Source organism: Panthera onca, chromosome F2, assembly GCF_046562875.1.
Source record: "Panthera onca isolate mPanOnc1 chromosome F2, mPanOnc1 haplotype 2, whole genome shotgun sequence".
Classification (NCBI taxonomy): Eukaryota; Metazoa; Chordata; class Mammalia; order Carnivora; family Felidae; genus Panthera; species Panthera onca.
In genome coordinates this window covers 16,427,591-16,499,679 of record NC_138356.1, presented here as the reverse complement: position 1 = coordinate 16,499,679, position 72,089 = coordinate 16,427,591, and the positions used below count along the sequence as shown (strand labels likewise).

At 38.9% G+C, this 72,089-nt stretch overlaps 1 protein-coding gene and 1 long non-coding RNA gene across 2 annotated transcripts in view; both read left to right on the top strand.

Annotated features, from left to right (window-relative positions):
* ARMC1 (armadillo repeat containing 1) overlaps nt 1-16,727 on the top strand; it is a 41,848-nt gene extending 25,121 nt beyond the window's left edge. The window contains exons 4-7 of the mRNA XM_078441882.1: nt 9-198; nt 13,315-13,431; nt 13,515-13,589; nt 14,562-16,727. Of these exons, the coding sequence (XP_078298008.1) occupies nt 9-198; nt 13,315-13,431; nt 13,515-13,589; nt 14,562-14,753 (574 nt within the window). The 3' untranslated portion in view covers nt 14,754-16,727. The remainder of the gene's footprint in view (nt 1-8; nt 199-13,314; nt 13,432-13,514; nt 13,590-14,561) is intronic.
* A 27,528-nt stretch (nt 16,728-44,255) lies between these two features.
* On the top strand, nt 44,256-54,247 carry LOC132664135 (uncharacterized). Its single transcript, XR_009603474.3, has 3 exons — nt 44,256-44,484; nt 52,609-52,744; nt 52,865-54,247. It is a non-coding gene; the product is annotated as an uncharacterized LOC132664135 (long non-coding RNA).
* Nucleotides 54,248-72,089: the final 17,842 nt, after the last annotated feature.

The window sequence follows — 72,089 nt, the reverse complement described above, 5'->3', positions numbered from 1 at the left end:
TTTTCAAGGTCTACAACTCCAGGAGAAACAAAACTGCTGGCTTCTGAAATTTATGACATTCTCCAGTCTTCCAGTATGGCAGATGGTGATAGTTACAATGAAATGAATTCACGTAGAAGGAAAGCTCAGTTTTTCCTGGGAACTACAAACAAACGTGCCAAAACAGTGGTTTTGCACATAGATGGTCTTGATGATACGGTAAGACTTTTATAAACACGTGGTTCATAAGGTAGGGTCAGGAAGCAGATGATCCTTCTGACATATCATCAGAAGGTTGTAGTAGCCTAAGGCTATGTAACAATCCCTATGTCATTTACTTTACTTCATCTCATCACATAGACATTTTATAACCTCATATCATCACAAGAAGAAGGTGAATATAGTATGATATTTTGAGAGAGATCACATTTATATAACTTGTTACAATGTATTGTTACAATTGTTCTATTATTTATCTCTTACTCTGCCTAATTTATTTATTTTTTAAATGTTTATTTTAGAGAGAGAGAGAGTGAGTGACCATGAGTAGGGGAGGGGACAGAGGACCTGAAGTGGTCTCTGCACTGACAGCAGATACCCCAGTGTGGGGCCCGAACTCATGAACCACAAGATCATGACTTGAGCTGAAGTTGGACATTCAACTGACTGAGCTGCCCAGCACCCCTGTGTCTAATTTATAAGTAAACTTATCATATGAATGTGCAGGAAAAGAACATAGTATGTATAGGTTTGGGTACTTTCTGCAGTTTCAGGCATCCCCTGGGGGCCTTGGAACAGATCTCCTATGGATAAGGTATGGGTGGGGTGGGGAACTACTGTAAATAGTTTCTTCACTGACACCAGTGATCTTTTTTTTTTTTTTTTAATTTTTTTTAATGTTTATTCATTTTTGAGAGACAGAGACAGAGCATGAGTGGGGAAGGGGCAGAGAGAGAAGGAGACACAGAATCGGAAGCAGGCTCCAGGCTCCGAGCGGTCAGCACAGAGCCCGACACGGGGCTCGAACTCCCAGACCGCGAGGTCATGACCTGAGCCGAAGTCGGACGCTCAACTGACTGAGCCACCCAGGCATCCCACCAGCGATCTTTTTATTTTTATTTATTTATATATTTTTTCAGCAGTCTTGAAGAATAAATTCCAGAGGGGCATTTTGTTCTAAAGGTATCAGTTAATCAGAGGATGTAACAAGAAGAAATAGACACATCCACAAGTAGAGCTGGAGATTTCAACACCACTCTCAATTAATAGAACAAGTATACAGAAAATCAGTTAAGGATATAGAAGACTCAAATAGTACTAACAACCACCTTAACCTCATCGGCATTTATGGAACACCCTCCAGCCACAAGGTAGTATCCATTCTTTTCACATACACATGGAACATTTACCAAGGTAGACCTTATTGTGGGTCATAAAACAAGTCTTAATAAATTTAAAAGAACTATGCAAAGTATGTTCTCTGAGCACAATGAAAAGCAAGTTAGAAATCAATAACAGGTATTTGGAAAATCCCCCAAATATTTTGGAAACTAAATAATTTATTTCTAAAATAATCCCTGAGTCATGGGGGCGCCTGGGTGGTTCTGTCAGTTAAGCGTCCGCCTCTTGATTTCAGCTCAGGTCACGATCTCACGGTTCCATGAGTTCAAGTCCCACATCAGGCTCTGCACTGACAACTTGGAGCCTGGAGCCTGCTTCGGATTCTGGGTCTCCCTCTCTCTCCGCCCCTGCCCTGCTCATGCTCACTCGCTCACTCTCTCTCTCTCAAAAATAAACATTAAACAAATTAAAAAAAATAATCCCTAAGTCAATGAGGAAATCAGAAGAGAAATGATAAACATTTTGAATTGAATAAAAAGGAAAATGTAGTATCAAAATTTGTGGGAAGCCACCAAAGCAGTGTTTAGAGGGTAATTCATTAGCACCAAACGTCTAATTATTTATATATAAGAGAGATAAGGTCTCAGTGACTTAAGTTTCTACCTTAAGAAACTAGATAAAAAAAAGAAAAAGCAAATTAAATCTAACTTAAGCAGAAGAGTGAATGAACAAATCAGTGAAATGAAAAATGGAGAAAAACTAATGAAATCAAAAGCTGATTCTTTGACATGATCAATAAAATTGATAAATTTGTAGCCAAACTGATCATGAATAAAAGAAGTCACAAATTATTGATACCAGAAATAAGAGAGAGAAAACATCGCTATAGATCCTGTAGACACTAAAAAGAAAATAAATGGGAGCGCCTGGGTGGCTCAGTCAATTAAGCATCCTACTCTTGATTTTGGCTCAGGCCATGATCTCTGGGTTTGAGAGTTCAAGCCCCCTATTGGACTCTGTGCTGCCGGTGTGGAACCTGCTTGGGATTCTCTCTCTCTTTCTCACTCTTTACCCCCTCCCCTGCTTGCTGTCTCTCTCTCTCAAAATAAATAAAGAGACTTTTAAAAAAATCTAAAAAGCGCACCTGGCCGGCTCAGTTGGTTAAGTGTCTGACTTCAGCGCAGGTCATGATCTCATGGATCCTGAGTTTGAGCCCCACATTGGGCTCTGTGATGACAGCTCAGAGCCTGGAGCCTGCTTCTAATTCTGTGTCTCCTCTGTCTGCCCTTCTCCTGCTCACACACTCTCTCAAAACTAAATAAACATTAAAATAAAAAAATAAAAAATTTAAAAAGAAAATAAATGAATATTTTAAATAACTTTATGCCAATAAATTTGGTAATGTAGATGAAACAGGAAAATGTTTTTAAAAACACAGATTGCCAAGGTTTATTCAAGAAGAAATGGATAACATGAATAGCTCAATATGTATTAAAGAAATTGAATTTGTAATTAAAAACCTTTCCATAAAGAAAACTTCTGTCCTAGATAGCTTCACTGGTGAATATATTCAATGTATTCTAATATAGACTATTTTAATAATAGAATACTGTAATACTCCTACAGGGTAGTTTCTTCTGAACTCATTCTACGTTGTCTGCTTTTAATATTAGCTACTTCTGCTTGCTTCTGATTAGTGTGTCTTCTGTTTGTGTCTGTATTTCAAGTAGATTTCTTACAGGCACCATATAGTAGGGCCTTGCCTTTTTATCCATTCTGAAAATTTATGCCTTTTAACTGGAGTGTTGGAGTTATCTTTAATATGATTATTTGTGTGGTTGTGTTTAAAACAACCATCTTGCTAATTCCTTTCTTTCTTTCTTTTTTTTTTAAGTTTATTTATTTAACTAACCTCTGCATCCAGCTTGGGGTTTGAACTCACGACCCTGAGATCGTTTGGACACTCCTGTGACTGAACTAGCCAGGCACCGTGCCCTTGCAAATTACTATTTGTCCAATCAGTTCTTTGTTCCCTTTTCCTGCCTTTTGGACTACTGGATGTTTTTTATGATTTCATTTTATTTACTTTGTTGGCTTATTAGGTACAGTTCTTCCTTTCTTTTTGTTGGTTGATGTAGGGTTTATTTTATGTATCCTTTTTTTTTTTTTTAATGTTTTTATTTATTTTGGAGAGACAGAGCACCAGCAGAGCATGAGAGAGAGAGAGAGAGAGGGAGAGGGAGACAACAGAATCTGAAGCAGGTTGCAGGCTCTGAGCTGTCAGTACAGAGCCCGACATAGGGCTCGAACATAGGGATTGAACAAGTTCGATCAGGTCAGGCTAGATCATGACCTGCGCGGAAGTCGGATGCCTACCTGACTGAGCCACCCAGGTGCTGCCCCTATTTTATATATCTTTAACTTACTATAGTGCAGCTTCAATTAATATATCACTTCATGCATAGTATAGGACACTTAAAACATTATACTTCCATTTCTCCTTTCTCTGCCTCTATGCAGTTGTTAACACGTTTTGCTTCCACATATGTCATAAACCCCAAATACATTGTTATTACTTTAAATAGTCTTTTTTTTTTTTCATTGTGGTAAAATACACATAGCATGAAATTTACTGTCTTTTTAAAAAATTTTTTTAAATTTTTTTGATGTTTATTTTTGAGAGAGAGAGAGAGAGAGCCAGAGAGAGCACATGAGCGGGATAGGGGCAGAGAGTGAGGGAGACACAGAACTTGGAGCAGGCTCCAGGCTCTGAGCTGTCAGCACAGAACCCGACGCGGGGCTTGAACCCACGAACTGTGACATCATGACCTCAGCCAAAGTCAGACGCTCAACCAACTGAGTCACCTAGGTGCCCCCAAATTTACGGTCTTAACCATCGTTAGGTATATAGTTTGGTGGTATTAAATACATTCATAATGTTGTGTAACCATCACCTCTATACTTCTTATGAATGTACAACTTTTTTGTTTTGTAAAACTGAAACTCTGTACTCATTAAACAGTCACTCTGCTTTCTTCCTTTCCCCCAGCCCCTGGCAACCACTGTTTTACTTTCTGTCTCTATGATTTTGAAAAGTCAGTTTCTTTTAAGACATTTAAAAATAAAAAAAGTATTTTCTGTCTATTTACATTTTTGCCGTTTCCAGGGCTCTTTTTCCTTTGTGTAAATACTGTATTTTTCATCTGATACTATTTTCCTTCTGTCTCAAGGACTTCTTTTTTTTTTCTTTTTTAAATTTTTTTACTTTTTTTTTTTGAGAGAGATAGAGACAGAGTGCGAGCAGGGGAGGAGCGCAGAGAGAGAGGGAGACACAGAATCTGAAACAGGCTCCATGCTCTGAGCTGTCAGCACAGAGCCAGACATGGGGCTCAAACCCAGGAGCCGTGATATCATGACCTGAGCTGAAGTTGGACACCCAACCGACTGAGCCACCCAGGCGCCCCCGTCTCAAGGACTTCTGTTGACGTTTTCTTATAGCAGTACAAGTCTGCTGAAGTTGAATTCTTTCAGGTTTTTTTTTTTTTAATTGAAATAGAATTCACATACTATAAATTTGCCATTTTAAAGTGTTCAATTCAGTGCTTTTAGTATATTTATAGGGTTGTGCAGCCATCACCATTGTCTAATTCCTGAACATTTCATCACCCCAAAAGGAAGCCTCATACCCATTAGCAGTCACTAATGGGTTGCCCGTGACAACCACTAATTTACTGTCTGTGGATTTGCCTCTTCTGGACATTACACATAAATGGAATCATAGGATATGTTACCTTTCATGTCTAGCTTTCACTTTGCATAATGTTTTCATAGTTCATCCCTATTGTAGTGTGTATCAGTACATCATCACTTTTTATAATATTCCATTGTATGGATTTACTATATTTGTTTATTCATTTATCAGTTGATGGACATTTGGGTTGTTTCCACTTTTTGGCTATTATGTATAATTCTGTGAAGATTTGTGTATAAGTTTTTGTGTGGATGTATGTTCTCAGTTCTTTCGGATATGTTACTAGGGGTAGAGCTGCTGGGTGATACAGTAACTTTGTTTAGCTTTTTGAGCAACTGCTAGAGTGTTTTCTACAGTGGCTGCATCATTTTATATTCCATCAGCAGCAGATGTGGGGTCTGGTTTCTCCACAGCATTGTCAACATACATTTCTGTTGTTGTTTGTGTGTTTGTTTGTTTGTTTTTATAATTTAACCTTATTTTTTATTTTTTAAAATTTACATCCAAATTAGATAGTATATAGTGAAGCAATGATTTCAGGAGTAGATTCCTCAATGCCCCTTACCCATTTAGCCCATCTCCCCTCCCACAACCCCTCCAGCAACCCTGTTTGTTCTCCATATTTATGAGTCTCTTTTGTTTTGTCCCCCTCCCTGTTTTTATATTATTTTTGTTTCCCTTCCCTTATGTTCATCTGTTTTGTCTCTTAAAGTTCTCATATGAGTGAAGTCATATGATTTTTGTCTTTCTCTGACTGACTAATTTCACTTGGCATAATACCTTCCACTTCCATCCATGTAGTTGCAAATGGCAAGATTTCATTCTTTTTGATTGCCTGAAATGATTTGATACTCCTGAAATGATTGCCGAGTAATACTCCATTGTATATATATATACCACTTCTTTATCCATTCATCCATTGATGGACATTTGGGCTCTTTCCATACTTTGGCTATTGTTGATGGTGCTGCTATAAACATGGGGGTGCATGTGTCCCTTCGAAACAGCACACCTGTATCCCTTGGATAAATGCCTAGTAGTGCAATTGCTGGGTCGTAGGGTAGTTCTATTTTTAGTTTTTTGAGGAACCTCCATACTGTTTTCCCGAGTGGCTGCACCAGCTTGCATTCCCACCAACAGTGCAAAAGAGATCCTCTTTCTCTGCATGCTCGCCAACATCTGTTGTGGCATCTCATTGTGGTTTTGATTTGTATTTCCCTGATGATGAGTGATGTTGAGTATTTTTTCATGTGTCGGTTGTTCATCTGGATGTCTTCTTTGGAGAAGTGTCTATTCATGTCTTTTGCCCATTTCTTCACTGGATTATTTGTTTTTTGGGTGTTGACTTTGAGAAGTTCTTTATAGATTTTGGATACTAACCCTTTATCTGATATGTTGTTTGCAAATATCTTCTCCCATTCTGTCGGTTGCCTTTTAGTTTTGCTGATGGTTTCCTTCGCTGTGCAAAAGCTTTTTATTTTGATGAGGTCCCAGTAATTCATTTTTGCTTTTGTTTCCCCTGCCTCTGGAGACGTTTTGAGTAAGAAATTGCTGGGGCCAAAATCAGAGAGGTTTTTGCCTGCTTTCTCCTCGAGGATTTTGATGGCTTCCTGTCTTACATTGAGGTCTTTCATCCATTTTGAGTTTATTTTTGTGTATGGTGTATGTAAGAAAGTGGTTCAGGTGAATTCTTCTGCATGTCGCTGTCCAGTTTTCCCAGCACCACTTGCTGAAGAGACTGTCTTTATTCCATTGGAGATTCTTTCCTGCTTTGTCAAAGATTAGTTGCCCATACGTTTGTGGGTCCATTTCTGGGTTCTCTATTCCATTGATCTGGGTATCTGTTCTTGTGCCATCTGTTGTTGTTTAGTACTGGTGTGAAATGGTATCATATTGTGGTTTTAATTTGCATTTCCCTAGTGACTAACGGTGTTGAGTATCTTTTCATCTGCTTTTGGCCATTTTTCAGTGGTTGATACAGGATTTATTGTATATATCTTTATCACAGATATCTCTTTTGGAGAAAATCCTATTCATTGTCTATTTAAAAAAAATTTTTTTTAAGTTTATTTATTTTAAGAGAACAAATGATCAGGGCAGGGTCAGAGAAAGAGGCAGAGAGAGAATTCCAATCAAGTTTAGGGCTGTGAGCACAGAGCCCGATGTAGGGCTCAAACTCATGAGCTGTGAGATCATGATCTGAGCCAAAAACAAGAGTCGGACACTTAACCGAGTGAACCACCCAGGCACCCACAGCCACCTGGGTCCCCCTTCATTGTCTGCTTTTAAATTGCTTATTATTTTTCTTTTCATTATTGAGTTGAATTCTGTTAATACCGTGTATTACATTGATGATTTTCATACTTTGAACCAACCTTTCATTCCTACGATAAATCCCGATTCGTCATAGTGTATAATCTTTTTAATATGCTGCTGGATTCAGTTTGCTGGGATTCTGTTGAAGCATTTTGCATATGTATTCATACAGGATATTTTATAGTTTTATTTATAATTTTCTTTCATGTGATGTATTTTTCTGATACTGGTATCCGGGTAATACTAGCTTCATAAAATGAGTTGGGATGGGGCACCTGGGTGGCTCGGTTGGTTAAGCCTCTGACTCTTGGTTTTGGCTCAGGTCATGATCTCATGGTTCTTGAGATTGAGACCCAAGTCAGGCTCTGTGCTGAGCCTGCTTGGGATTCTTTCTCTCTCTCTTTCTGTGCTCCTTCCCTGCTTGTGTGCTCTCTCTTTCTCTCTCAGAATAAATTAACATTAAGAAAATACTTAATAAATAAAATGAATTGGGAAGTGTTTTGATGACTTTGTTGAAAGATTGCTATTGATTCTTCATTAAACATTGGTAGTGTTAACCAGTGAAACCATTTGGTCCTGAGCTTTTCTTTGTAGGTTATTTCCTGATAATTGATTTAATCTCTTTAATTACTGTATGTCTATTCAAACTCCCATTATTTTCTTGAGTCACTTTTCGTAATTTTATTTTTCTAGGAATTTTCCCATTTCATTGAGGTTATCTAATGTGTTGGCATACAGTTGTTCATAGTATTTGCTTATAATCCTTTTGTTTCAGATTGGTCATAATGTCCTGTCTTATTCCTGATTTTAGTAATTTGAGTTTTCTTTCTCTTTTTCATGGTCAGTCTAGCTAAAAGGTTTATCAGTTTTGTTGATTTTTTTTCAGAGAACCAATTTTTAGCTTCATTAGTTTTTTTTCTATATTTCCCCCTTTTCTCTATTTTTCTTTTCCCTGCTCTAATCTTTATTGTTTCTTTCCATCTGCTTGCTTTGGGCTTTCTTAGAATGGAAATATAGGTTACTGATTTGAGATTTTCTTCTATTTAGTATAGTTACTACAGCTAGAAATTTTTGTTCAGTCATTCTTTTCTCTATATCCCATAAGATTTGATATATTCTCATTTTATTCATCTCCAAGTATTTTTTGTGTGTGACTTCTTTTTTTGATACATTGGTAATTTAGGAGTTTGTTGTTTAATTTCCATGTATTTCTGAATTTTCCAAATTTCCTTGTTACAAATTTCTAATTTCGTTTCATGTGATTTGACAATATTGTGTGATTTCAATCATTTTCTATTTACTGAGGCTTGTTTCATGGTCTGTCTTGGGGAATGTTCCATATGCACCTGAGAATGTATATACTGTTGTTGGGAGTATTCTAAGTGTTTATTACTATTAATTGGTTTATACTGTTGATTAAATCCTCTTTTCCTTGCTCATCTGTCCAGCTATGCTGTTCAGTTTTTTTTTAAGATTTATTTATTTGAGAGAGAGCTAGAGGAGGAAGTGGCAGAGAGAGAGAGGGAGAGACAGAATACCAAGCAGGCTCTGTTGTCAGCACAGAACCTGATACAGGGCTCGATCCCACGAAATGTGAAATCATGACCTGAACCAAAATGAAGACAAGAGTCAGTTGCTTAACCGACTGAGCCACCCAGGTGCTCCAGCTATTCTTTCATTTTTGAAAGTCAGATCTTGAAGTGTAACTCCTTCAATTTTGTATGTCTGTGAGAGTCCTTATTTTATTTTTTTTGAAAGATATTTTCAGTGCATGTGAAATTCTAGGTGACAGGATTTCTTTTCTTTCTTTCTTTAACCATACTTCAAGGCATTGGTCCACTGTCTTCTTCCTTGCATTGTTTCTGTTTAGGATTCTATTATTTGTGTTCTTCTTAATAGATCTTATTTTTCCCACTCTTCCTGCTTCTAAGAGTTTCTCTTTTATCACTGTTTTTGAGCTGTTTATAATGTGCCTTGGTATAATTTTATTCATGTTCATTCAGCTTCTTGGAACTCTGGGCTTATCGTATGCAGCAAATTTGGACAGGTTTCTCCATTATTTCTTCAAATATTTTTTCCGTCCCCCTTTCCCCTGGGTCTTTCAAGGATTCCTGTTATACATATTCAGCCGTGTAAAGTCTCACAGCTCACTGATACTCTGCTCATTTTGTTTTCAATTCCTTTTTTTCCCCCTCTGTTTCATTTTGGATAGTTCCTGTTGCTATATTTGTTGAAGTTTTCTTTTGTAGGCATTTATTTCCTGTTAATCTCATTCAGTGTATTTTCTTTTTAACATAGACATTATTTTATTTCATTTCTAGAAGTTTGATTTGGGTCTTTTTCATATTTCCGTAGCATGGATCTACTGGAACATAAAAAAAGAGGGGTGGAATAACCATAATGTCTTTATGTACTAATTTAATCATCTCTGCCTTTTGAGTATGTTTCTATAGATTGATTTTTGTAATTACAGATTGACTTTTATAATTACTGGTTGCATTTTTTTTTTTTGCTTCTTTGCATTCTTGGTAATTTTTGATTAGATGCCAGGCATTGCAAATTTTACTTTGTTGGGTACAGCACGTATTTATTTGTATGTACATCCTTTAAAAATATTCTTGAGATTTAAAAAAAAATTTTTTTTTAACATTTATTTATTTTTGAGACAGAGAGAGAGAGAGCGTGAACAGGGGAGGGTCAGAGAAAGAGGGAGACACAGAATCTGAAACAGGCTCCAGGCTCTGAGCTGTCAGCACAGAGCCTGACACGGGGCATGAACCCACGGACCGCGAGATCATGACCTGAGCCTAAGTTGGACGCTTAACCGACTGAGCCACCCAGGCGCCTCTCTTGAGATTTGTTTTAGATCACAGTTACTTACTAACAGATCTTTTTGAGGCTTGCTTTTAAGCTTTGTTAGGCAGAACCATAGCACCCTTTATCCTAGGGATAATTTTGCTACACTACTGAGGCAATACTCTTCTGGGTTCTTTGTTCATACCCCATGTTTATAAAAGTTTTTGTACTCTGTCTGATGGGAACATGAAGTATTTTCAGCATGGTTTGAGCCTGCAGAACTGTTCCTTCTATTCCCTTCCAGTCTGGTTATTCATCCAGCCTCAGGTTCTTTGTTCACATGCATGTACAGATAGATCATCATTCAGCTGAAAACCTGAGGGGATCTCATTGCAGATCTCTAGTACATGCTTTGTCTCTGTGGACCCTCTCTGCACAGCTCTGCCCTCTCCTGTGCTTTGTCCTGCGAATTATAGTTGCCTTGACCTCCCTGAATTTTCAACTGTGTCCTTAATTGAAGGAGACTGCAGGTTCCCCTTGAGTTCTCCTTTCCTAAGTTATAGCCTGGAAACTTTCTAGGCAATATGTTGATGACCTTGTGGAGCTCACTTTATTTTCCTTCTTTCATCGCTTCTCAGCCTTTTGGCTAAGATCAAGTGTATTTTCCTTCTTTCAGGGATGTTTGTTTTCCACTGTTTGGAAATCGTTGTTTTATTCATTTTATTTTGTCTCTTTGTAGTTGTTTAAGCCTGAAGGCTAATTCCAGTCCCAATTTCTCCATCTTGACTGGATTTAGAAGTCTCCCTGAAGTTATTTTGAGCAGTGATAAGTCATATAACTTTACATATTTAGTGGTAGCAACTGGTAAATTACCACTTATCTCTTTAGCTATGCCTGGTAGGTTACATTAGATTATCCACAGCTTTTTCTGGTTGTGCTGTTGCAGCATTTAGGCCTCAGGATTTAGGATTCAGTAAATAAGGGGGGGGGGGGGGAGTTTTCATATGCATATCATCCATGACATTGCCAAATAAGATAGTTCACAACTATCTTACTGCAACTGGGGCCACAAGATCCTGAAAAGTTTCTAGAAAGCAAGCTCAGTAAATGTAAATTGATTAAATGTAAGATACTAAGATACATAAAATACCACCAATGCCACCTATTTAATTTTATTACTTTTTAAAAGATTCATTTCTTTATTTTTGAGAGAGAGAACACAAGTTGGGGAGGGGCAGAGAGAGGGAGACACAGAATCTGAAGCAGGCTCCGAGCTGTCTGTGCAGAGCCAGACGTGGGGCTTGAACTCAGGACCTGTGAGATCAGGACCTGGGCTGAAGTCAGACACTTAACTGACTGAGCCACCCAGGTGCCCCACCATCTGTTTAACTTTAATGAATAAGGATAATATAGTTGCTTTTGAAAGCTATCTGAAACCAAATAATAAAACTCAGCACAGCACACACAAAAATATAGGCTGATATATTGTATGGAAATGATTGCTGAAATCTAAAATACAATATTAGCAAGTTGACTTTAGCACCCTCCTATAATGCTAGGAGGGAGATAAGCAATGATAAGAGTTCTTTTGAAGGATTGTGGGAACGAGTTTGAAGACTCATAATATTCAATGGAAGAAAAGAGTGAATCAAATAATTTGAAGATAGTGTTTCTCAGCGTGATCCAGAGACTTTGGGTCAATTGCAAATTCTTGTCTCCTAAGAAGTACTGAATCAGACAGAACCTGGTCTCAATACAGACACAGGAAAATATAGGGATGGTGATAATATGTGAGCGAGAGGTGGAAGGAAGGATATGGTGAAACTAGTTACTTTTTAATCCATTTTTGCTTTGGATCTTGTGTTTGAGATGACCACTTGATATCCAAGTGGATATATCTGATAACAAATGAAAATAAAGTCATACTAGAGATGTATGTCCCTTTTCTCCATGGTAATGATGACTAAAGTGATGAGAATAGTCTACTAAGAGATGAAGTAGAAAGAAAATCACTTAGTTTAAGGCACTGGACCTTGGAGGTAAGATGAGACAGAGATGGAATAATCAGTGTCTAAGTAGTGTGTTATTAGTGTATTATTAATAGTGTATTAAAAAGACATTGAAGGATATGTTATATTGTGTTATGAGAGGAAAATGAGAACTAAAAAGAGGGTATTAATAACCCTTGAGAATGCAGTGGTAACCACTGAGAATGCCATAAATAAAGGGTACAGTGATGTTTATAAATACCAAGTGCTTTAAGAAATACAGTGACTCGGGGCACCTGGGTGGCTCAGTTGGTTAGGCATCCGACTTCGGCTCAGGTCATGATCTCGCGGTTTTTGAATTTGAGCCCCGTGTTGGGCTCTGTGCTGACAGCTCAGAGCCTGGAGCTTGCTTCAGATTCTGTGTCTCCCTCTCTCTCTGCCCCTACCCTCCTCATGCTCTGTCTCTCTGTCTCTCAATAATAAATAAGCGTTAAAAAAAATTAAAAAAAGTGACTCAAATACTGAATACTAATTGTGACATCACAATTTAACCTCAGATTTTTAAGAGCAGGGTTCAGCAGATGTTTTTGTTAAAGGGTCAGATAGTAAATATTTTAGATTTGGAAGGGCATATAGTGTATTCTAACTACTAACTCTGCTATAGTATGAAACTAGCCTCAGTCATTATGTAAACAAATGTGTGTAGCTGTGTTCCAGTAAAACTTTATTTATAAAAACAGCTGGCAGACTATAATTTGCTTACCTTTGAGCTAGAGGAACCTCTGCTTTTCAGCATTTTTTTCTGTATTATTCTTCATTCCATTTGCATTGAGATATAAATCAACACTGGCTAACTTATTTCTGATAAAAAGGATTAAAACTAAGTATTAGTAATGAAGCTTGAAAAGATCCAGAAGAAATTACTGTTCTGTTGATCTTATAAAATTTAGTAAGCTTGACTAAATAGCACCCCCAGTATGCCCTCATGTATGAGATGGTAGAACTGAAATAGGGACATTTGCTCCCTCCCCCCGACCCCACCCCACTCCCCCACCGTTCATATAATGACTAATTCAGTGTGGTTTGAGTTGATTTGTTTAACATTTTGTCAATTGTAATAATAATTTGCTTTTACCTTTTCAGTCTCGGAGAAATCTCTGTGAAGAGGCTTTGTTAAAAATTAAAGGTGTTATTAGCTTTACTTTTCAAATGGCTGTTCAAAGATGTGTGGTGCGGATCCGTTCAGATTTGAAAGCAGAGGTTAGTATTTTAAATGGCTGAATATGCTTGAGGTTATAGGTAAACAAATCAGTGTTCAAATTTCCCTTTTTATCCTGGCCTAGGCTTTGGCATCAGCAATAGCATCAACCAAGGTTATGAAGGCTCAGCAAGTTGTGAAAAGTGAAAGTGGAGAAGAGGTAAATGCTTTTTTAATTTAGTTTTCTTTATACCTGACTCTTGATTATTCTTTATGGCTGGCAGATTGCTAGTATTTTCAGGCTGTTAGTTGCCAAATATATAGGAGTGTGGTTGGGTCAGATTATCTTGTTTCTTGGCTAACAGCTCTTTTCTAGAGAGATCTGTTGTAGATTTCAGGGTCTGTTCTTAAATTTTGTGGATTTCAGAGTCTATTCTTTTTCTCAGTGGAGATGTCTTTCTAATTTTACATGGAAATAAAGGATATATAGGTTCCTTGTGTTGGTTTTATTTTATGTATGTTATGTTATTTTAGAGAGAGTGAGAAGGGTAGAGGGGCAGAGAGAATCTTAAGTAGTTTCCATGCTTAGCGCATAGCCTGATACAGGGCTTGATCCCAAGACCCTGGGATCATGACCTGAGCTGAAATCAAGAGTCAGATGCTCAACCGACTGAGCCACCCAGGCACCCCTGTGTTGATTTTTAAATACTTCTTTCTAACCTTAATTAGTTTTTGTCAATCCAAATAATAAAGCTCTATTCCCACAATTGGGTAGGTAAGTACAGTGAAAAGCTTTGCCTCTTACTACTTTTGCCACCAGCTTTGTGATAGGGAAAACAAATCTACATCCCCTTAACTTATTTGTGTCCCCATAGAAAGGTTCAGTGGCCCTTGGGGGCCCACAGTAGCCAGGTACTTGCTTTTGTTTTCTTTAAATGCAGAGAGGTTGCACATTTATTTCTGGAGCCTCAGGAGAAAAGCATCTTACTTTTCATGTGTCTTTCTGCCTAATGCAGTGCTCAACAGTTGGGCCTACCTTCATGTAAGAGGAAAATTTTTAAGTGACTATTGTCACTGAGAATAAATACGGTGATTAGAGTGAGGTGTATAGTTGACCTTTAATTTAGGACTTAATTTACCTGTGTCGTTTGGGTTGATTTTGTAATAACTCTTAACATGTTGTCTATGTCAGATGCTGGTCCCATTCCAAGATACGCCTGTGGAAGTAGAACAGAACACAGAGCTGCCCGACTACCTGCCTGAGGATGAGAGTCCCACAAAAGAACAGGATAAAGCAGTGTCCCGGGTCGGCTCACACCCAGAGGGTGGAGCTAGCTGGCTGAGCACAGCGGCAAACTTTTTATCCAGATCGTTCTACTGGTGACTTCACTTTGGGTCTCAAGGACTGTGTGAACTAACAAGGGGCCAGTTTTCCATTGTTGTGGTGAACTGTCAAGTGCAATTTGCAATAAGTTATCATGAAAAGTTTTTAGATTACATGATTGCATATGCTGCATTTTACATTTTATTGGACGTTTTGCCCTGCTCAGTGGTAAAAAGGACAGAGGCTACAGGTGGAGTTCCTTTGTTTATGAAGGTATTTTGGTTTTGTTTTCCTTTAATTGCCTCACTTTTTAAAAAACATGGGTCCACTGTTAAACCAAACACATATATGTGCAGCTTTACATTTTATTTTACATGGAGCACGTGATTAGGAAAACTTGTTTTCTCCTCAAGCCTCAGGACCTATCTGAAGAGAAGTTTTTGTTTGTTCATTTTGGCTCAAGTTGTGCATGAATTACTGAACATTTTTCTCTGCTTTTCTTCATGAAAGATACTTGCTTGGGTACTCTTCACTGAAAGTTGAAAACATTTGTCATTATCCCCCTCTTGTGCCTTTTTTATTTTGCCAACCATGTTTATAGAAAGAACATTACTATAAAGACATTTTGTGAATTACAGTATATTCATATGAACGTAGGAGTTCTCTAAAAATATAAGCTGACAAAAACTTTGCAATCTTATTTGTTGTAATTTTAATAAGACTAACACAAAATCAGTCAAGAAGAAGGAAACCTGTATATTAGCAAAGTACTATTGGAGACTATTTGATTGTGACCAGATGTGGTTCCAGTTGACTACTCTTTAGTTTGGTTTATATCAGCTCTTAAGATTTCCGTCCAACGTAATATTGGGAGCAACTATAAATGGTCTCTAGGCCTGACTTTGTGATTATATACCATCCTTGCTAGAAAAAAAATAGTAAAGAACTGACAAACTTGAAAAAGAAAACAAAAGTCGAATGCCTATATAATGCCATAGTGCCACTTGGTAGATAGAGTCTAACCTTGAAACGTGAATTGCTTGGCAGATGCCTTTTCAGTAGGTATTTCCTTGTATTGCCTTTTGTGAATTTATTATGAACATCCAGTCGTACTGAATGAAAAAAAGACTCAAATTATTGCTTATGAAGAAATAAAGCCAGCATTGGTCCACTTAATCTTGTTTCTCATATCCAGCCAGAAAAAAAAGAACTTCAGTGAAGGTAAGAGAAATAAATATAAATATATATACATATATATTTTTTGGTAGATAAGAGCTAATTACATATATGTAATGCTTTATTAAATTCCTGAAATATTTGGCACATAAAATTTTCCTTTTGGAAATCCAGCTAAATCCGGATAAATTTTAGTGCTAATATGATTAAGAAGAAACTAATATGGAGAAATTGAAATTCTTTTTCATCAACATGTAGAGCTGCTGTTTTACTACTTGGGGAGAATGTGAAGTGAAAGTTGGACCCTGGAGGGTTTCCTTGCATTTTCATTGCTTCTCTTTTAGAGAAAATTAAAAGCATCCAGTGTCACTGTAAAAAAAAATTCTTGTAAAATACTTCACCAACAAGAATCTTGAGTTCACGACCTTCTGGAGGGAGGGGTATTGAGGGTATTGGAATGATATTTTTCATGTGTCTGGGCTCTGATTCAGATGACATACACAACTGCAAATAGCAGCTTTCAGGGCATGGATTGCTTTAAATGCATAATACAGCTTGCTGCCAGAACCAGATGTGTTGAAAAATGAAAACAAAACCACCTCCTTTCTATAGCCATTAAAACAAAGTTTACTGTTCTAACAAGTTTGTGTTTTATTTTGCATTGCCACACATCTGCCTGTTTAAAAAACTACATCTCTTGGTAGCAATGGTTCAGTACAAGTAGGTATTAACAGCTTGATGTCTGTGTGTTCTAAGTGTTCTTTTATTCCAGGTCTTATAGAGCAGTTAAGGCAACTGTAACGGCATTTTTTTGAAATATATTGTAAAATAATAAAAGGTAACACAATTAAAATTGAATGGATATTGCATTTTTGTGATGGAAACATTATTGTTACTCTTGAGCCTGTTTGTATTCACACTGCCTGGCACCTTCTCCTAGCTCCCTGCAGGTGCGTTACCCAACTAATTCCCATGCATCTTCGTTCAGCTCCTTCCCAGCCCCACACCTGCCTCTCCCTGGGTTTGGACCAGCCGCTCCTGTACATGCATTCATTGTAGCATTTATCATATTAGATTGAAATTATATTTACCAGTCTTTCTCCCCAGCTTAACTCTTTGAGAACCGAGAAAGTCTGTAGCTGTATGTGGCTAGTAGTAAGTGCTCAAATATTTTTTTAGGAGGATGAACAAGATTTTTTTTTGAATCTGTAAAAATAAATGAAAGATAGTGATTAACTTGGTGGTCAGATAGGAAAAATGTCAGGTTGTTTCTTTCTTTTTTTCTTTTTTTTTTTTTCATGGCATGTTTGTTTCTGATTTATTGGTTATTGTTAGCAAGTTTCTTCATTTGTCATTTGTTTTTCATTTTTCAAAAAAGTAGGAGAGAAGCATAATACATGCTCTGTTGAATGAAGTTAAGATTAATTTATAATATCCTAATTCTTATAGAATTGTCATAGGAGAATATTTATTTATTTATTTATTTATTTATTGTTTTGATTTCCTGTTTTATAACTTACTGACTGTAATTTTAGGTAATAATTTATCTGTGAGGTTTTTTTTTTCATTGATGGAATGGAGATAATTCTACTTTATAGGGTCATTATTTGAATGCAGTGAGATCATCATGAGTAATGAAACTAAAATCTTAAAATTGTAAGATGGAATTATTGTTTCTAGAAGTTTGACACGATTCTATTCTTGTCCTGAATTCCAAGTGGGGCTCCTCATCTTTCTCTGTCCAATCAGAGGGTAATGTTTGAGAGTTAGTTCACTGCTACGTGATTTTTTTCTGAATGTCCCTTGAAGAATTCATCTGTTGTCAGGATTTCAGTTACCTTTGTGTCGATAATTTCTGAGTCTCCATTGTATCATCATCTTTGATAGCTCCCCTTTCCTTTACTATCCCTATCAGATGTAAAGTCTGTGAATTTTTCTTTGTCTTAGAACCAAGCTCATGGTAGGCATGGAGTAGACTTAAAAACTAATTCTGTGTCCGCCACCGTGCTAAGTGCTTTACAGATACTTAGTCCTCTAACCCTGAACAACTATGAGGTAGGTACTTTGGTGTGTTCATGTTACAGATAGGGAAAGTGAGGCAGAGAAATAGTAAGTAGCTCATTAGTCCCAGGTGACAGAGCTGGCAAATGGTGAAGCCAGGACTCCAACTGAGGCAGTCTGGCTGCCGAGTCTGCACTGTCGCAGGGCAGCCTGCATCTTGGGTCCTGCTGCTGTGCCTCTCCTGTTCTACCACCGTCATTCCCATCCAGACGCTTGTGCCTGAATCATGTCAAGTGACTTAACTCGGATGTCTGTTAGCAATCAGAAACTCTGGACACTAGGAAAGTTAGGTACATGAAAGAAAGAAGTCTGGTTAGGCCACAACAAAGGAAAATACATGTAGAGCAGCTGGTCTGTCTAAAGAGGGAAACTATTTTTGTCATGTGGATTGTGGGCTTTTAATAATGCCGAGCTTCTGGACTTTGTGGCTGTTCCAGACCTCTAAAATACTACCTGTTCCACATAAAACATGTTTGGGCCAGAAATTGGCTACTTCTAGAGTAGCCACATTCTAATCTATCAGATTAATCTTAACAGTATTTTTGTCATTTTCTGCTGTGATGTCAACAAAGGCTCATGGCTTAGTTTAGACTGCTTGGCTAGCACCAAAAATGCCATGAGAATTTAGCTACCAACCTAGTCTTTCATACATTCTATAGCATTATTACAGATTTTTCTATATGTAAGGCATAGTTGTTATTCTGTTAGAGAAGGTCTGCTTTAGTTAGTCTTATCTATTTATTGTAACCTAAGTATTTTGTATTCATCCTACCCTCTAGATCTTTGCTCAGATTCTTTCTTATCTGGAATTTCCTCCTTTATTTCTTTTCTTTTTTTTTTTTTTTTTTTTTTTTAATTTTTACTAATTTTGAGAGAGACAGAGATAGCACAAGCTGGGGAGGGACAGAGAGAGAGCAAGAGAGAGAATCCCAAGCAGGCTTTGTCAGCACAGAGCCCCATGTGGGGCTCAAACTCACGAACTGTGAGATCATGACCTGAACGAAAACCAGGAGTTGGACGCTTACCCAACCGAGCCACCCAGGCGCCCCATGGAATTTCCTCCTTTATACTATCATCTCCTTTAAAATATTTTATTATGAAAAAGCTCACTATACATAAAGAAATGCATAAAGAAAACAAGTCCTCTGTCATCCTACAACACAAATAATATCAATAAACATTTTGATTTATCTCATTTGTTTTCTTTTAATCCATTTCAGTTAGTAAGAAGTATACACTTGAATTTTCATCTCTTTTTTTTTTTTTTTTTTTTTGGTAAGCTCTATGCCCAGCATAGGGCTTGAACTCATGACCCTGAGATAAGGAGTTACATGTTCTACCAACTGAGCCAACCAGGAACTACTACACTTTAAAGTTTTATTTTTTTAATTTTTAAATTTTTTGTTGTTTATTTATTTTGGGTGGGGTGGGCAAACTAAGGATCCCAAGCAGGCTCCAGGCTGACAATGGCAAGCCCGATGTGGGGCTTGAACTCATGAACTGTGAGATTATGACCTGAGCCAAAGTTGGTTGCTCAACTGACTGAGCCACCCAGGCGCCCCAACACTTTAAACTTTTTTTAATGTTTATTTATTTTTGAGAGACTGAGCATGAGCCATGGAGGGACAGAGAGAGAGGGAGGCACAGAATTGGAAGGCTCTGGGCTCTGAACTGTCAGCACAGAATCCAGGGTGGGGCTCGAACTCCCATTGTGAGATCATGATCTGAGCTGAAGTTGGACGCTCAACCTAGTGAGCAACTCAGATGCCCCAACACTTAAAATTTTTTAAGTGTTCAAAATAGGTATACAGTGAAAAGTGATTCTCTTTGAACCACTGTCACCTAGTTCTCACCAGGGATAGCCATTGTTACTAATTCTGTGTGCCCATCAAGGATATTCTATAAATTTACCAACTTTTTCATTTTTTTCCCCATACATGTAATAAAATGCCATGCACCTTAGATTTTTCATTTGAAGTATTATCTTAGAAATTATTCTATATCCTTGCGTGAAGCAGCTTTCTGTTTTCACAGCTTCACAGTATTAATGTTACACCATTTATTTAACCAGTGGTTTGATTGTAATCCTTTGCTATTACAGATAGTGCTGTATTTAGTGTATCTGTAGAGTGGATTTCTAGATGTAGAATTGCTACGTTAAAGCCTGTAGAGTGCCTTTAATTTTGATAGTTCCTACCTCCTTAGAGATTATTTTAGTATCTTCTCTCATCAGAATGATATGAGAATTCTGTTCTCTTCAGCCTCTCCAAGTGTATTATCCTACATTTAGCCCTTTGTCTAAAAAAAGGGATATCTTCTGAATAAGAGCTTTTTTATATATATAAGAGCTGTTTGAGTATTTTTTCTGTGAACTGTCCTTTTTTCATTTTTGGCAGAGGAGAGGGGAGATTTGAGTTTTCTTACCTGATTTATAGAAGGCCATTAACATACTAAAGAGATTTGTCCATTTCTTTAATAAAAATATTTGCAGTTCACACATTGTAACAGCATTTCCCAACATTTCTTATACAAATCCTGTGAACAGTTTTCACCCCACGATTCCTTCTTCCTCTTCTTAAAAAATGCTCATTTATTTTTATTTTGAGAGAGCGAGAATCCCAAGCAAGCTCTGCACTGTCAGTGCAGAGCTGGATGCAGGGCTCAATCTCACAAACCATGCTATCATGACCTGAGCTGAAATCAAGAGTCAGATCCTTTGTCCAACTTCGGCTCAGGTCATGATCTCGTTCGTGGGTTTCAGCCCTGCATCAGGCTCTGTGTTAACAGCTCAGAGCCTGGAGCCTGCTTCAGATTCTGTGTCTCCCTCTCTCTCTGCCCCTCCCCTGCTTGCACTCTGTCTCAAAAATAACCATTAAGAAAAATTAAAAAATAAAAGATGCTTAACAGATTGAGCCACCCAGGTGCCCCTCCTTCTTCCTCTTAACTGCTATGTCACTTTTTATTTGGGATCTGTCTTTTATGGTCCATTACTTTCCCAAAGTATATTCCTACTGAGATCAAGATCCTTAAGGGGAGGGAGTCTGTCTCATGTTTTAGTAATTGCCACACTACACAGCATAATGCTGTGTGTGCCGAACATTTGGGGAGTGTTTACGAATGAGTTGTGGTGGTGGAGCGATTACAGTAGTATTTCTATGTTGAAGGGATCGGTATTTGGTACTTTGGTTCAGATCTTATCTGGATCTTAATTATTGCACATCTAGATTACTGCTACCTCCTTGTTAGTAACATTTAACATTACTTGAGCACTTACTGTGTTTCAGGCTCCGTCAGCACCGGGTCCTTTACTTGTGTTATCTTTGATCATCACAGTGGTCCAGTGAGCTAGGGTGTTTCATAGTCATTTTACAAGAGAAAATAGATCGGTGGAGTCAGATACAATTGATGAGCATCAGGGTTGGGATTTTCCTTCTTAGTGACCAAATAGTTGCCTGAATAACTGTTAGATATTTTTATTTTCTACTCTTCTAGTTATAAATCTTTAGTGACTTTTATTGTGTCAAAACCAAATTATTCTTGTTTTCAAGATTCTCTGTAACCGGTCCTACCCTTCTGATGGACCCGACGCTTTTAGTTCAGTTTCACATTTTTAGTCTTCAGTCAGTGCATTGTGAATTTGTCCTCATCTGGATTGCATTCTCTTCTTAAATTTACCAGATTCTAGTTTTCTAGAACCAGCTATTCCATGGAGCCCTCTTTGTCCATTTTGACCCTTGCCATTCTGTCTCCCAGTTCTTTAAATTCTTTCAGCATTTAAGATGTCTCCTGTACACTTGACCACTCATTGTATCATTTGTCTCTTCATTCCCAAATGTGTTCATTTTGTATATTATGACAGCAGAGATCGCTTTCAAAACCCAGGCTTCCTCTTTTGCACTGCCCCTTACTTAAGCCCAAACTGAAGGCCAACCAAGTCTCCTCATTACTGCTGGCTTTGGGACCAGCCTGTTTGCTGAGGTTCTTTCCAGCCCTTTAATGGGCCCAGAAGCCCTTTTCTGTTTTAAGTTTTTGTTTTTGTTTTTTGAGAGAGAATGGGGGAGAGGCAGAGAGAGAGAGGAGGACAGAGGATCCAAAGCGGGCTTTGTATTGACGCAGAGAGTCCAATATCGGGCTCGAACTCATGAACCGTGAGATCATGACCTGAGCATAAGTCAGGACGCTTAACTGACTGAGCCACCCAGGTGCCCCTCAAAAGCCCTTTTCTAACCTGTTCTCTGCTGATAAGGAGTTTCATGTTAAAATGTAAGTTGTGTAGGTACCCATTTTTTCCATGTTTAAATATTTCAGATAGGAAGATCATTTATTAGGACACAATACTCAGTGTGTAGTCTGTGCAAACAAATATTTTGAGTTATCCAGTAGAAGAAAGTTGGACAATACAAAATATACTTTCAGAGGAAAAAGTGATTTTTGCGATTGGTAAGAAAAAAAGGGAAATTTTAGCTTAAGATAAGTGAATTAGAAGACTGATCGGTAAGAAAGTACCATCGAATGAGTTAAAAATGATAGTATGAAATGAATGAAGATGGAAGAAGGGAGGAAATACATGGAAAATCAGCCATACCGACCTTACCAGTGAATAAAATAATAGGGTTAGAGCAAATGTAGATGAAAACCCTAAGGCATCCTGTGGAAGTGTTGAGCCAGAAATCAGGACTCCGTTTTAAGAGAGCAACTTCAAAGGAAAAAGGAATCATTACCTCTCAGTGCAGAACATCAGAGGAAAAGTATAGTGTTTTAAGAAAATTTGTATGTAAAAACATAAGTTTGTAAAACAAGCTATTTGCATAGGCACCTACACTTTTAGTTTTGATTTTATTTTTTTAATTTATCACGTTCCTCCAGGCAACAAAAATGTGTTTTTTGAAAATTAGATTCATGTGACCCGTAGCATTAAAGCAAGGTGTATCTAATGGGAACAAAACCAAGTGTTTCTGGTCCCACTGAGATAAGAGAACTAGTTTAAGTTAAATTCAGTAGAAAACTAGCTTAAGCACAAAAAAGCAATGTTTAAAGACACATGTGAAGATATTTATAGTGCTTGACACAGGGACTACTAGTCTTACTAACTTCTTGTGGAAGCAATATGTAGTAAAATTCTTGGAGATGACAGTCTATGGGAATCTTCTCCCCCTGTGACTGGATAGTAAGTAACAAGTGTAAACTGGTGTAAAGTAATGAGTTAAAATGTATTCCAAATTAAGACCCTGATCACCAAGCTATTAGTAATAATCCAGGATAGGAAAGCAGATCAGTGTTTTTTCTTCAGTACATGATTTCCTAATATTGTAGTAGCAAAATAAGCCAAGGAGCTGTTGTTAACCTCCACAGAAGTCACGTTAGACATCTAACTTTTATATTCAAAAAGTTATGTTAGAAATAAAAAAATGAAGGTATGTTCCTTACTCTTCATGGTGTAGTATTTCTGGTTGGTGAGGCTCAAGAGACAAAGTGAATGCCAGCAATCACCCACTCCTGCTGAAGGGAGCCACAGCTTGGAGCACTTGGGGGTGTTTTCCAGTTATGTCATTAAAGTCCGTTACTAAGTATTTGAAAACCTATATTCTCCCAGTCACGGTGCTTGTTAGAAGGATTACAGACATAATCCTTCATGAGGCACACAGGCTAGTGGGAAGGAAGGGCATGGAACAGATAATGGCAAATGTGATGTATCAGGAAGTAGTACAGAAGGTTTGGGAGACCTGATACTCGTGGGGAAGGGAGGTGGGGGAATCAGGGTAGGTTTCTTGGAGAAATTAAGGTTTAAGCCAGAACTTGAATGATGAGCAGGAGTTAGTTGGCCAAGTGGGGCAAGGAGAGCATTCCAGACAAAGGAAACAACTTTACGAGGCTGGTGTGTGGGGTCTAAGATGAGCCTGGAATGTTGGTGGGGGCAAGATTAAACAAGACTCTGTAGAGGCCTTTTGATTTAGTCCCTGAATATTATATTTCATATCCTGATGTAAGTAGTTTAGTTGCTATTAAGTATTTGTACATTCATAAATATAATAGCTACCATTTATGGCTTGCAGTTGCCAACTGCTTTTGTCTAGTATTCATTTGATCTTTACAATAATCTTATAAAGTCTGGGAGGGCGGGGAGGACGTTACATTTGATGAAACTGAAGCTTGGGTTTGGTAATTTGCCAAAGTGAGCTTACTTCGGCTACAATGTGGAGAAGGGACCTGGGAGGAGAAAAGTGAATCTAAGAATACCAGATTACAAGGCTATTTCCATACTTGGAGTACAGGGGCAATGGTGGCTTGGAATTGGGTAAGTGGCAGTAGGCATGGAGAGAGGTGACCTGTTTGAGAGACTTTTTTAGGCAGTATCAAAGAAGAACTTGGTGATTTCATAATGAGAGGGGATGCCCAGGACTGTTAGCAGCTGCTTTGAGGAGCTGTGCTGATGCATTCATGGGCAAGGATGTCAGGGATCCAGTCACGTGTGTTTTAAGACAGGAGAGTCTAAAATGTTTAAATATTAGTGGGGTGGATTCAAGAGAGAGAGATGAGATATGGAAGAGAGAGCATTCAATGTAGAATAGGTTCAGAAGCAAGTAGAATCCAGAGTAGGGGTGGAAGGACTGGCCTTTGATAGATGAACCCCTCTGGGTCCTTCTGTACAGCTGAATGAAGCTTACTGGACTGACCCATTAAGACATTTCTTCTATTACTCTTCTTACGTTCCTCGTGGATTAAAAAGGCAGGGGGAATGATTTTCTCTTGTCTATTTAAAATTAAATCGGAATGAGAATGTGCTCAGTCTTATTAATCTAGTCAATTGTATTTTTTGTATTGTCGTGGATGAGTCTATTTCCATGACAGATGATCAGACTCCAAGATCACCATCAGCTTTCTCTCATCCTTTCATTTGATTTTTGCTCTAGTTCAGTGGGTCTGAGCCCTGTCGGTACATTCGGATCACCTGCATGCTTGTAATAAATAGCATTGTTTGTGTCCCCACTCCAAACACTTGAACCAGAGTCTCTGGGGATAGGGCAAGGGCATGGGTGGGGATTTATTTGGGGGAGGGGAGTTGTTTGTTTGTCTGTTTAAACAACTTTGTAGTAATGCTAATACGCACTCAAGGCTGACAATCAGGACTTCATTCTTGTACTTTTAAGATCTGAAGAACTTGTGAGAGCTGTTATCTTAAGCTTTTGCTCAGTTTAGGAAAGCCCTCTTTCTCCAATTGGTTTCAGAAACTGCACACATTGAAATCGACAGTGAAAGCTTACATACAAAAATTTTAGTTGTTAGTTGAATATCTTTGCTATTTTACTAGTTACGTGGCTTTTTATGTTTTTTGGTGTGCTCATTTTCCCCTTGCACTTATGTCTCGTGTGTTTCCTGTTTTAATTGTCGGGGTACTCCGGCCTCCCTAAATAGCATCAAGCATCATGCCACCTATTTGATGGCAAATATTCTTTATAGATTTGGAGTTTCTTAACCTTGAAATTTTATTTATTTTAGCTCCAAATAGTATCACCTGTTCTGAAATATTTCAATAACACATATACCCCCAAATGTTTGGATTTTCCAGATATCTACAATCTAGACCATGATCAAAGTAAAAAGATATTAAAAAGTCAAGAATATAGTTTAAAAATTTCTCAAGGCACTGATGGACAGAAAGCTTAAATTTAAGCAAATTAATACTTACAATGGATATAAAAATTTTAGAGCTAGCAACTATTCAAAACATAAATGTTTTAGGATGAGGAAGCTTTTGATACTTGTAACAAGCTTGCATTGTATTTGGTATCTGTTATAAATTACAACTCCAATTATTATATAGACATGGGATTATGTTTGTCTTTGGGTCTTGGTTAATGGGTATCACACATTTCCTATATATTTCTAAATTCTCCAAATTAAAAGTATTAATCAAAAACTAGAAGCAAGAATGGCAGGTATTTTATGACTTTTTTTTTTTTTTTTAGCAAGTTATAGCTATTATTTTTCTTCCCCTGATTCAAAGAGATGCATAGGGTGTATTCATGTATAACACACCTATTAGTGCTTACTGTAGAAGAATGGTATTGACAACTTAATTTCAGTTGTCTACATTTTCAAAACAATGAAGACATATCACTGACCATAAAATAGAAATAGCAACCATTCAAAATAGTTGAACATTTATTGTATCATTTACTCTATAGAGGCAATCTCATTATTACAGTAAATATAGCCAGTTTATGTGCATATGTAGACACAGGGATCTATAATGTATATGGCAATTTGTAACAAATACACAAATGTAATGGATATTTTGGATTATTTTCGATACAAGCTTATATAAAACAGATTCTATGGCTGTGTGCTAAGGAGTGGTTTCGATTTGAAGACTTGAAAATTTTTTAATGAAATTTTTCCTCCCTTCCCTTTTTTTTTGGCAGATGAATTTTTGAAGAAAAAGTGTGAAAGCAGATTGATTCTGTACCCACTTTTTAGATTTCAGATTCACATGCGTCGTAATAAAGTTGCCTCCATGCGGTCTTAATTCAGTTAAGGCTTTCTGGTTTGGAGTTCATATACATAATTGTGCAAAGGCTCTGTAGTGTAATATCTTTGTGATATGTACAGGCATAACAAAAGTAAGTCTGAAATTGATACATAAATGTGCTCTATAAAATCAATAATATTAATAAATCTGAATTGCTTTAAAGAAAAATCTTGGATGATATGTGAAATTTATAAATAGAGATAACCTGATTTTCCATTGTATTTTATTCTTTCAGGTTAAAAAGAGGACCAAATCCTACGTGGTGCTTAGGGGTAGGTAGCAGCCACGATAGGAAGAGAGGGGTACAATTCCTGAGTTTGGAGTTCTGACTCAGAACCCTTCTTTGGCTTAGATGAACACAAGTATCTACTAGAATAAACAGTGTTCATTATTCATAATACCATATGGATGTATTATTCGAGAATCAAATGCAGCTCAATAATAAAGAAGTCAGCAAAAGTAAGCTAAAGCTTGCATTGAACCTGTCTAGTCTCCTAACGACCTTTTCCAAAGAACTGGCTCTTTGCCAGATTTGTCCACGTCTACTATAATGTCTGTCACAGTGGTTCTCGAAAGGGATGAAGGGAGTGGTAGGTAGTGTTTTCACAGCATCTGGGGACACATTCATGGATTGTGCCCCCACACTGCTTTGGTTATAGAAATGCAGGGAACTATTGGCATTTAGTGTACTGGAGCCAAAGATGCTACATGTCCTCCAGTGCTCAGGACAGTCCCAAATGTTGACAGTTGTTCTGTCCAAACTGCAAGTAGAGAAACACAGATAATAAATATATTGAATGCATACAAGCAATAGTACATACTTTTTTATGCTGACTCATAAAATATGTAAATTTAGATCAGATATTTCACAACTTTTTTTAGTGTGAATCAGTAGTGGGCTCAGATTTTAAAACAAATTGGGGCAGAAGATTTTTTATGTTATATGTTCATTAACTTTCAAAGCAAAATTCTGGTAGCCATTAGAAAATAATGAAGTCCTACATCATTAATGGGGAGATGTTTCTTTAATCATTGACAGATGTTCTAATGGAAGATGGATTGGTCAGTCTAAACAATCTCCACCCATAAGCACTAAATTTAAGAAACAATTACATTTTATTAAACTGAATCAAATGAATAATGACTTATGAGTAAGTATACTGAATTCTTTACATTAATTTTGAAAATTTTAAGCCATCCATTTTTCTAATGAACCCAAGTTGCCTTAAACTTTATTTCTGATTTTTTATACAAAAACAAGAAAAGGGTACAATTCAGTTGGTTCACTTGACCGTAGATGAATAATATGCTAAGGGAAAGGTAGTGTTACTAGGTACAAGAACCTTCTAAACTTTCGTTATCCTATTTTAGCAAGATAGAGATGGCTTCCTCATTTTCACTAGCCCTGTAACATGAATTGTTGAAACTGTAAAATTTACATTTCCTGAGGCTGGAGGCTGCTCCAGTCACAGACTGTTTTACCTTATCCTATTTTGGACTTACACATCCAACAGTTAAAGTAATTGTAAAGTAATTAATTTATATTCTTTTCATGTTTCCATTATGATCACACCAACATTAGCTGTTGACTTACCTATCAATTCAGCTTCTTAGAGTACCAGGAGATCTCGGTTTAGGGTCCAGCTCTAGCTTAAAACCTGTGTGACTTAACTGTGCTCTTCAGTTTCTCATATGCAAGATAAGGTTAATATCTATCTTCACGTGATTTGTGTGAGGCTCAGCTTAGGTAGCATTTTAATTTTATTAAACTTGGACTTAAGAATCTTTAAAAATTTTTTAACCAAGGATTTATTGTTTTTCTAAAAACAACTTCATGTGAACTTACCATGAAAAGTGAATAATGCCTTTAAATAATCTTTGTGATCATTTGGAAGTGCTTGGTATTTGGTATTTGTACTAAATAAGGATGGAGCCTTAAAGTGACAGCCTGTAAGTTGCCTTTGTCAGAGGAAAGTAGCCCAAGGCAGCTTTGTCTATGTGGAATAGGAGTGTTCATTTTGCCATTTTTCTTTTTCTTTTTCTTTTTCTTTTTCTTTTTCTTTTCTTTTCTTTTCTTTTCTTTTCTTTTCTTTTCTTTCTTCTTCTTCTTCTTTTTTTTTTTTTTCATTTTGCCATGGTTTTTACTCAGCCATGGCCATGACTCTTTGGGGGTCAGAGATGATGGATGGTGATGAAATGACCCAGTCAACTTTCAGCTTGGATTTTTTGGAGCTAACAAGCCCTGACATAAACAGAGATAAAAATATCAAAGTACTAGTGCCATTATTGATGCTGATATATCTTAAATCTTTGTCCTTTAAGTTTACCTAGGATGTTTCTTATTCTGAGCCAATCAATAACAGAAATTGGTACCAGGAGTGGGATATGAGCCACCATTTCAACACCTTTATTTCATTATCAGAATCTTCATGAACATAGGGGAGTCCCATACATTCAAATTTTATGACTCCAACTGGAGTGCTGGGCCAGAGAGGAATAATAGAGAATAATGAGAATTTAAGTCATGTAGTCACTTCCGTCTACCATTTCTCTCGAGTATTCCCCTAGACTGAGTGTTAAAAGGGAGATGTTAATCTATAGCTCCCTCAATTGGTCATAGAGTCTCTGCCTTACAGTGTGAGCTTCTCACTGTGCAGGGTGTGATTCTAGTGTTTAAAGATAAGTTTTTTTATACAAGATGGCCTCAAATACAAGCCAACTACTTCATCTGCTGCTCACCCAAAGAATGAGCCATCTGTTTGAATGCTGAAGGAAAAATTGGCTGTGTTGGACATATTGAGAGTCTGCCTCCAACATGGTCTGTAAATGTTGTATACTGTATTTTAAAGGTGACTTAGATTTCCAAGCATAATTTTGACTTTATGATGTTTTTTTTCCTAGTATGTACATTTCTGTATGAGAAGTAAACTCCGCTATAGTACATGTTGCATCCTTCCAGTGTCCCTCTGTTACTGGATAACATAGGTAATTGCAACATTTTTTTATCCTCCAAGGTGTATGGAGACATTACATTTTTTTTTTCATTAAAGGAATTAAAATAATGATCTGAATATAAAGCAAGGTTTTGAGCAAATATTTTAAAGTTTGTAGATAGCTACAAGTGACCCATACAAAGTCAAGGCTATTGTACAATTTAATCAAATTGTATAATTAATGAAATAAGCCCTAGTCATGGCAGCAGCCTTGTATGGTTATCCTCTATAATCCTTTGCCCAATCCAGGAGGCTACGTAGCAGAGTTGGCTATGCACTCGTAGATGATACTCTAGACCAGAGATCAGCAAACTTTTCCTATAAAGGACCAAATTCACCAAGAGTGAATATTCTGCAAGGGACCAGAAAAAGGCTTTGCAGGCCATAAAGTTTGTTGCAGCTACACAGCTCTGTAATTGTATCAACAAAGCACCCATAGACAATCTGTAGACAAATGAGTGTGTCTGTGTTATAATAAAACTGTATAAAGAAAGGACGGATTGGGCCCCTGGGCTGCCCTGAGCTAGAAAATGATGCGCTAGGCAGTGGTTCTTTAAGTTTGATTCCCAGACCAGCAATATTGACGTCAATGGAGACTTGTTAGCAATGCAGATGCTGACACCACCCAACAGGAGCTACTGGGTCAGAAATGGGCTAGCTAGGGTCCAGCAATTAGGGTTTTAATAAGCCCACCAGGGGACTCTGATGCATGCAGGCTGAACTTTAAGAACCACTGCTATAACGATCTAGACCCTTCTGAGGCCAACCTTAAAACTACATAAAATGATATTTTTGGTAGTATCACCTTTGATGCACAGGACAATAAAGTAATTTGAATACTGAAGTAACTATAAGCACTCTATTAAGTCAGAAAACAGTTTTATAATTCTAGTAAGGAAATTTTTGTTTTCCCAATTTCTGAAGTTGTCTTTTCTGTTTAATATGTTTGAATGTATTATAAATTTCTCTTGAAAAAAAGTTTGCCTTAAATTTGAGACCAGCTTTTGTTTGTGCTATCATCATATATACTAAAGCCTATGAAAATAGTACAAAGTTTCCCATTGTGGGATTTATTTTAGAATGGAACCTAACAATGTTGCAAAGTTGTCACATATGATCGTTTCCAGTGTGTTTAAAAGATCCATATCCTAGGGGGTTCTTGGCTGGCTCAGTCAGTAGAGCATGTGACTCCATCTTGGGGTTGTAAGTTCCAGCCCCATGTTGGGTGTAGAGATTGCTTTAAAAAGACCCATGTCTTTAATCATGTCCATGAATGTGGGTGTGATATTCAATAGGAATTTTCCTGTTATTCAAGAATTGCTGGCAAGGCCCAAAGCTGAGAGCAAAGGGTACTAAATTCTCCCATATTCTACTGTCCAACACTGCCAAATTCTGAATTTATTGTATTAACCACTTCCTTCACCCACAAGTTTATGTAAAAAGAAGTCTGAGGAAGGGGGAGTGAAATTTTGACCTTAAGGGGAAGCAGTGTAGCAGAGGACTTCTTCCTCTCCTTCTAGTGGTTTCTTCCAAGCCTGGGGAGTGGGATTGGTGGCTTCAAGACAATCAGTCTGAAACCAAAAGTCCTAACAGGTCCTTCTGTTATTATCACTTCAGTGGAGCATGAACAAAGCCTAGAGAGAGCAGGAAATACATCCCATAGAATTTGGAGCAGTCTGTGTACGTAGAAACTACTATCTGCTTCTGTCTACAGGTCTCTGAAGGCAAGAGGTCGGCAAGAGAAGCCTGTGTCAGCAGAGTATGAAAGGACCTTGATGTGGATGTGGAGCGAGTGCCTACATAGAAGAGGGTTGGAGCCGCCACGCTGCTCTAGGTTTGCACAGCCCTCAGGCTATGGAAGAGTTCTCTAGAGATTCTTTGGGCTCCTTGAGAAGGAACTTGGAAGTTAAAGGAAGGACAGGAACTGTACAATTACCTAGGTCAAATGAGAAGACAACCCACCTCAAGAGGGGCTTTGAGGACATTTATCACATATGGGTCAAAGGGACAAGCTCCTCCTCCCTTAAGGGGCTGAGGTGAAGCTGACAGTAGCCCAAGAAGACCACCAGCATGAGACAGAACCAAGTCTAGTCAATAGAAATGAGGGACCCTTCCTATCACCACCACCAGGCAAGCAGTTATACATTTCTACCTCCCTCATTCTTCCTCCTTGCCCCCAACACCAGACTTAAAGAAGGAAAGGGAGAGAGTATCACAAAGACAGACGATACTGTTACGAGTTCTGGAGTTGCCATCCAGCCCATGATTGAGATGGATTTAGGGGTAGGGATGCAAAAATGGGGTTTTGCATCAGATATGAATGTTAAGAACTATGGAGGGTCTGATTTTACCTTGCAAGTTAACAGGTTAGCCTTCGTGTCTGATGGCAGAAGACATTAGACTCCTGGGTCAAAAAATTGCATATGTTACTCACCACACAGTAAAAGCATGAGCCTCAGCATATTGGCTGGTTTCCCTTTGCCCCCAGGTCCCATTCGGGGTAGGGGTGATTCATGGACTGAGATAATATGAATATATAGAGTGGGTTATGCTCCAGGAGAAGCCAGGGCCAAGAGCCCAGTGCTTTCTGAGCAAACAACAAACATAGAAAAGAGCAAGCCAGCCAGTTCCCCTCTTCTTAAGACTGAGCAGTTAGATGGTGGTAGTCTGGGCGGGAGAAGGATGAGGCAAGGGATGGCATCATGGTGCAAAATTTAGGGAAGCACTCAGTGCTAGGTTTGTACAAATGCAGGATTAGCACCTAAGCACGAGAACCCCCTTAACTTTTGTGTCCTGGGCACCTTGCTTTCCTCACCCTGGTCCTGGCTTTGGTAGTCATGCTGGACTACCTCGACTTACTTAATTGTCTATGTGAGTAGCTTCAGAATTTGCTCAGTGTCAGAGCACACATACTGGTGGTCCAGCACACTCGGCAGGCACGTGCCTCTCCCAAAATGAGACTGAAGCTCAAAACTGAACTGTTTTAATAATCCATGGGTCAAATCCAACTCCAGTCCATGGTTTTGACATTTTTCTAAAAGATTGCAAAATACACAAGAATATGTAACAGAGATCACATGTGACCCACAAAGCCTAAAATATTTACTATCTGGTTCTTTTCAGAAAAAGTTTGCTGACTCCCATAAAAACTGAAAGGAATTTAATTTGTGCGTATCTTTAAAAGATGAGAGAGAGAGAGAGACTAAAAGTAGTATAGCTTCAGGCGATACTTAAAAAAAATTGTTTTACATTTATTCCCCTTAAGAGCTGTGTTTCTTCAATAAACTATTTTACACAGATGATCGACAGTAAGCCTCTTTCAAGCGACAAAAACCCAACTTTAGTTAAAGCTAAAAGAATGCATCGGTTCATATAGAGTCAGCCGCAGGTCCGGCTGCATCTGGGGATTTGAATGCCATTGGAACCTGTGTACACACTGACTTCATTTTTGCCTCTGCAGACTGCCTCGGAAGTCCTTTCCCTGAATGGCAGGGAACAAAGCTCAAGCCACTCCAGAATCCTCCCCTCGCCACTCTGAGAGGCAATATGAAGTCTGCATCCCAGCTACAGGTTTGGCCAGTGTCCAACCCTGGACCAGCATCATGGCCAGGGTGGGAGAGGAACTATGTGAGTAAGCCAGCTCCGTGCTACCTCTGGGGCCAGCGGGAGGCCAGAGCTGTTAAGAGAGCCGTGGAGAGCAGACGTGACCCTGGGTGATCACTGGCAGCTGCCTCAATTTGTGTCTAACAGTGTCCTTTAGTTTGGAATAACATGTGAGATTTTTAGGCCCTGTCAATGTCTGCCGTTGAAGCTCTTAGCCTATAAAATTTTCATGTGTTTAAAATTAGCTGCTCCATTTCTGATTGATGTATCAGATTGGCCTCTCTACCCTTGTTTCTACAGTTTTATCACGTTGTTTGGAGCTGTGCTTTACTGTGACTATGCCTTGCAGCTCTTCCTCTTTTACTGTGGGCTTACCATGGAAGAGTTGCTCAGGCAACTTTGATTAATCATCCCATTATGGTCAGGCACTCCTGTCTTTCTGGCCTTTCTAGCCAGAAAGCTCTATGGCAGACATTACATTCCCGACTCTAGACTCTCTGTGTCCTATAATCGCAGTGATGAATCTGTTTTGCTAATTAATTTTTAGTGCGGCTTGTAGATGATGCTCATGAAACGAGTGGAATGTGACAGGCTTACAATCCATAAAGAAGCCTGAGTAAAAGCAACCATTCTCTAGATGGTTAACTCTGTTTGGGACTTAATGCCAGATTGATCCTAGGGCCCTAACAGACTTGTTAGGCTAACTCAGTTTTCTTCTGTTTTGTCTGACACTTTGTGGCAGCTTGGGTAATTCCTACTGTCCACATTGGGTCAAATATTGTATGGAAAATATTTCCCAGGTGTCTACTTTCCCATCCTAAATTTTGGAAGCAACTGCTTCCCTGTTATACCTACATGTCAGTGCTGGGCTGTTCTCTCTGGGGTGAGGTCCAGTAAGCTGGCTACTCTATCATCCCATCCACTCTTCTCCCACCCAAGAAATCAACTCACCAGGTTCATTTAATTATTTTATTTTTATTTTATTAAATGTTTTTATTTTATTTTTGAGAGAGAGAGATACAGAGTGTGAGTGGGGAAGGGGCAGAGAGGGGGAGACAGAATCCGAACCAGGCTCCAGGCTCTGAGCTGCTGGCACAGAGCCCAATGCGAGGCTCGAACTCACAGACCGTGAGATCATGACCTGAGCTGAAGTTGGACACTTAATCGACTGAGCCACCCAGGCGCCCCTCACCAGGTTAATTTTAGTTAAAGATATGTTTGACAGAGAAATTTCTATTGGGCGATATACTTTCATTGGTTTTCTGCAATAAACTAGTTTCTATTTCTTATTCGGGTCCTAAAATGGTCAATAGCCCCTAGCACCACAAGTTTAAGAATATAATCTTTCACTAAAAGTTTTTATTTTCAACTGCATTTTAGGACTTGCAAAACATGAAAAAGGACATTTCTTAAAGAAAGTGAGTGTGCATTTGGGGGAAGTAAGCAAATTCTTAAGTTCTGAAACAAATCGTTGTAAGAGTTGTTTTACCCTAGAGCATAAAAAAGTCCAAACAAGTTTACTGTTTGCACAGTGTTTTATTTTACAGCATTAAAAGCTGTATTAAGCATATGTCAGTGTGACCATTTAGCTATGGGGCAGGGGAAGTATTTTAACAGATTCTTGGACCTCAGCATACTGTTTCTGGGTTAATCCTAGCATGTGTACCATAGAAAAAACATGCTTACGTCCTGAAGATAAAATTATACTTTTTAAGTCATTATTATTAAATAAACATACACATAGTTTTAAGAAATAGATTGGTATCATACCGTTTAAAAAAAAAAATCTCCCATGCTATTCTTAGTATCACTTTTTTGAGGCAGTCGCTTCTTAACTGTTCTATTTTTAATGCTTTTTTTTTAATGTTTATTTATTTATTCTGAGAGAGAGTATGCAAGCGGGGGAAGGGCAGAGAGGGAGGGAGACACAGAATCTGAATCAGGCTCCAAGCTCTGAGCTGTCAGCACAGAGCCTGACACAGGGCTCCAACTCATGAACTGTGAGATCACCACCTGGGCTGAAGTCAGACACCCAACCAACTGAGCCACCCACATGCTCCTATTTTTCATTCTAAGGATGGCTATCACCAGAGTAAATAATATTCATATTTCTCCATTTTTAAAAGTGTTTATTTATTTTCGAAAGAGAGAGAGTGCGCATAAGCAGGCAAGGGGCAGAGAGAGAAAAGGAGAGAGAGAATCTCAAGCAGGCTCCATGCTGTCAGCACAGAGCCCAGCAATCCCACGAAGCGTGGGATCATTACCTGAGCTGAAATCAAGGGTCTGAGTGACTCAACTGACTGAGTCACCCAGGCACCTCTTCTCTGTTTCTTGATGTATCAACTTTAGGCTATGTTAATCAATGTCCTCATGGGGAAGATGACTCCCCCCTTCTCCCCATTCCCACCTCTCCCCTTGAGTTTCTTAGTTATATGATTTTGTGTTCTTTTGGAGGTGGTTACTTTTAGAACTTTAAATAATATACTTAAACATCTATTCTTTATTCCAACAACCTTAGTTAGAAAGTATCCATTAATACCCTATGGAACCAGCCATTCCTTGCTCCTAGTGATTCTCACCTCCTTGTATTCATGGACTTTCTGACATTGAATAGGGTTGATCTGTGTAACCATTGCCAAAAAATGGTGTGTGACTCCCAAGATTAGGTCAGCGTAGATGTTGCAACTTCTGCCTTACTGTCTTTTTGATCATTTGCTCTGGGGGAAGTCAGTTGTCCTGTCATGAGGACATGCAAGCAGCCTTAAGTAGAAGTGCATGTGGCAAAGAACTGAGACTTCCTGACAAAAGTCAGCACCAAATTTGCCAGCCATGTGAATGAGCCATCTTGAAAGCAGATCATCCAGCCTTAGTCAAGCCTTTAGATGACTGCAGCTTGAAACCAACTTCTTGACCACAACCTCATGAGAAACCTAAGTCAGAACCACTCAACTAATTTGCCCATAGACATTCTGAGATAAGAAATGTGTATTGGCCTTTAGGCCACTAAATTTGGGGGGGATGTTTCTTATGTAGCAATAGGTAACTGATGATACATACCTTGTAGGTAGGATGATGTCATTTTCTCTTTCAGAGTAACCTTCACCCTTTTCCTAACCCCTTCATTTATCTTCCAAATTCTGTCATCTATTTCACTACTTTTGTCATTAATTCATTACATGGTTTATTATATTTACATTGGTTTTTAACTATGATCACAAAATGTAATCATTCATGCTTTGTGTCAGTTCTAAAATTAGAAATAAAAATAGGATGTAAATTATTATAGTTATGAAATATGAATATATAATCTTATTATAAATCATGTAATATAATTGTTATTAATTTTTCTAAGTTTATTTATTTATTTTGAGAGAGACAGAGACAGCACGAGTGAGGGAGAGGCAGAGAGAGAGAATCCCGAACAGGCTCTGTGTAGGTTGCTAGCACAGAGCCTGATGTGGGGTTCAAACCCCTGAAGATGTGAGATCATGACATGACCTGAAACCAAGAGTCAGACACTTAACTAACACCCAGATGCCCCTGTAATATAATTATTTTAGGCTTCATTTTATTTTTTATTATTTTTTCCAGTTTTTATTGAGGTAATAATTGACATACAATATTGTGTAAGTTTAAGGAGTACAATATGATAATTTTATATATATAAATGATTACCACAATAAAGTTTTTTTTTAATGTTTATTTTATTTTTTGAGAGAAAGACAGAGTGCAAGTGAGGGAGGGGAAGAGAGAGAGGGAGGCACAAAATCTGAAGTAGGCTCTAGGCTCTGAGCTGTCAGCACAGAGCCTGATGCGGGGCTCAAACTCACAAATGGTGCAATCATGACCTGAGCCAAAGTCAGACACCTAACCGACTGAGCCACCCAGGCGCCCTCACCACAATAAGTTTTGTTAACACATCCATCACCTCACATAATTACCTTTTTTTTTTTTTTAGAGTAAGAGCTTTTAAGATTTACTCCCTTAGCAACTTTCAAGTATTCAAAACAGCGTTGTTAGCTATAGTCACCATGCTGTATATTATAGCTCCAGAATTTATACATCATACAACTGGAAATTTGTGCCGTTTCACCACATTCATCCATATCCCCCACTAACCCGTGGTCCTGGTAACCACTAGTTGACTTTACCAGTTCAGTTTTTGACTTTACAGTTCAGTTTTTTAAGATTTCATATATAAGTGAGATCATATAGTATTTGTCTCTCTTTTGTCACATAGCATAATGCCCTAAAGGTCCGTTCATGTTGTCACAAATGGCAGGATTTCCTTCCTTTTCATGGCTGAATAACATACCATTGCATATATACACCACATTTTCTTCACTTGATCTTAGCCAAAAGGCCAAGAAGCATTACACCACATTTTCTTTATCCATTCATCCAACAGTGCACACTCAGGTTGTTTCCATGTCTTGGCTATTGTGAATAATGCTGCAATGAACATGGGGATATCTCTTCAGCATATCTCTTCAAGATAGTGATTTCATTTCCTCTGGATACATACCCAAGAGGGGAATTGCTGGATCATATGGTATTTCTATTTTTAAGTTTCTGAGGAACGTCCGTACTATTTTCCATAGCGACTGTACCAATTTACATTCCCACTAACAGTGTGTCAGTGTTCCCTTTTCTCAGCAGCCTCACCAGTACTTATTATTTTCATCATTTTGATAACAGCCATCCTAACAGGTTTGAGGTAGTATCTCACTGTGGTTTTGATTTGGACTTCCCTGATGGTTAGTGATGTTGAGCACCTTTTAATGTACCTGTTGGCCATTTGTGTATTTTCTTTGGAAAATGTCTTTTCAAGTCCTTTGCCCACTTTTTAATATTTATTTATTTATTTACTTATTTATTTATTTATTTATTTATTTCAAGTTATTTATTTATTTATTTATTTATTTATTTATTTATTTATTTTAAAGTAATCTCTGCACCCAGTGTGGGGCTTGATCTCACAACCCTGAGATCAAGAGTCACATGCTTTTCCAACTGAGCCAGCCGGGTGCCCCCTTTGCCCACTTTTAAATAGGATTTATTTTTAATTTTTGTTGCTATTGAGTTGTATGAGTTCCTTATATATTTTGGATATGAAACCCTTATCATATATATGGCTTGCAAATATTTTCTTCCATTCCATAGGTTGCCTTTTCATTTTGCTTTCTCCTTTTGCTGCATAAAAGCTTTTTACTTTGATATAGTCTCATTTGTTTATTTTTGCTTTTGTTGCTTGTACTTTTGATGTCATATCCAAAAAAAGTCATTGCCCAGACCAATGTCAAGCAGGTGTTCCCCTGTGTTTTCTTCTAGGAGTATGATAATTTTAGATCTTACATTTAAGTCTTTAATCCATTTTGAGTTAATTTTTGTGAGTGGTACATGTAATATTATTTAACACAGAGCCAGTAGAATTGGGCCAATAAAGAAAGAATCATACACCCACCAAATCAAATCTTTGCCACTTGAAAGAGGATGCTTCCTATTTGGCCTATGATTTTTTTTTTTTTTTTTTTTTTTTTTTTTTTTTTTTTTTTTTTTTTTTTCAGTTTTCTAAAACTTTTCTCAGGGATTCCAAAGTTGACTTTTAAGTTTTTGTTGAGAGAAAAAAATATACGGTTCTTTGCCATATCAGTAAGTTCTTTGAGGCTCTTACTCATATGATTTGCTGAATAAAATCCATTCCAACATTCTGTTTGAAGACATTTTTTCTTTACACCTTCTAATGTCTTGTTTTAGCCACATAGCTGTTATCATCGGATTTCTTTTCATAGTAATCTGGGTTAATTTCATTGTTTTCAGATTCTACAGAAGTTTTTTCCAGAAGGGTGTGTCCAAGGAGTCCTTGCATATATATAAAATTTTTTATTTTTCTTCACACTTGGCTTTGTTCCTGCTCAGAATGGTATCTTAATTTCAATTATATTTTCTAATTGGTGAGTGTAGAATAATGCTACTCATAAGTTAATCTTTTACCTGGGAAATTTGCTCAACTCATTATTTCTAGGAGTTGACTGATAATCAGTTTTATCTTTTTTCCTTCCAATCCTTATCTTTTTCTTACCTTATTTCCTTGACCAGGATGTCTGGTACTATGTAGGCTAGAATTATAGATCCATACCATTTTTTTCTTCCAAATTTTTAAGATACTATATCATTTGGGCACTCTGTTGACAAGTTTAATATTACTTTGAATCCCATTTTTTTTTGTGGGGAACCTGTTTTTTCTCTCTACAAGCTTTATGGTCTTACTTTCTCCTTAAAATTCTGCAGTTTTATGAGAATATACCTTGGCATAACGTATACCTTGGTATATATATAGATCTATACCTTGGTGTCAATCATTTTTATTTATCTTGCATGGCATTTCATCCTGTAGACTTTTGTCTTTTCAGCTCTAGGAATTTTTTTCTTTTAATTGTCTCTCTCCTACCCCCACTCCTATTTGACTAATATTGGACTTCCTCAATTGATTCTCCATTCTGCAACCTTTTTCTCATATTTTTCACTACTTAGTTTTTGGTTTGCATTGTGGAATTTTCTCAACTTTCACTTCTAGGCCTTTTATTGAAAATTTTATTTAAGATATCTTTTTTTTTTTTTTTTTTTAATTTTTAACGTTTATTTATTTTTGAGAGAGAGAGACACAGAGCATGAACGGGGGAGGGTCAGAGAAAGGGAGACACAGAATCTGAAAACAGGCTCCAGGCTCTGAGCTGTCAGCACAGAGCCCGACGTGGGGCTCGAACTCACGGACCATGAGATCATGACCTGAAATGAAGTCGGCTGCTTAACCGACTGAGCCACCCAGGCGCCCCTAAGATATCTTATTTTTGATTTTTAAGACTTTCTGGTTCTATGTCCCTTTTTTTTAAAAAGTAGCGTCCCTTATTTATTGTTTCAGATATTCCTAAGTGTACTAATTACTTTCAGTTCTTTTGATTAAAAGTGATAGAAAATCTAAGCTGCATAAGGAAGGAGCTAACTTACTGCTCACAAAACTGAAATGTTGGCAGTAACGCTGACTTCGGGTGCAGTTGAGTTTTCTATGGGAGCTTACATGGTAACACCAGCACCTGGTTTATATCTTTCTAAACCTTACCTTTGTTTATTCTAGTTCCATTCTCAGAGTCTTCGGTTATGGTAGAGAGAGACAGCAACAGCTCAGCCTACTTAAGTTAAAGTTGCATGAGAATGAGTGAGGGCCTCTTTCCTGGAGTTCCTAGGAGTTCTCTTTCCATGACACCCAGTAGTTGTCTCATGGTACCTCACTGGTTCTGACTGGGCACATTTCCTAAACATACTCCAATGGCTATAGGAGCAGAACCTAGGAATTTTGCACTAGGGGAGCTATAGCCATCTTTCTCCCACATGGTCTGTCTGACCATAGATTGTAGGCCTAGATTGTGGATTGAACTCAAACGCATTTGAGACGTGAGAGCTCAGTGTAGTGAGGTATAGATCAACAGAGCAAAATGGGGTAACCACAAGGAAGAGGGGTCCTAGGCACAAAATATAACAACTATTTTTTGCAATCACATGGTTTGGAAAAATACAGAAGTTTTGAATATGTGGGGGCAAAGGTAGATGAGTGTTGGGCATTTTACTGAAATGGAGGGCAGTAAGCCAAGGACTGGCTAGTATGTAGCATACAGAGTATCTGTCTAGAGATATTTATGTCCCACTGTTACAGGTTGGGGGGAGGGGGCAGAGAAAGAAAACCATAGTGAGTAAAAATATCTCTGTGTTTATGCCTGAAGTTTCATCAATTTTGTGGGAACAGGGAAATATTGGGTGGATTGGGAAGATTAGAAACAGTAATCATTTACATTTTAATGGGAAATGTCCTAATCAGTTTTCCTATTTCTAGAAGAGATCACCCTATACTCACATATATAGGAACATAGACTATTTCTAGGAAGATGGAGACAAAACTTCCCCACACCACATCAAGGACTTCTGAGAGGAAGATGCCCTAAATAAAGGAGTATTTGAAGAAAGAGAAGTTAGAGGAAGAGGAAGACAAGTACTCCCACCATGCTGATGTCATTTTACCCTTCTCTCTTAGAGACGGAATCTCAGCTCTATTCTTCTTTCTCCTTCTTCCCCCTCCTTACTTTTCTAAGTTAAAGTGACAAGCAGAGGAAAGAAGGCAATACATAACTAACATCAGCAATTAATAAGTCAATTTCTATACTCTATCTGCTCTGTGAACAGTTGTCAACACAGCGTGAATTTTCCTAACCAGTTTGTTTCAGTTAAGTCCAGAGATAAGCCCTTTGACTCATCCTCATGAGGACAAAGAATGGAATGAGTGGATTTTATCTGCTGAATTAGCTGGACGCGTCACATTTGACTTTAATAACTCTTTCTGTTTTCCTTCCTAAACCCACCATGCGCTTTGTTCTAATTGGAGTATTATTACAGTGTGGCAGCAGGCCATCTTGTAATTCTTTTTAAAATTCTCTCTGCTTTGACAGCTTTGGTGTCTGGAAGCACAAATTTATTTGTCATTTGGAACCTGAGATATGGATCAGTCTTTCCTCATGGCCAGACCTCACCTGAAAAAGCAGCGACCAGGACAAGACTCTGGACAAAGTCTGCTGGTTAGGGGGCAGCTGCTCTGATGGCCACAGATACGGGGCTGTATGTAGACTCGTTTTGTCAAATAGACACGCTGGATGAGATCTCTAAGGTTATTTCCAGCTTTGACATTTTATCATCTGACAATGTGTAGGTTTTGATATTAACCAAGAATCAGTTCTGCTCCATTTGTTTAAAATAAATCTCTTCACCTGTTGGTCACACTTCTTTAGTGATGAGACCAGGTTCTACCGAGGGCAGAAGAGAAGGTGAAATCTGCAAGTCCTCTAGATTCCTTTCTACATTCACATGTGTTTCAACTCTGCTTTCTCTTCCTTCTACTAGACCATGAGTTGTTTGGGAACAGGAGCTGTGTCTTGTTAATCTTGCTTTTCCCAATGTCAAGCATGGTGCCTGCATTCAGGGGTATGTACTAAGCATCCGAACTACGGAACTGAATAATTCTATGTGACCTTCAAGTCTACCTTAAATTAGAACCTTTATGTAATTTGCTTTACTTTTTATCCCCTTACATTTGGAAAACCTGTTACTCAGTGTAATCTTATGCTACTTTATCTTAATAATTAAAAACATTAGCTTTATATTAAAGAGGAATTAGTTTCTTTTTTCCTAGTTGAGATGTCAATTTTCTTTAATATTCCTTTTGGGGAAGGGGAAGATTAGGGTTGCTAGATAAAATTCAGGATGCCAGTTGGGAATTTGAATTTCAGGTAAACAATGAATAAGTTTTTAACATAAATATGTCCCAATTCCTTTTTTAAATCTGAAATTTTAATTTAACTGGGTGTCCTTTTTAAATTTTCTTTCCTAAATTTAGCAACCCAGACTCTCATCCTGGTCAATATAATATTCTATCTTGAAGTTCCCAAGTATAGATTCCATAGAACCTAATGGAGAAGTGGCATTTTAGAGCCAGGATCACACTCAGAAGATATGACCTGTCCGGTCAGAACCTTTATCTTTTTATGGAATTATCTAAATTACAACCAGAGGTAAAAAATAGCAACTGAGAACACATATTAGTACCTGCTCTCCCACCTTTCTTTAAAACTGATTTACTATATTTATTATGCCCAAAATACCAACCTGCTGCAAGGTGGTGATCTGACAATGAGTGTAGAAATACAAGTCCTCCTCTTTGTTCATGGGATTCTAAAACACAAATTTGAAGGGTCTCATAAACGTTCTCCTAATACATTCTTTTAAGTTCTCAAGTGGGAAAATGCTATACTTTCTCAGGTTTACTGGGGAATGAAGTTGGGGAGGGCCAGGCAGCAGAATTTTTTCCAGTTTCTTCAGTTCTCCAATATATACATTATAACTAACAAGAATTTCTATTTTTTTCCCCTGTATCTCTATTTTTTCCCCTATATCCCTTTCTGGATTTATTGCTGACCCTACAACTTGGGCACTCCAAGGAATGCCTGCAAGTCCAGAAATGGTCCGAGACATTGCAGCACGAACCAATAACAACACGTGACAGTGGGTTTGGCAGCCATATAAGAAATGTATCCCCACATATCACATTAGCATTCACCCTCTAGGACTGCACTCAGAATCTGATGAGGAATGGTATGCACGGTCCCGACACCAATTCCATTATGTGTGTTTTCCAACATCACCAAGCAATTCTCTGGCACCAGTTGGGAGTCCTACAATTCAACTCAGTTCTGACACTACCTGGAGATAGTGCCTCCTACCACACACTAAGGGCTCAGTCCCACAAGACTGCCCCCTCCACATAGTTCAGATGACAACTCCCAAGTCCAGGTTGTCACTAGTGTTTCTGATTGACCAGCTATAGATTGGAGGTTCTAAGGACCCCTTCCTTGGGTGTGATTGATTTGCTAGAGTGGCCCCTAGGACCCAGATAAACATTTTAATAACTAGATTACTGGTTTATTATAAAAGGATGTAACTCATGAACAATTAGATGGAAGCGTTGCACAGGGCAAGGTATAGGAAGAGGGTGTGGGGCTTCCATGCCCTTTCCAGGGTTGCCACTCTCCCTGAAAGGCAGCTCACCACTAAACCACCAATGCTGCACAGTTGCCACTCTCCCTGAATCTCCATGTGTTCACTTGGAAACTGTCTGAACCCTCTCTGTGTGTGTGTGTGTGTGTGTGTGTGTGTGTGTGTGTGTGTGTGTGTGTTAGAGAGAGAGAGCATGAGTAGGGGAGAGGCACAGAGGGAGAATCTTAAGCAGGCTCCATGCTCAGTGTGGAGCCTGATGTGGGGCTGGATCCCATGACCCGAAGATCACAACCTAAGCCTAAATTAAGAGTCTGATGCTCAACTGACTGAGCCACTGAGGTGCTTCTCTTTTTGGGTTTTTAAGGAGGGTTCTTTACACAGGCATGGTTGAATAAAGCATTGGCTATTGAAACCCAATGTCACTTCATTAATAACAAAAGATACCTTTATTGCTTTCATCATTTAGGAAATTCTAAGAGGTTTAGGAACTCTTGTGATGGGAATGGAGACAAAGACCATGTATATATTTCTTATAATGACAATATCATATTCCCATTTCTCCTTTCCCTGTTTCCTCCTTTCCTTGCTCCCAGTTTTGTGAAGTGGAAAACCTCTGAAGTTATCCTACTCCTAGTTGACCTAGTCAAAATCAGGCTGGCGGTTCTTGCAGTGGGTGTTCCTATCTCTACTGCATAGTCACATCGCCAGGTGAGCTCAGGCGGAAGACCTTGAGGGCAAGGCATCCGTTGATGGGAACCCAAGCAGTAAGGACACCCTGCCTGTGATCGACTCCAAGACAGTGATCTATTTGATCTTCACTGCCTACCTGAAGGTACCCACCCACCTTTGTCCCACATTTTCCTTATAGAAACCTGGAAGTATTTTTGGCACTTTGGAGACAGTCTTTGAAATGATAGTCCACTGTCTTCTGTGTTGGCCTCACTGAAATTCCTGTCTTCTTTCACCACCACTCATTTCTCTGTCTTTGGATTTTGTCAGTGGTGAGTGACTGAACCTGGTCTGTTTCTATCCCCAGGACCAGGTGCTCTTGTACCTCTGTGCCCCAACTACAATTTCCCAGTGGAGGGACTGGGTTTGGAGTGAGGCCAAAATGCCATGTATATTATCTTTTAGAAAGGGGATTTTAAATTTCTCTCTCTCTCTCCTTTTTTTGTAGTGAATTTAATTTATTTAAATAATCTCTACACCCCGTGTGGGGCTCGAACTCATAACCACGAGATCAAGAGTCTCATGTGCCACTTACTGAGCCAGCCAGGCAGCCTGGGATTTTAACTTTCCTTTCTAAATTTTAGTGTAAGGTGGTAGAGATGATGCCAATGGTGTATATTAAAAAATTAGTTTTTTTAAGTGACCAATGCCTTAATATAGGATATTTATAATTTCTTTTATACTAACTGTTGCCTAAGCAGTGACAAAAGCATTTGTTTCCCTACAAGGTAACGTTTGAAAGCTAAATGATCTTAAACTTAAAAATAAATCTGACTCTTAGATGTTTAATATAATATGTTAGAACTAGTATGCCATATAAATTATATTTGTCCTGTCAAATAAATGGCCTTAAACAATCGATAAGTTCATATCCGGCATAACTTTGGGGGAAGGACTTTCGATTTGCCTGTTCCTAAGCTTTGACTGAATTACCTCAGTAATCCACAAGATGGCAGCAGAGAAATGTTCATTTAAATTTATCATCCACAGAAAGGTTGTTCTAAGTTCACTTTAACAAAAAATAGACTAACCTTTGTCATGTGGTTCTTTCTGAGCATAGAGTAGCCAGCGAGGGTTTCCAAATGACTTCTCAGGTTTTTTTATGAGAGAAATACTGAGGATTTTCTTTTCTTTATTCATCTTAAAGTTGTTCACCATGCTCGCCATCTTTTGCAGTGTCAGGTCTGAAAGTGGTGCGGTCAACATGCTGGACGATGTGTTTCTGTCACAGCATTCTCTGAAGTAATCTCAGGAAATCTGGGAACAATATACTTTGGAATCTTGCTGTGTTCCTTGTGGTGATTAACAACCCACTGTCATTAGAGCAAGCAAGACAATGAAAGAACGTGGCTTTCGGGTCTTGGGACCTGAGCTTATCTTGGGGGGTATTGTGTGGGTAGGGCATGAAGAGAGAGAGTACTTTGCGGAAAGAAGGTATTTCCATCTAGGCTGCAGCTTTCAACTAAATTTATGTTTACATTACTGGCTTCGTTTTCACTTATTTGTTTGAGTGTGTAATTGGAGTTAGCAATAGATGGTTGCAGGGGCTTTTGAGTCAGAAGGAAACAAATTGTTTTCCTGTGAATGACCTCTGTTTTCTCATTCTAAGATCACGTATTTCTTATGAAGTGATAAAAGGCATAATGTGAATCTGTTCTATAGGCGTGATTAATAACAAATTAATTGTTATTACCCTGTACCATTTATTACTTTGGATTTTATTATGTCCAAAGCTTGGAGAACTTAACTACATGTACACGTGCATACACACACATACTTATGAATGTGGTTTTTGTTCGTAGTAATAATAAATGCTTGCTGCAAACTTTTAAAACATATGAGAATATGTGACGTAGAAAATGAAGTCTCCCATAATCCCCTCAGGTGGTTTGTTAATATCCTCCTAGGTATTTCTTCACGTATAAGCAAACATTTTTAATGAAAATTTTTAATGAAATGAGATTGTGCAGCACTGGTACTGTTTTGCAGCTTCCACTTTACATTTACTTTATCATGACATCTTTCTATGTTGAATTTTTATAGGCTATATATCATTCCAAAAGTATGTTGGTGATGTAATTTTTTTAAAAAAATTTTTAATGTTTACTTATTTTTGAGAGACAGAGCATGAGAAGAGGTGGGGCAGGAGAGAGGGAGACAGAATTGGAAGCAGGTTCCAGGCTCTGAGCTGTCAGCACAGAGCCCGATGCAGGGCTTGAACTCACAAACTGTGAGGTCATGACCTGAGCTTAACCGACTGAGCCACCCAGGTGCCCCTGTAATTTCTTAAACTATCTCAATGGATGAATGTTGTTTTCCATGTTATTCTTGTTGCTACAATGACAATGTTATATGTTTATCTTTGTGTCCTTAAAATCTAAACTTCTGGCCAAACAACATTTTCAAAACTGGAACACCACCTTTGAAATTAGTAATAAAATCCTACAGCTACCTTGTAGCCAGAATGGGCAGAGCCTGTGCAATAGACATAGGAACAGGTTGATAAGGTCTCCTCTTTTTTAAAATTTTAAGGTGAAGCCCATGCTTGAACATTGGCAGCAAAGGACAGAAGAGGTGCTTTCCCAAGTTTTTAAATGTACTGTATAGCAGTGATATTTATAAAAGCCCTCCTCTTTCCTTGGAATGTCTTTACACCTGTGCCGCCCTGACATTGCAGGTTCCCCGTGTAACTAGTGGAGCAGGTGCTGGCTTTTATCTAGACAGCCAGGTAAAACTGAAATGTGCTCTCCCCAGGAACCGTCCTTTCTGTGATTCCTCCATGGTGCCAGAGATCAAGATGCTGAAGGCTTGAAGTCTGGGAACCCAGGGGCAGGGTATTCTCAAGGAGAGAGACAGGACCCTGGAATGCACCCCCTCCGGAGGTCCAGCAAAGCCGGGTCTGTTTGCCTTCAGGGCACAGCGGAAGACCCATCTGTTTACTCAGGCATGTTTCTGAGTGGTCGCCTTATGGTGGCTCCCCTCACCCACCAGCCCGGGGAGTAGCAGCATCCTCTTGTCATCTTTGCCTCTTCACACGGAGGGGCTAATGCTGGCAAAGACGGTCTTACAATAGGGCTTCTCTGCCAAAGGATCCAGACTCTTATTTATTCCACGTGGCGTTTGATCAACATTGTACACAAATGGTAGGAACTAAAATCGAAGATGCTGATGTTTAACATTTCAAATTCGGAACTCTTTTTCAAGTCTGATTGTTATTTTTATTATTTATTGAATCGTTTATCTCACTAGTTTCATAAGCTGAGGATCTAGGGCCTTAAAAAAAAATCTGGTTTCTTATGAACAGGGGAAAAAGACCTTGACACTAGACGATTCTAAGATTTGCAAGTAAGATCGTTAGAAACAACTTTTTCTTAGCATGTAAGGCAGCATCTTGTCATTATTCTTGCACAATAACTCATCTTCTTGTTCCACTTTTGAACTGTGTCTAGTTCTATACTCTGGACTGCTCACTGTGTGTCTGGTGTCTCAGAGTCCCTTTTAGGTTATGAATGCCCTGAATACATTGCTGTTTGTGACTTTACAAACGAAATAGCGCAGCTCTGCTGCTTATGAGTGAAACATATGAAAAAGGCAACGGGGTGCCTGGGTGGCTCGGTCGGTTGACCGTCCGACTGGCTCAGGTCGTGATCTCACAGTTTGTGAACCAGAGCCCTGCGTTGGGTTCTGTGTCAGCATGGAACCTGGAGCCTGCTTCAGACTCTGGGTCTTTCCTCACTCTCTGCCCCTCCCCTGTTCATGGTCTGTCTCTCTCTTTCAAAAATAGATAAACCTTAAAAAAAAAAAAAAACAAGGCAAAAAACCCATGAAGGTGTACTTCTGCTCCATACAGCCTGTGTTTTATATATCCTGTATCTCTGTGAATTAATGCTTTGACTTCATTCATTCAACAAGTTTGCTTTGAGTGCCTGCTATGGGCCAGGCACACCGTTCTTGTCACTGTTTTGTGAAAAAAAAATAGACGAAAGTTCTTGCCCTCAGGGTACTGAATTAAATTTTTTTTGAATGTTTATTTTTGAGAGAGACAGAGACAGAATGCAAGTGGGTTAGGGGCAGAGAGAGAGGGAGACACAGAATCCGAGGCAGGTTCCAGGCTCCGAGCTTTCAGCACAGAGCCCGATGTAGGGCTCAAACTCATGAGCTGTGAGATCATGACCTGAGCCCAAGTTGGATACTCAACCTACTGAGCCACCCAGGTGCCCCCCCAAAATTTTTTAATGTTTAGTTATTTATTTTTGAGAGAGAGAGAGACAGAGTGTGAGAGGGGGAGGAGCAGAGAGAGGAAGATACAGAATCCGAAGCAGGATCCAGGCTCTGAGCTGTCAGCACAGAGCCCCATGCAGGGCTCGAACCCATGAGCTGTGAGATCATGACCTAAGCTGAAGTGGGATGCCTAACCAATTGAGCCACCCAGGTGCCCTCAGGTACTGGATTTTTAGAGACAGCTAATAAGCAAATAAACCAGTCTTAGTGTATTAGACAGTGATCAGTGCCAAGGAGAAAAAAAAAATAGGAAAAGGGAATGAGTTGTGTTTTTAAGTCAGGATATGCCTTGCTAATCGGATGAATAAGATGGCATTTGAACAATGACTTGAAGGAAAGGATAAATGGGGAAAGAGGGCTCCAAGCAGGAGGGTTAGCACATGCCGACACTCCAAAGCAGTAGCCAACCTTGCGAATATATGGCTGGAGAGCACTCAGCAAGGGGGGGAGAATATGATGTGAAGTTAGAGAGGGAAGAGGGCAGACTGTAGTCTAGGCTCCGGAGGACTTTGCTTTTACTATGAGTGACTTGGGGAGCTGCTTAGGGTTTTAAACAGAGGAGAGAAGTGATTTGATTATATTTTTATTTTTATTTATTTATTTATAAATGTTTATTTTTATTTTGGAGAGAGAGGGAGCGAGTGTGAGTGGGGAAAAGGCAGAGAGAGAGGGAGACAGAGACTCCTAAGTGGGCTCCACACTGACAGCACAGAGCCCAATGTGGGGCTTGAACTCATGAACTGTGAGATCATGACCTGAGCTGAAGTCGGACAATTAACCGACTGAGCCACCCAGGCACCCCATTTGATTATATTTTTAAAAGGATCGGAGGAACTCCTGGTTGAGAACAGAGTGCAATGGGACAGCTGAGATCCTGGAGGTGACTGCCCCAATCTTAGAAAATGGGGTGCTGGCCCACCCCAGTCAGTGGCACTGAACATGGAGATTCTGTATATATTTTGAGGGTCATGCTGACAGGATTTCCCGATAGTATGGGATCTAACTAATAAGCCTCCATGGGAAGGGAGAATTTCTGAAACTATTTGAATAAATGGAGAAACAGAAGAAGAAACTGGAAGGTCAGAGTAGGGAGAGACCATTAAGGAGATAAGCCTGGCAAGAAGGGGAGACTTTGAAACACAGAAGGAAGCTAAAGAATTCAGCTAATTCATAGCGTCTTGATCAAGTATACAGTGAAGACTGCTGACAGGATCCAAAGGCCTGTGAGACTGTGTTATGGCTTAGAGAGTGAAATTGTCCCATTTAAAGCAAAACACACCAAAAATACCTTTGTCAGTAGTAATATCGATAATATAAAGGCAAAGAATGTTGAGAAAATTATAATAAATTCAACAAGCCTGTAGTGAGTAAGAAATAGAAGGGAAGGCATGTCATGAACATTTTGGTACAGAAGACATTGGCAAAATTTGGTGATTTAGTGTTGAGAGTATGGGATAGAAGATAAATTCAGTACTTCTCCAAGTTTCCTGGTTTGTAGTTTTAAAGAGATGTTAGCAGTTTTTCTAATACGTGGAAATTAGAACAAGGGAAGGGTCATGAGTGAAGAGTAAATAACGTGTCTTTTGAGAAACGTTTAATGAAACAGACCTTGTAGAAAGAGTAGGAGGCAAAGTATATAAAGTCAGAGGAGGAAAATACAGGGTCAAAGTAGACTGGGGGTTTACCAAGTTTAGGTGAAATAATAGGCAAAGAGCAAATGATCTTCTCTTATTGTAATTAGAAAAAGGAAAGAAAGGATCACCAAAATGCTTTTAGATGATAAAAAGCTCCAGGATGGGGCTCCTGGGTGGCTCAGTCGGTTAAGAGTCTGACTCTTGATTTTGGCTCAGGTCATGGTTTCAGGGTTATGAGATCGAGCCTAAGTTGGGCTCCCCACTGGGTGTGGAACCTGCTTGAGATGCTCTCTCTCCCTCTCCATCTGCCCCTCCCCAGCTTGCACATGCTTTTTCTCTTAAAAAAAAAAAAAAAAAAAAAAAAAAAAAAAAAAAAGCTCTAGGAGTCTAGGAGAGGAGAAAGAGAAAATAGGCAAACTCTGCTGGAAGCCAATTCAAATAGGACTCTGAGAAGCCCTGTAACATCACAAATTATATAGTGGTTTTAGGTGGGGTCTCTGGACCGTGGGAGATAGAAACCCAATTGGCAAGGATGCTAGAATATCATCTTCAAGGATTGGAGATGGTGTTTTTCTTTCTATTTATTTATTTATTTATTTATTTATTTATTTATAAATTTTATTTTTTTAATTTACACCCAAATTAGTTAGCATATAGTGCAACAATGATTTCAGGATTAGATTCCTTGATGCCCCTTATCCATTTAGCGCCCACCACCACCACCACAACCCCTCCAGTAACCCTCTGTTATTTAAGAGTCTCTTATGTTTAAGAGTCTCTTATGTTTTGTCCCCCTCCCTGTTTTTATATTATTTTTGCTTCCTTTCCCTTATGTTCATCTGTTCTGTGTCTTAATGTCCTCATATGAGTGAAGTCATATGATATTTGTCTTTCTCTGACTAATTTCGTTTAGCATAATACCCTCTAGTTCCATCCACGTAGTTGCAAGTGGCAAGATTTCATTCTTTTTGATTGCTGAGTAATACTCCGTTGTATGTATATGCCACATCTTCTTTACCCATTGAGGGTCATGCTGACAGGATTTCCCGATAGTATGGGATTTTATTTTATGTCCCCATTGATGGACATTTGGGCTCTTTCCATACTTTGGCTATTGTTGATAGTGCTGCTATAAGCATGGGGGTGCATGTGTCCCTTCGAAACAGCACACCTGTATCCCGTGGATAAATGCCTAGTAGTGCAATTGCTGGATCGTAGGGTAGTTCTAGTTTTAGTTTTTTGAGGACCCTCCATACTGTTTTCCCGAGTGGCTCCACCAGCTTGCATTCCCACCAACAATGCAAAAGAGATCCTCTTTCTCTGCATCCTCCCCAACATCTATTTTGCCTGAGTTGTTAATGTTAGCCATTCTGACAGGTGTGAGGTGGTATCTCATTGTGGTTTTGATTTGTATTTCCCTGATGATGAGTGATATTGAGCATTTTTTCATGTGTCGGTTGGCTATCTGGATGTCTTCTTTGGAGAAGTGTCTATTCATGTCTTTTGCCCATTTCTTCACTGGATTATTTGTTTTTTGGGTGTTGACTTTGATAAGTTCTTTGTAGATTTTGGATACTAACCCTTTATCTGATATATCGTTTGCAAATATCTTCTCCCATTCTGTCGGTTGCCTTTTAGTTTTGCTGATGGTTTCCTTCGCTTTGCAAAAGCTTTTTATTTTGATGAGGTCCCAGTAGTTCATTTTTGCTTTGGTTTCCTTTGCCTCCGGAGATGTGTTCAGTAAGAAGTTGCTGCGGGCAAGATCAGAGAGGTTTTTGCCTGCTTTCTCCTCGAAGATTTTGATGGCTTCCTGTCTTACATTGAGGTCTTTCATCCATTTTGAGTTTACGTATGTGTATGTGTTTGTGTATGAGTTGTGTATGGTGTAAGAAAGTGGTCCAGGTTCATTCTGCATGTCGGTGTCCAGTTTTTCTGGCACCATTTGCTGAAGAGACTGTCTTTATTCCATTGGATACTCTTTCCTGCTTTGTCAAAGATTAGTTGGCCATACGTTTGTGGGTTGGAGATTGTGTTTTTCAATACTCCTGGGAATAAGTTTTGGATGGAACAGGAGAAGGGAAAGGTGCAAGCATAAATTAGGATGAGGGAAGGGACATCCATGAAGCTCATGCCTATTTTTAAAAATTATTATAAATAACCAGTTGATGAATAAAGTCCACCAAATATTTGCTGTGACAGGGCATGCAATGAACATCACTGCTATGTGGAAAAACATTTCACCTCCACAGGGAAAGGAACACCTTGCCTCAATAACTGCTTGCCTAAAATTTATTTATTCACTCATTCAACAGAAATTACATAGGCCCCACTGTGTGTCTGTCATTGAACTAGATTCTGAGGATACAAAATTGAATGAGATGTGAACCTTATCCATAAGATATTTGGAGTCTCACTGGGAACAGAGACATCAAATAATCAGTAATCAAAGTAAGTAAATCACTTGGTCTTTGAAATCAAATAGACAACATTTAAACCCCTCTTTCACCACTTCCTGATTCTCAACCTCCTTATCTAGAAAACTGATACCATTTCTGCCTTGTATTTCAGGTGCAGGGGAACAACATATGTCAAGGCAGGTGGCCACAGAACAGCGTGATCAGTAAGAAGTTTTTTTTTTTAATTTTTATTTGATCAGTAAGAAGTTTGAGAAAATCAGATAAGGGCTGTTCTGAAAGAGACCTTTGACTTTTTAAATCTGTGGAATATACTTATTGAAAATACTGATATTTGCTAACCACATTATTGCCTATCATTCCCAGCCCTGGCTCTATAAGACCATTTTCATGTAATCTTTATTTCAGCCAGACTGTTAATTACTGTTCCTCTAAACACTCTGCTCTTTCCAGCTTCTGAGCTTTCCCTAGGGCGTTCCCACCTTAGCATCTTCTTCTTTTTTTAATGTTTATTTTTTATTTTGAAAGAGACAGAGTGTGAGTGGGATAGGGGAGAGACAGAGGGGGAGAGAGAGAATCCCAAGCAGGCTCCGTGGAGCCTGATGCGGGGCCTGAACTCATGAATCGTGAGCTGAAATCAAGAGTTGGACGCTTAACCGACTGAGCCCCAACGTCCCTGTCTTATGCATATTTGTATCCCCTCAGCACTTACTCAATGTCTTATATGTCTTACACATAGTGGATGACATCTAAATATTTGTGAAGTTGAATTTGGTGAGGCAAGCCATTCTTGTCTTATAGCTACAGAACAAGAGCTAATCTGTAGTTGTAAAGGTTCTGGATCATTGAATGAAAGCTGCTCTTTCAGCAGATCATAATTGTGCAAAGCTGTTAAGTGTATACTTTTGAAAAACAGGTTTTGCTGTGTTACTGAGTTCATGTTGCCATGACAACCTTAACTTTTGGCACTTTCTGAATTTAGTGTCCTACTTAATTTCCTGTGTTTGGCTCTGAGAGACCATATTGTTCTGTCCTTTTCGTTTGCTTTTACAAATCTTTGAACTGAAAATCATTTATAAATTTATTTTATTTGCCTTATTAGGTCCTTAATAGGATCCTAAGACTGGGGACTTGGTCGATTACCTTTGGGATCCCTGATAGCACCCAGGAATGCCCTATACTTTTTAGACATTGTGTGTGTCAATATACATTGTAGATGAATTGAGAAATTGTTGGTGCAGTAGGGCAGAACAATGTTTGTCCCAAAGATGTTTAAATCCCAATCCTTGGAACCTGTGAATATGTCACCTTAGAAAGTAAAAGGGGCTTGCAGAGGTGATTAAGAATTTTGAGGGGCTCTTGGGTGTGGCTCAGTTGGTTGGTGTCCAACTTCACTTTGGCTAAGGTCATGATCTCGGGGTTTGTGAGTTCGAGCCCTACATTGGGCTCTCTGGCTGTCAGTGCAGAGCCCATATGGGATCCTCTGTCTCCCTCTCTTTCTGCCTCTCCCCCACTCACCCTCTCTCTCTCTCTCTCTCTCTCTCTCTCTCTCTCTCAAAAGTAAGTAAACATTAAAAAAAAAAGAAAAAAGAATTTTGAGACAGGGAGGTTATCCTGGATCTTCCAGGTGGGCCAATGTAATCATAAGGGCCTTTGTAAGAGGGAGGCAGGAGGAACAGGGTCAGTAGCAGGAAACTGATGATGGAAGAAAGGGGTTGGAGTGGCATGAAGGAGCCTTAAGTCAAGGAATGTGGGAGTTTCTACAAGCTGAAAATGTCAAGGAAATAAATTCTCCCCTGAAGTCTCCAGAAGGAATGAAGCCCTGTGTCCACTTTGATTTTAGACTCCTGACCTTCAGAACTGTAAGACAATAAATAAATATGTTGTTGTAAGCCACTTCATTTGTGGTACTTTGCTGTAATAGCAATCGGGAACCAGTACAGTTGGGTTACTGCTTTTAACAGGTTTCTAAAACCACTTAGTGGGGTGAAGTGAAAATCCATCTGGATGTATTTTTTGGCTCAATTCCAGACAACACTACTTCTAGTAGTACAAAAGGGTGAAGTAGGAAGGAGGCATGGAGATGATCTTGTTAATTACAGTGTAGTTAGTATCAGAATTCCAGTAATATATGAGATGGGTATAGAGTTATCTTTAACCAATTCATTGAGTTTAAAACTGTCATTCACTGGGGCGCCTGGGTGGCTCAGTCGGTTGAGCGACCGACTTTGGCTCAGGTCATGATCTCATGGTTCGTGAGTTTGAGCCCTGCGTCAGGCTCTGTGCTGACAGCTCAGAGCCTGGAGCCTGCTTCTGATTCTGTGTCTCCCTCTCTCTCTGCCCCTCCCCTGCTCATGCTCTGTCTCTCTCTGTCTCAGAAATAAATAAACATTAAAAATATTTAAAAAACATAAAACTAAAAATAAAAGTGTCATTCACTCAAAAAACTTGTATTGGGTGTCAGTGACTGCTAAGCATTGTGCTCTATGCTGGGCCCCAGGTCAGACCTCACAGGGGTCACAGTAAGACCTCCTGGGGTTAGCAAGGCCTTGGACTCGTGAGTGTGTAGGGCTTCAGGGGACGATATGACTCCGTTTATTGTGAGGTGGGAATTTACATGTCAAGCCACCTGTCAAAATCCAGTGTTCAGGATCCATGCAAACCTTCACAACAGGTCTTTGCAATGTTGAACAGGCATTGCACCCTTTAATGGAGCTTTTTACAGATACTGATGCCAGTGCCCCATCCTTGGAGATTTTGACTCAGTAGGTCTGGGGTAGGTCTGGGAATCTATGTCTTAAGTCTATGGTGTCCCAAAATGTTGAACATGGCTTATGTGTTAGCACTTAAAACTACTCAGTCCTAAATGGGCAACATACTAGTGATCGTACTGTGAGCAGCATTTTTAATGTGTATTCCTGAGAACACATGTTCTCTAGCATGGTACGCCCGCACCAGTTTGATGACCTTTGCAAAACAATGCATAGTACATTACTTTTCTGGAGGGTCATGATGGATATTTGCACATTAAAAGCTCTAAGTTGGGGCACCTGAATGGCTTAGTGGATTAACTGCCTGACTTTGGCTCAGGTCATGATCTCACAGGTTTGTGAGTTCAAGCCCCACGTTGGGTTCTGGGCTGGCAGTGTGGAGCCTGCTTGGGATTCTCGCTCTTCCCTCTCTCCCTACCCCTCCCTAGCTCGCATCTGCTGTCTCTCAAAACAAATAAATAAACTTAAAAGTTTTTTTAAAAAAATATCTAGATTTTCCTAGATTAAAAGAAACTGCTTAACTCTTTTTCACCCATATTTTCCAAACTTACTTGACCATTGAACTGCCTCATCATGTACTTTTAATTAAATATGCTGTGCCATGAATGCTTTCCAGGCCACACCTGAGAAAACACTGATCTAGAAAAACAGAGGTAATAATGGCATTTGCCTCATTTAGAAAGTACCAGTTTATGTGTGGGGATCTCTGCAATTATCATAAACATACATATGATGCATCAATTCACAGGAAAAACAATGGCCACAGTATTTCCTAACCTAGAGAGTCCATTTAAAAGTGTGTATTTTAAGTCACAGAATCATGGAACTTCCATCCAGATGGTCTTTTCCGTATTGATCATGGGTGGGAGGTTGACATTCCCAGAGTGCTCTCTGCTTCCCACATACTCTGCATGCTTTATCTTACTTCCATTTTATTGCTACTCTATGTATTACCACTACCATTTTAAAGATGAAAAAGCAGAGACAAAGAAGTTAAATGGCTTGACTGAAATAGACACTTATTAATTCCACTCCTGTTCTTTGCACAGTACTGTGTGTTTTACATGCAGTGTCTCATTTAATCCTCCCTCAGAACCTATAGGGTAGGCATTAGTGTGAATGAACTTGTCCAAAGTCCCTCAGCTCATATGTGACAAAAATAAGACTGTCTCCATAGACCATAGCCTCCCCACTACAACAGGTTATCTTCCTAACTCCCAGGGTACCCCATTTTTGTCTTTTCAGGGTGTAGCTAAAGATGTAGATGTTGACATAGTATGGGATCGATGAGTTAGGGCAGAAGCAAAGTGTACAATTGAGCAAAAGAAGTTTAAGTCCTAAGAGGAGTGAATGCCACCAGCAAGGAGAACAATAGAGATATTAGAAACTGAGTCTTAATCAGGAACAAGGGGAAAAGTAATATCACACGTAAAAAATACATTATGTCAGGAGATCCAGTTATCTGGATTTTAATTAAAATCTTTCTATAGGGGCGCCTGGGTGGCTCAGTTGGTTGAGCATCTGACTTTGGTTCAGGTCATGATCTCGGGGTCTGTGAGTTCAAGCTCCACATCGGGCTCTGTGCTGACAGCTCAGAACCTGGAGACTGCTTCAGATTCTGTGTCTCCCTCTCTCTCTGCCCCTCCCCGACTCGTGCTCTGTCTCTGTCTCGGTCTCTGTCTCTCTCTCAAAAATAAACATTAAAAAAAAAATCTTTCTATGTGTTAAAAACAGTGCCTTTTTTTTTTAAGAGTCCTTTTTCTGAGTCATAGTTTCTCAAATTCAGTTGTTAGAGTCAACATCTGAACAACTCCGAAAAACACAAGTGCTTGGTGACCACATGGACAGTTGTCCCGAGGCATGTCAGACAGAAGTATGGGATCTTCTTGTGACAGCAGCATTGATTCAGAGCAACAGGAACAGCCAGCAAATGAAGCAAGTCAATAAGAAGGCTAGACCCTAAAGTGAAAAAAAGGTCTGTGCAAAGTTTCACAAAATTCTGGAGTATTCGTGTGAGGAACTAATGAATTTGTCATATAACTTCTTTCCGCCAGCCATTCACACGTGAAGTAACCACAAAAATCAGTAGCAATGCTCAGTTAGGAAGGGTAATATTTCAGGTAGGACTGCTGGAGATTGACATAAGCGTCTTCTTTCTGCTTCTGAAATTATTCGGATGTGTTCTGGTCTTCACAACTTCCCAACATCCCCAAATTATATTTTGTTACAACTTTTCTGAAGAATCATTTGCAGAGAAATGAGCATAACATTTTAAGGCAGGCTCCTCATGTTTCCCTTCACCCATAACTCAGGCTCACAATTGGGAAATTGTTTTTTTGTTGTTAGCATTACTACCAAAGAGAAGAAAGGGAACAAGTTTTAATATTTTTTACTTTTGTAGTAAAAGGACTGAAACTGTGAGATGCCTCCTTTCCTGATCAGAAGGGGTTTTCATAGTCCTTCGGATTGGGTGACTCAGGGTTTCTCCTCACATTTATCTTATAATGTGAGAGAAAGATCATTTCTGAAAAATGTTACCCTTAGGTGTCTCCTTAAAGAATTCCTTAGAGAATCCAGTGTGCATCTTCTTTATTGCTTTACGAAGGACAGAGTAAAAATGAGCAATGCTCATGCATCAGGTACTCTGGTGAGCAGGACACAGCTAGAGACAGTCAGTCAATGTGAATTCTCACTCTGCTGTGGGCTTCTTAGGGCAAGTAAGTCAGCTTTCCTGCTATCTCTCTATGTCATCCTTTCTTTCTGTAAAATGAGGTCATGCCAGTAATCCAGCTCACAGAGCAGTTGTGAGAGAAATGAATAAAAGCAACAGTATTGTTGGGTCTTTATATGAAATGCCCGCATCCTAGATTTTTAGCAAGACTTATTATTATGGTCACAAACAAATGTACATTAACATACTACCAGGCACCTCTCACTAAAAGTTGGTAGGGAATGGAGTGCCTGGGTGGCTCAGTTGGTTAAGTGTCCAACTTCAGCTCAGGTCATGATCTGCTAGTCTGTCGATTTGAGCCCCGTGTCAGGCTCTGTGCTGACAGCTCAGAGCCTAGAGCCTTCTTCTGATTCTGTGTCTCCCTCTCTCTCTGCCCCTCCCCAACTCATCCTCTGTTTCTCCATCTCTCAAAAATGAATAAATGTTAAAAAAAATTTTTTTTAAGTTTGTAAGGGAATAAAACTATTTGTGTTTCAATCAATGGTGCAGAAAAAACTGGGCATCCAGATGTTTAAAAAATGAATAAAGATACAGATCTTGTATCCATCATAAAAGTAACTCAAAATGGATTGTGGACCTAAATGTGAAATGTAAAACTGTTAAACTCCTAGAACATAACATAGGAGAAAAATCTAGATGACCTTGGGTGATGACTTTATAGATAAAAGCACTGAAGGCATGATCAATGAATGGAAGAATTGATAAGCTGGATTTCATTAAAATTAAAAATTTCTGCTCTGCAAAAGACAGTGTCAAGAAAAAAAAAAAAAGCCACAGACTGGGAGGAAGTATTTGCAAAGACTGTTGTCCAAAACATACAGAGAACACTTAAAACTCAACAATAGGAAAACAAATAACCCAATTAAAAATTGGCCAGAGGCCTTAATAAACACCCCGGCAAAGAAGATATACAGATGGCAATGATGCATATGAAAAGATGCTTCATATCATATGCCATCACAGGAATGCAAATTAACACAACAATAAGATACCACTACATACCTATTAGAACGGCCCAAATCCAGTACACCAACAACAGTAAATGATGGTGAGAATGTGGAGTTAATAGGAAGTCTCTTTACTGGTAGGAATGCAACACGGTACAGCCACTTTAGAAGACAGTTTGGTGGTTTCTTGCAAAATTAAACATACTCTATCATATGATCCAGTAATTATACTCTTTGGTATATACCCAAAGGAGTTGAAAACGTATGTCCATACAAAAACCTGAACATGGATGTTTGTAACACTTGTATTCATAATTGTCAAAATTTGGAAGCAACCAAGATGTCCTTCAGTAGATGAATGAATAAATATGTTGTGGTACAACCAGACAGTAGACTGTTATTCAGCACTAAAAAGAAATGAGCTATCAAGCTATGAAAAGACATGGAGGAAACTTAAAAATGTGTATCATTAAGTGAAAGTAGTCAGTCTAAAAAAGCTGCATATTGTATGGTTCCAACCATGTGACATTCTGGAAAAAACAAAACTATGCAGACAGTAAAAAGATCAGAGGTTGCCAGGGGTTTGCGGAAGTGAGATAATGAGCAGAACACAGAGAAACTACGTTTGTCCAAACCCATAAAATGTACAATACCAACAGGGGATGAACCCTAATATAACTATGGTCTTTGGGTGATAATGATGTGTCAATGTAGATTCTTCAATTGTAACACATGTGTCACTCTTGTGGGGGATGTTGATAGTCGGAGAGGCTATGTATATACCAGGAAAGGGAGTATGGAACTCTGTACCTTCTACTTAATTTTGCTGTGTACCCAAAACTGCTTTAAAAAATAAAGTTTATTAAAAAACACCTTTTGTAAGTGATAGCTTCACATCTTTCTTTCTTTTTTCCTCCTTTGCTCCCTCCCTCTCTCTCTCTTCCTTTCTTTCTTCCTCCCTCCCTTTCTCCCTCCCTCCCTCCCCCCTCCCCCTTCCTCTCTCCCCTCCCTCCCTCCCTCCCTCCCTTCCTCCTTCCCTTCCTTCCTACACTCCCTTCTGTTCCCTTCTCTTTTGTCTTCCCTTCCCTTCCCTTCCCTTCCCTTCCTCTCTTTCTCTTTCCTGTAAGCTCTAGGCCCAACATGGGCCTTGAATTCATGACCCTGAGATTAAGAGTCACATGTTCTACCAACTGAACCAGCCAGGAACCCCCACCCCTTAAAAAAAAAATCACATTATTCTTTAATATAAGGACTTCACTATTCACACATATTAAGTTGTACATAAGCAGATACAACTCTTAGTAAATGACAAAGCTACCTCTATCTGTCTGTCATTTAATCTGTCAATTCCCTAGTTGTTAGAATAGTTCAAAATCACTCAATGAAAATTAAAAAATATTAAACAATTGGTATACAGGTTAGTGTGAAAACCAGGAAACATAAAACTTAGCTTATCCTACAATTTCAGATTTCTTAACCCACGTGTATTGGACCATTTGCTGAGCTAGGGCTCTGCTAGGCTCTGGCAGTAAGTCATAAGGTTCTCCTTACATATTTGTCCCATGTAAATATATATCATAATCGTATACGTTGCCTATAAATTCATACTCAGCTGAGTTATAAATGTAATTATACACTACAGTTATTCATTGCCAAATGTTGCTATCAGTGTTCCAGAAGGACTGGGTTTTAGACGTTATAAAGACTATGTCCATTCCTATGTGATTTTCGTGTATCTTCTGTGTTGATAATCTGTCTTACCCAAATCTCAGTTACTGTTTGCCACTTGCTCTTAGTATGTGAATAGTCTTTTCTTCAGTAGGATTCCTCCTTTCAGCTCTACCTCCTTACATTCTTTCTTCACTGTTCCTGCCAAAATAATTTTCTCTGCTTACCAATTGATTTGACAAATGTACTTGTTATCTACTACTGTGTAACAAAATATCACAAATTTCAAAATGTGCTTCAAAAAGCACTGATTTATTAACCCACAGTTAAAAAAATTTTTTAATGTTTATTTCTGGGAGAGAGACAGAGTGCGAGTGGGGAGGGGGTACAGAGAGAGGGAGACACAGAATCTGAAGCAGGCTCCAGGCTCTGAGCTGTCAGCACAGAGCCCAACATGGGACTTGAACCTGTGAACTGGTAGATCATGACCTGAGCCGTGAGATCATGACCTGAGCCAAAGTCGGACACTTAACTGACTGAGCCACCCAGATGCCCCAGTTAACCCACAGTTTTATAGGTCAGAAATCCAACACAGTGGAGCTGGGTTCTCTGTTTGGGGTGAACTCAAAGCTAAAATCAAAGCGTCAGCTGGACTGAGTTCTTGTCTGGAGACTCCGGGAAAAATCAACTTTTTTTTTTTTTTAATATTTATTTATTTTTGAGAGGCAGAGCAGAAGCGGGGTAGGGGCAGAGAGAAAGGGAGCCACAGAATCCAAAGCAGGCTCCAGGCTCTGAGCTGTCAGCCCAGAGCCCAATGCAGGGCTCAAACCAAGGAACTGTGAGATCATGATCTGAGCCAAAGTCTGATGCTTAACCGACTGAGCAACTCTGGCACCCTGAAAAAAATCAGCTTCTAAGTTCATGCTTATTGTTGGCAGAATTCAGATATTTGCAGTTGCAGGGCTAAGATTTCTGCCTATCTGGGGTGCCTGGGTGGCTCATTTAGTTAAGCATCCCACTTCAGCTCAGGTCATGGTCTTGTGGTTCACGTTAGTTGGGGCCCCGGAACAAGGTCTGTGCTGACAGCTCGGGGCCAGGAGCCTGCTTCAGATTCTTTGTCTCCCTTTCTCTCTGCCCCTCCCCTCTTCACATTCTGTCTCTCTCTCTCAAAAATAAATAAACATTAAAAAAAACTATTTCTGCCTACTTGCTGGATGTCAGCTGGCACCTGCTTTTAGCAACTATATCCCACCCATATTGCCCCTCTGTCTTCAGGCCAGCAATAGTGAGTTGAATCGTTCTCATACTCCAAATCTCTGATTTCCTCTTCTGCTGCCAGCTGGAGAAAACTCCAAGCTTTTAAAGGTTTCAGGTCATTAAGTTATGGACATCTTGATAATACTCTTTTCTTACAGTCACCTGTGTCATATACCATAATCTAATCACAGGAGTAAAAGCCATCAGATTCATAGTACTGAATATTATGCAGGGTGGGTGTGGGGGTGAAGGGAAGAGGCAGGGCATCTTGGGGGCCACATAGAGTCCTACCTACACTCACTCCTCCCCTCCATAAACTCTGCCTTCTGCAGAGTACCATGGGCAACCTCAATTTCTTTCTGTCCCAGTCTGACTATCACATGTCATTGTTCTATTTTCAACCCTATCTCAAGGCAACATCTCATGGTGCAATTCCCAAATGTTCCCAAATGCTCACTGAACTCCATTGCATCGGAGTCCTCAGAAGCTCCAGCTGCTCAAAACTTGCTCCTTGTGGATCCTTGGCCTGTAAACAATCCATGTTGTCAGACACAGGAGGCACCCTGCAGGGTTTCTCTGAGGATGGGTTATGAATATTAAGATACGTTACACTTACTAAAAACAAAACAAAACAACAAAACTGAAGACAGCAAAACTCCCAAACATACAGTGCCTGTAGTCACTTGACTGAATTACTTAAAATCTTAAGAGCTGATGGTCCTAAAATTTCTACCAACAAACCAGAAATCAAGTGTTTGCAGGCTGCCATCTGGGCCTTGAATGAAAAAGAAAATTGTATCTAATCTTCAATTCCAGTTTTATTCAGAGACCAATAAATAAATAAATAAATAAAATAAAATAAAGTAAAATAAAATAAAATAAAAAGTAAAAGACGTCTTTTGTAGGCAGGAACTGAGAAATGGTATGGTGTCTTATTCTAACTGATCACACTTGCTCATTTGTCACAGCTCCTGGGTGGCCTGGTGATGAATATTGTATAAAGTTCTAGACCAAAACACTTTAGTTTTTGACCTGGTGCTTCCTGATTTAGATTTTTAATAAATATAATTCATTTTTTTCAGTACTTGTTTTATTGTTGTGGCTAACTGAAAATTTGTCTCAAACCCCCTTAAAATTAAAAGAGGTTGATTTTTTTTTTTTTTTTGTCACTGAAAAATATTGGGTAATCCAGGCTTGGGGACTTCATTTGGAGCTTAATAATGTTATTAAGGGCCAGTTTTTTCCTTTCCGCTTTACCTGCTAATACGTGATCTTTATGCCAGGTCTGATGCCCCCTCGTGGTTCTAAGGTGACTTGCAACAACTCAGTACAGTGTGCTGTTACCATTCACATCCAGTAGGAGAAAGAGCTGGTCTGAGCCAACATGCTGAATTTCATGTGTACTGGATGTGGGTAACATCCGTGGCCACTGCTGATCAGTGACATAGAGAAATGGAACGTATTGGTGTGTTGTCGTCAAGATAGGATACCTGGAGAGGAGTAAGATGCTTGGAAACAAATCCTGATATTATGTACAAGATACCAAATGCTATGTGAATACAATCTCTGTTTTTTGTTTGGTTTTTGTTTTTGTTTTTTGTTATTTTTTTAGAGAGAGAGAAAAAGGGCACAAGTGAGCCAGGGGCAGGGGGGGAGTGGGGGAAGTGGGCTTACCCTAAGCAGGGCTTGCGTTCACCCAAAGTGGGGCTCAAGCTCATCCAATGTGGGACTCGAACTCATGAACCATGAGATCATGACCTGAGCCCAAGTCAGATGCTTAAGGACTGAGTTACCCAGGTGTCCTACAATCTGTGTTTTGAGGAAATCTGTAAAAACCTTCTTTTTATATTTTAAAAAATTTTGGCATATATGCAGTCACTCTAGCTATATTTGGATGTACCATTTATTGGCATTGTGTATTTTTTATGGTTTTTATCTAGTTTATAGATAGTATAATTCCCAACGGTTGAGAGATACGAAAAGGTTGTTGAAATAATTTCACACTCCCTTAATAAATAATGGGTAGATGCTGCCCTCAGGGTAGTCCAAGAGCATTTTCCTAAAAGGCTTAAACTCCTTAAAGACATGGCAGGTGGAAAGGAGGGACTTGAAGTTGCTGGGAAGCAATGAGAGAAAACTGGAGGGGGAGCCATTTTTTGTCTAAATTCACAGTTGGATTTTTTCAAACTAATACAAATAACAGTATTCTCAAAATGTCTCATTAAGTTAATGCTAATTGCAGAGAATGACATTTTAAAAAAATGTTTATTTTTGAGAGAGAGCGCACACACACGCACGCGGGCATGAGTGGGGGAGGGGCAGAGAGAGAGAGAGAGAGAGAGAGAGAGAGAGAGAGACAGAATCCCAAGCAGGCTCCAGGCTCCCAGCTGTCAGCACAGAGCCCAATGCGGGGCTTGAACTCACGATCCGAACCACGAGACCTGAGCTGAAGTCGGACACTTCACTGACTGAGCCACCCAGGCGTCCCAAGAATAACTGTTAATAGGCAGAAGAAACTATACTGTGTTGTGAATACGCCAGTTCTCCAAATGGCAAAGTTATCCCTTTCTTGGTATGGGAATGGAAGATGAGGTCTGTCTCTGATCTCAGGATTCTCACAGGTTGGAGATTTAAATACTGTTGTTGCTTGGAAAGGATAATTCAATAAAAAAAGGTCAGTACCTCAAATAGGGTTGGAATAGTATATATGAAAAGGATCTTTCATGACAGCAGGTTTCTCTTTCTATTTCTGATTTAGCATAGATACAGAAACCTTTAAACTACTCTGCTGACACCTGACAGTAAGCAAGACCTTTCCTTAAAACTTAGCTGTCAATTCAAATGTTAAAAAAAAAAAAAAGATCAAACTAGTCTCACCTATGTGCTTTGCAAAGCTCCAAAAATCAGGGAATTTTCTCACCAAATACCTGAGCTTTGGTGTGGTTAGGATTTCCCCCTGAAAGACATTAACCCCTTCATTCCCCTTCAGTGGCTCCAACATTCCCATCATGCTGCATATTGTCTGTGGCAGCTTCTGCAGAAAAATAACGGCCAGTGAAGGCCGTGGCCTCACACCCAGGGCTGATAAAACCGTAACATCAAAGGTATGAATTCATGAGGGAAGATGATTTCTCCACATTTTGCCCTCAACTCCTAGGACTTCCTCTTCAGTGCTTCTTGGAGGTCTTATAGAAGACTCTATCTCCTCTATTTTCTCCAGTGGGATATTTTACCTGGATTATTATCACAACTATTTTGCTACGTGCAATGAAATTAGTAGTGATTCCATTTGTTGAAATCATATGTAGACGGCAGTGCTCTCTGCCTTATTACCAAATGAGTACAGCGTGCCCTTCAATAATTCTTTAAACTCTCAAATGCCATGGAAATAATATGCTGGAATATTACTGAGCTGTGACTGAAGCACCATTTGTGCTAAATATGACAGCACACAAATGATATTCCTCTATAAAAGTTCAAACTACATTAATCTTTTAGGGAGGTTCATTGACTGGGAAGATGGCTTAGATATAAAATATATAAAATAAAGACACTGAGGGCTCACTGAGGAGAGCTTTTCTGGTCAGGATTTCTAGGAACAAGTGTAATGTAAGGTCTATAAGTTTAACCCTTTCTGATTGGAATGTGACCAAGAGAATGCAGTTCTGAAGGGGAGAGATTCAAATGATATTGCACATATTTCAGCATGAGAAAAAATGGGCTTTCAGATCTGCGAAATATAAGTTAAAGGACAGGGATTAAACAACCGAGATAAATACACAATATTATTGTTGTGGGAATCTGGAGACAAATGTGATGAGGATTCCCAGGTTGGTGTTTATAGTCCCAGCCCTTATCCATTTGCTGTTTAGAAGAACTGCAGGTCTTCCTATGCAGTCTCTCCAAAGCCATTTGTCTGTCATTTCCCCTTATCTTAGGGCCACACAAAGAGAAACAATTGCATGAACATCGTCTTCTTTTCCTGGGTTTCTAGAGGTGGCAGTAAGTCAGTAGGGTAGTAGTATACACATCAAGAGGTGATAATGGGTAAGAGATTTAATTAGCATTAACAAAAGTAGTTTCAATGTAAATATGATATACAATCAAGTTTCTAGATACTAGTTTTTCTAAAATGTATGGAATGAATAAAAACAACATTGTCATTTAAAAAAATTATAAATGTAATGTATATTTATTCAATGCGTAAAACATGTACCAGTATAGAAACACACAAAGGGAAAGTCACCTGTCATCAGTGTTCAGAGAAAACCATCACTAACATGCTGGCATGTATCTCGTAGTCTCCATTCTGTAAAGACAGAGACACAGTATCCTTTTATTTATTTTATTTTATTTTATTTTATTTTATTTTATTTTATTATTTTATTTTATTTTACTTTATTTCATTTTATTTTGCATTTTATTTGTATTTTATTTTTATTTAAATTACAGTTCTTTCGGGCACCTGGGTGACTTGGTTGAGTGGCCAACTTTGGCTCAGGTCATAACCTCGCTGTTTGTGAATTTGACGGGCTCTGTGCTGACAGCTCAGAGCCTGGAGCTTGGTTGGGATTATGTGTCTCCCTTTCTCTCCACCCCTCCCCTGCTTGCACTCTGTCTCTCTTTCTCTCTCAAAAATAAATAGGCATTTAAAAATTTTTTAAAAATTCGAGTTAACATACAGTGTAATATTAGTTACAGGTGTACAATGTAGTTATTCAGTACTTCCATGAAATACTTAATCCCCATCACCAATTTAACCCATTCTCCCACCCACCTCCCCTCTGGTAACTATCATTTGGCTCTCTATAGTTAACAGTCAGCTTCTTGGTTTGCCTCTCTCTTTTTTACAGTATCATCTTATATATTGACTTTTACTCAACAATGTATTTCCCCATGTCAATAAATAAGATAATCCCCAGAAGGAGTTTATTATTAACATTAAAAAAATTTTTTTTTAATGTTTATTTATTTTTGGGAGAGAGAGAGAGAGAGAGAGAGAGAGAGAGAGAGAGAGAGAGAGCATGAGTGGGGGAGGGGCAGAGAGAAAGGGAGACACAGAATCCGAATTAGGCTCCAGGCTCCGAGCTGTCAGCACAGAACCTGACTCTAGGCTCGAACTCATGAGCTGTGAGATCATGACCTGAGCTGAAGTTGGACGTTCAACTGACTGAGCCACCAAGGTGCCCCTATTATTAACATTTTTATTAAAATTTTTTATATTATTGGGGCGTCTGGGTGGCTCAGTTGGTTAAGCATCTGACTTCGACCCAAGTCATGATCTCACGGTTGGTGAGTTCGAGCCCCATGTCGGGCTCTATGCTGACAGCTCAGAGCCTGGAGTCTGCTTCAGATTCTGTGTCTCCCTCTCTCTCTGCCCCGGCCCCACTGGCTCTCTCTCTCTCTCTCTCTCTCAAAAATAAGAATAAACATTAAAATTTTTTAAAAATTTATTATAAATGTAATATATACTTTTCCAAAGAAAAAGTAAGTAATACAAAAAGTTCTAAAAAGAAGTAAATACCAGGGGCACCTGGGTGGCTCAGTCTGTTGAGCATCCCACTCTTGATTTTGGCTCAGGGTCATGGTTTTAGGGTTGTGCGATTGAGACCCACTTTGGGCTCTGAACTGAGGGTGGAGCCTGCTTGGGATTCTCTCTCTCTCTCTCTCTCTCTCTCTCTGTCTCTCTCTGTCTCTCTCTCTCTTCTCTCTCCCTCAGTCCCTCTCCCCCTGCTCATGCTCTCTCTCTCTCTCTCTCTCTCGAAAAAAAAAAAAAACCAAAAAAACGGTAAAGAACATTTAAAATCCTATCACCCAGAGATAATCCCAGTTAACATTTTAGAAAACATTCTTGGATATATCTTTATCATCAGTGAGATAATGGGTCCTCCCCACTTTCCTGAAGTGAACAACCTGGGTCACTTCTGAGGCATTCCTGATACTCACAGGTATGCAGTTTGAAAACCAGTGGATTGGAAGATAGCTAAGACCTACTTCATCTATCTCTATAAGGAATGATGACAGTGTAAAATAAGTCAGAAGAGACACTGGAGGGGTATTTATGAGGGAAAAGCCACATGATACCATGATGGCGTTGATGGCCATGGGAAGAGAAGAGAAGTCTGTGGTAACTCCTACATTTCTGACTTGAGTCCTGCTGCTGAGGAGAAGAGAAAAGAACCTAATGTCCCTTCTACCACTTGCTTCACCCATCTTAGCTAACTAGGGCTCCTTGCATTTTTGCCCTTGGGCTCTTGCTCTGGCTGTTTCCTCTGCCTGGAACAGTTTCCCCACAGATCCTGCCTCACCAGCTCCTCCTCCTTCACCAGGCAAATGTCTGTTCAGATTTTACCTTCTCCATGACGACTTCCTCACCAGATATCCCTGTCTTATTACCATATTGATTCCTCCTTACTTTACTTTGCCTTGTCTTTTTGTTGTTTTTTTTTTTTTTTCATAGCATTTACCGCCTGCTACCATACTATATAATTGGTTTACATACATGTTTCTTGTTTGTGTGTTTACGTCAGGAGAATTTAAACTCCTTAAGGACAAAGATTTTTGTCTGTTTGGTTCGCAAGTTTGGTTCGCAAGTACCCAGAATAGTGCATGCCATATAAATAGCTGCTCAATTAATATATGTTGACTACATTAATTAAATAGCATTGGAGGGTGAGATCATGAGAGTGGGTAAGAAGAGAGGAGGGGAAAGATCTGAGAGCTCTTATAGGGGTAGAATCTTATAGGGGTAGCTCTTAGAGAAAAACAATGAACCAGAGATATCACTAAGATCCCATACAAAAGTGATTCCCTACCTTTTCACTATTGAATTATCCTGTCAATTATTTTTAAGTCTTTTCCCAATAACCTATAACTTACTAATAGAGATTCATAGAACTGGCTCAAAAGAGTCTATTATTTTTAGGTTAAATATATATTGAATACTTGGAGCCAGAACCAATTGACCTATTGATTTGAGAGCCAGGACAGAAAGTCCATTTACCTGCCAAGTTCTGATTTTCCATGTCAGAAAGAATCCCTGCAGTATTGATTAGCTGCTTCTGGGTACCACCAATGTATTTCACAACTGGATGTTTCTAAATAAGGATTAAGGCAGAGATGGTGACTTTTAGATACCAATTAATACAGTAACAGAGACCAGCATTGTAAATAAAGGTTTTATATTACCTGAGCTATGGGACAGGATGTTGACTTTGCCATTCAGTCTCATTTATTACAGGGAAGTCATTTAATTTTCCCCCCAAAGCATTTCTGTTTGCCTTTCAGTCTTGCCTGTGGCACTAAGATGGTAAAGAATATCCCTGCCTAGACTCTTCACTGTCAGTGATATGTGGTGTAACAGTGCTAATAAGCTACTTGATGATGGGTAAATATTTTGTAATGTTTTTTTCTGGCGTGTATATCAAAGAATCTACTCAGCTTCAGTCTGCAAGCTTTGCTCTCTCCCTGCCCACTGAAACCCCTAAAACTTGCGCTTGGATGCAAAAAAAGCCAATAGATCAAAGCCCTAAATATTCATATCCACCCTACACTGGTGGATTCCATACATCTGGAATCTCTGATGAAGTTCTATTACTTGACATTTGAGATACCTTTTCTTGCTTACACCCCCAGTCAGAAATTCCCTAATAAAGTTTTCCTTAAGAGGTTTGTTTTTTCCCTTTAATTTCTATTCCTCCTGCCAATTTCCCATGTCACAATAAAAGGCATCGCAGACTTCTTATTGCTTAAACCAGAAACATAACAGTATCCATGATGCCACCATTATCCTCACCACATATCCAGTCCAGTCATATGCCTATCGGATATCTTAACATTAACTCCTTTACATGTCCAATGAGACCACCTTCATCTTCCCATCTGTCTTTGAAGAAAACTTTCCTCTTTAGCCTATGATCCCCTTCAACTCATTTTCTGTAGGACAGCAAAGTGACCTTCTTAAAACATAAATTGGATCAGATCAATCTCAGTTTAAGCCCTTCAGTGACTTTTTTGCATGTATCCTCTTTAGATACAGGCCCAATCAGACAAGGAGCTGTCTTGTTTGCTATTGTGTTTTCAGGGCTTTGGACAATGCATAGTTTGTGCCCAGTAAGTACTTTTAGAATGAAGGAAGTTTGATGACCTACATGTTTCTTAAAAATGTAAGGTCCTCTTCCATCTTTTTTGGAATCACAACAGTAAGAGTTGGAATGGACCTTAGAGATTATCTGGTTCAACCTCCTTTTGTATCTAATTTCACAGCTCCTCGTGTTTACCTCAGTAGAATGTAAACTCCTTAAGGACAAGGAGTTTTGTCTCTTTGGTTTCCAAGTACCCAGAATAGTGCCTGTCATATAAATAGCTGCTCAATTAATATATGTTGACTTCATTAATTAAATAGCATTTCACAATTAGATGTTGCCAGGCTCACCATTTTGGAGCTATTTTGATGCTAGATTCTGCTTCAGGTTCCTGTCTGATCAGTGTCTGGTCCTTATCATTCACTATATACAGGGCCTCTTAAATTGGGTTCTTTTTCATTGCTTCTACAGCTGGACCTCATCCTGTCCCTCATCATTGAATATAATTATTCAATAATTTGAATTATTGAGACAATCTGGTAGCTCAGTTTCTTTCTGACTTATTTTCTACCAATGTTTAAAAGGACACATTTTCCCAGATAATTACTAGTCTGCTATTCTTCTCCTCAGTTGGTTAAGCATCTGACTCTTGATTTCGGCTCAGGTCATGGTTTCACAGTTTTGTTCATGGGATTGAGTCCTGTGTTGAGCACCCTGGCGTGGGATTCTCTCTCTCCCACTCTCTCTGCCTTTCCTCCACTTATGTGCACACACCTGTGCACTCTCTTTTTCAAAATAAATAAACTTAAAAAAAAAGTGTACCTGCCAAATCAAATCTAAATTTCTTTGCTTAAAACAAAGGGGTAGGAACCATCTTGTCTTCTCTCCACCTATTCATGCCACTTCTCAGTCACAGCCTCTCCTTTCCAGGTGAGCCTTACAATAAAGAGGTGCTTGTTCCTACTTTTTTTCAAGGTATTACAACACTGTCCTCAGGATCCAGGTCATAACTTTGTCTCAAAGACCTAATTCCTAACTAATTCACTTCACATAAGTAATTAAAAAAAAAAAAAAATAGGTCGGGGCACCTGGGTGGCTCAGTCGGTTAAGTCTCAGACTCTTGGTTTCAGCTCAGGTCATGATCTCATAGTTCATGAGGTGAAGCCCCGCATTGGGATCGACACTGATGGTGTGGAGCCTGCTTGGGATTCTCTTCTCCCTCTCTCTCTTTCTGCCCTTCCCTTGCTCATGCACTCTCTCTCAAAATAAATAAATAAACATTAAAAAAATAGTTCATAATACTTAATATGACTTATTACTTACTTGCGTTTTTTATGAATTTCCTATGCAACAAGGGTCATGGGTGGGGCCTCATTCACAAGTGTACCTTACAAAATCTGACATAACTGTGTAAATAGAAGAAAACTTATTTCCATAAGGAGCCTAAGTCTCCTGTGGGATGTGTTGAAGAAAGTTTTGGATTTATTATTGGGCTTCTGAGATACTAGGATAAACATGTCTGTAGAAAGAGAAGAAGCAAAGTTGATTTGTTTTAGAAACTAAAAAAAGCAGTTGTCCTAGGGACAACTCCCTTAACTAGGGAGTTAAAGTGAGACGCACTGTCTGAGATTTGGTCTTGATTGGCCTCAAGGCAATGTATTTGTCATCTTTTCCCAAATAAGGAATAAAATTCAGGAAAGTTTAGAGTATGTCATCACCTCTTTAAAAAAATCTTATAAAAATGTTGTGTATATTAAATAAATTATAATATTTGCACTGGCAGATTTAACATTTTTATATGGACTATGTGCAAGTAACTCCTCAACTTGTAGATTTGCTAAAGTGAGAATGGAAGTCAAGGACATTGTGAAACTAATTTGGAGGTTTCTGAGCTATGAAAGAAAGACCTCGATAAACATTT